Source organism: Zea mays, chromosome 6 (genome assembly GCF_902167145.1).
Source record: "Zea mays cultivar B73 chromosome 6, Zm-B73-REFERENCE-NAM-5.0, whole genome shotgun sequence".
Taxonomy (NCBI): Eukaryota; Viridiplantae; Streptophyta; class Magnoliopsida; order Poales; family Poaceae; genus Zea; species Zea mays.
Genome location: NC_050101.1, coordinates 32,019,655 through 32,089,525, shown reverse-complemented (window position 1 = coordinate 32,089,525; position 69,871 = coordinate 32,019,655). Strand labels below are relative to the sequence as shown.

Here is a 69,871-nt window from a genome sequence, read left to right as displayed (position 1 = left end):
GCCCCTACGTCGCCTTTCCGCAAGGAGGAGGGGGGAGAGCGCCATGTTACCCTCGATGGGCACCGAACATGGTGTCTCCGGTGAGCTGCAAGCGGGTAATCCGAGTGGACGTCCGTGCCCCGTTCGTTGGGGGTCGGCTAGGGGCCCAGAGGCACGCCCAAAAGTACCTGCGGGTGATTTGCCGGACCCGGTCCCCTGGCGACGGGGTCCGAGGGCTCGATGCCTCCCTCCGATGGGATTCCGTTACAAGATCGTTCCCGCTGGTCTCGGAAATGTCCTAGGGTACCTCGGGAGCGCAGCCCGAGCCTTGGTTATGTATCGAACGTACCCCTGGTCATCCCTCGCTCGGCGTCTGAGGCGACTGTGAACCCTTCGGGGGCCAGCCTTCGAACCCCTGATCAGTAATGGGCGCGGAGCCCGAGTAGCCTGAGGCGGCCATGGAGCCCTTCGGGGGGCTGGCCTTCGAACCCCTGACCAGTAGTGGGTGTCGGGCCCACACGATCTGAGGCGACTGTTGAACCCCTCGGAGGGCCAGCCTTCGAACCTCTGATCAGTAGGGGAGGGCTCGGAGCCCAGTTCCTTCACAGAGAAGGATCCTTTTCGGGGTATCCCCCTTTCCCGGTCCCTGTTGCAAGAGATAGAGAAGGAGGAAAAAAGGATACGAAATCGAACGACGTGGCGTACCTTTTTTGACGCGGTTATTACGGCGAAGGCGAAGCGTCGTCCGCTTCTCCTGCCAGAGGCGCCGCCTGTCCCGCCACGGAGTTAATGCGACGGGGCGAGTGATTGGCGGGGCGGCCATTGCGCGTGCGCGAGCCGTTCGAGGAACGGATCACGGGTGCACCGTCTTCACGCCGTGGGAGGAGGCTCTTTTGCTGTCACAGGATGGGACGTGAGCCTGGCTGACGACGTGACTGCTGCGCCCGCCCGCCTGCCACCGCCATTACTGCCGGCCCACTTTCGGCCGCTTTGACCGTCGCGCCAAGCTGGCGCTGCTGGGTCGTGCGCTGGGTCGCCTCGAGTCGCGGCACAGGCTCCGCAACCGAAGAGGTGCGACGGTGGCACAAGTGGCGGTACGGTTGCTTGCATGCAGCAACTGGCGCGCTGGTTGCGCGACGCGTGGGCCTGGGCCTCCAAACCGGCGCGTCAGAAGTCGGAGAAGCGCGTCCACCTGGCGCGGTTGCATGCCGCCTGCATGGCTGCCCGCCCCTCCCGCCCGTTGGTCTGGGCGAAAGTGGGGAATCGCTTGTAACCGCTGGGCGGTTGTGTGCACCGCGCGCGGCGGTTTGGCTTCTTCTGCTTCTGAGTCGGTTTGCATGACATGCGGGACCCAGCCCCCGCGCCGCAGGGGAGGGCCTTGGAGCGTGTTGGAGAAGACTCGGCCCGTGGCGTTTGGGGGCGCACGTAGGGAGAGTCGCCTTTAAAAGGAGGGCGACTCCTTTCGGAAGGCAACCATGTCTTCTTCCTCCCTTATGTGTCGCGTCTTTCCATCTTCCAAGCCCCCGGATGGGGGGTACCCGCCGTCTTTCTGCCTACTCGTCGGAGGAACGCAACTCCGTGGGAGTTGGTACCTTTCAGCCATCGTTCGGCTTCAAGGATTTTCATCACACAGACTGGTTGCTTCCCTCCGCCGGTGGTCACCCAAGACGGTGACCTCAGCTCCTGGATGGGGAGAGGCAAACCAGGCTGTGATCCCGCCCTCAGCATCAGGTGTGTTCGTCATCCTCGCTGGGGCGGGGAGCGAGGCGAGCCGGGGCTCTACCTCGTGTGCGGGTCGGCGAACCACCTCCTCTTCCAGCTTCTGGTGGTGGCAATCGTCCTCCCGCGCTGCGACGGAGTCGTCCTCCAGTCATGCCGGGGAAGGCGAACTGTTGCTGTCCAGCTAGGATGCAACATTCCGTCTTCCCCCTTGCATTCGCGGCGAGGACGGCAGCGAGGATCTGCCGGAGCGCTTGGGAGCGGCCTGCTCTTTGGCTTTGATGGCTTGTTCGCGTCCCTTGAGCGGGACCGCGAACAAGAGCCCTCCGGTGGCCGCGTCCACCCGGGACCATGGCTGCTGCTGCAGGGGTCGCCGGCGAGCCTCCCAATGTTTGTCGCCCCGCAGGCCCGAGGTCGCTCGTACCCGCGGGGACGGAACCAGAGTTCCGTTTGTGATGGCACCTTGAATGCCAGTGTTTCTTGTTCATTGTGGCTGTCGAGGCCTGAACATGTATGTAATTTTGGCACGGAGCCGTGTTTTTTCCTCATTTTCGAGCACTAAGTCTCGCATGTTGATTATCTGAACCGCTTCACCAAGCATGAGTCGCCTCGTGTCAAGGTGACGAGTGAGGTATCCGTATCCCGGAGGTGTAGGAATCCCTCGGCTCGATCGGCCTTGTTGTCTGAGGCTCCTCTAGCTTAGTTAAAGGGACCCCTTGGTCGCTCTTCGATGAGCCGAGGCCAGGGGTAGCGATATCAGTACAAACAGAGACGGAGTTGGCTCGAAAATGGGAACCTGGTTGGCCGGAGCCTAGTCGGGTTGCCCGTCAGCGGGGCTCGACGTCGGAGTCGATGACCCGAGGCCTCGGGTCGGGCTGGCGCCCTCGGAAGATGCTTGGCCGAGGCCCCAGGGGTAACTGGCCGAGCCGCCTGCTCGGGCCGGATTCCCGGAGAAGTCCCTGGACCGCGTCGCCGTCCGAGGCCGGGTCGGTCCTTGCTGAAGGCGTCGTCGATGCCGAGGGTGCTACAGCCCCCTTCAGCGTGAAGACCCGAGCCTGCAGGATCAGATTGTCTTGTAGCGTGTGCCTTCTGCGGCCGCCGAGGCCAGAAAACACACCCTCGCTTCGTTGTAAAGCCGCGTCTCCTTTTCCTCTTATTTCGAGCATCTGGACTTTCCGTCGGTAACAGGGATGTTTGGGTGGGCGAGAGTTGCTTCTCGCGGAAGGTGATGAGTGAGGTATCCGTATCCCAGAGGCGTGGGAGTCCCTCGGCTCGGTCGGCCTTGCCGCTTACTCGTACTTTCGCCCGTCCATGAGGCCCTGTCACCGATTCAGTCGAGAAGGCTTGAAGGACCATCTCGGCAGAAGAGCTTCCGAACGTGAAGACTTGTTTGGTCTGCGGAATCACTTTATCCGAACGCGAGTTACTTATCGCAGAAGGTGATGAGTGAGGTATCCGTATCCCGGAGGCGTAGGAGTCCCTCGGCTCGGTCGGCCTTGGCTGCTTACGTGTACTCCATCGTTTCCAGGATCCGCTTTTCGAAGCAGTCAAAAAGCACGAAAGAAATTCTGCTAAAAAGATATCCTTTTTCGAGGAAAATTTCGACGCAGAGGGGGTCTCCCCCCTTTTAGCCCCCGAGGGAGGGTCGGGCTTTGCCGAGGCTAGGCCGACCCTTCCTTGATGACTAAACTTTGCGTAGGTGAGAGGTATATGAACAACTTGAAAACATCTTAAGGGTAGAAGCGACGTAGCTGTTTGATGTTCCAAGCGTTGCCGTAGATCTCGCCTTGGTTGTTGGCCAGCTTGTATGTTCCGGGCTTCAGAACTTTGGCGATGACGAATGGCCCCTCCTAGGGGGGCGTGAGTTTGTGCCTTCCCCGGGCGTCTTGCCGTAGCCGAAGCACCAGGTCGCCCACCTGAAAGTCTCGGGGTCGGACCCCTCGGGCGTGGTAGCGTCGCAGGGACTGCTGGTACCGCGCCGAGTGTAGTAAGGCCCTGTCCCGAGCCTCCTCCAGCTGGTCCAGCGATTCTTCTCGGCTAGCTTGGTTGCTTTGATCGGTGTAGGCCCTTGTCCTCGGGGAGCCGTATTCCAGGTCAGTGGGCAACATAGCTTCGGCCCCGTAGACCAGGAAAAACGGCGTGAAACCCGTGGCACGACTCGGCGTCGTCCTTAGGCTCCAGACCACCGAGGGGAGTTCCTTCATCCATCGCTTGCCGAACTTGTTGAGGCCGTTGTAGATCCGAGGCTTGAGCCCTTGTACAATCATGCCGTTGGCACGCTCTACTTGCCCATTCGACATGGGATGAGCCACGGCGGCCCAGTCCACCCGGATGTGGTGATCCTCGCAAAAATCCAAGAATTTTTGCCGGTGAACTGGGTACCGTTGTCGGTGATGATGGAGTTTGGGACCCCGAAGCGATGGATGATGTTGGTGAAGAACGCCACCGCCTGCTCGGACCTGATGCTGTTCAGGGGTCGGACCTCAATCCACTTGGAGAATTTGTCGATGGCGACCAGCAGGTGCGTGTAGCCCCCGGGCGCCTTCTGCAAGGGACCGACGAGGTCCAGACCCCATACAGCGAAGGGCCAGGTGATGGGTATCGTCTGTAGAGCCTGAGCGGGCAGGTGGGTCTGCTTCGCATAGAATTGGCACCCTTCGCAGGTGCGGACAATTCTAGTGGTGTCAGCCACCGCCGTTGGCCAGTAGAAGCCTTGCCGGAAAGCATTCCCGACAAGGGCTCGAGGCGCTGCATGATGGCCGCAAGCCCCCGAGTGTATTTCTCGCAGGAGTTCCTGACCTTCGGCGATGGAGATGCATCGCTGGAGGATGCCCGAGGGGCTCCGGTGGTAGAGCTCCTCCTCGTCGCCCAGCAAGACGAACGACTTGGCGCGTCGTGCTACCCGCCGAGCCTCGGCTTGGTCGAGGGGTAGCTCTCCCTGGCGGAGATATCGCTGGTACGGGGCCTGCCAGTTTCGATCAGGCGCGGCCCCGCTCCGCTCCTCCTCGACGTTCAGTACCTCGGCCTCGGGGGCCGAGGGTACCTCGGGCTGAGCCGAGGGTGCCTCGGGCTCGGGCGCGTCGTCGATCTTGACGGAGGGTCGATGCAGATCCCGGGAGAAGACGTCCGGGGGGACCGTCGTTCGCCCCGAGGCTATTTTAGCCAGCTCGTCTGCAGTTTCGTTGTAGCGCCGAGCGATGTGGTTGAGCTCGAGCCCGAAGAACTTGTCTTCCAGGCGCCGAACCTCATCGCAGTAGGCCTCCATCTTCGGGTCGCGGCAGTGGGAGTTCTTCATGACTTGGTCGATGACGAGCTGCGAATCACCGCGGGCGTCGAGGCGTCTGACCCCTAGCTCGATGGCGATCCGCAACCCGTTGACCAGAGCTTCGTACTCGGCCACATTGTTGGACGCCGGGAAATGGAGGCGCAGCACGTAGCGCAGGTGCTTTCCGAGGGGCGAGATGAAGAGCAGGCCCGCGTCGGCTCCTGTCTTCATCAGCGACCCGTCGAAAAACATGGTCCAGAGCTCCGGTTGGATCGGAGCCGTCGGCAGCTGAGTGTCGACCCATTCGGCCACGAAGTCCGCCAACACCTGGGACTTGATGGCTTTCCGAGAGGCGAACGAGATCGTTTCGCCCATGATTTCCACCGCCCACTTTGCGATCCTGCCCGAGGCCTCTCGGCACTGGATGATCTCCCCGAGGGGGAAGGATGACACCACAGTTACTGGATGAGACTTGAAGTAGTGTCGTAACTTCCGCCTCGTCAGGATCACAGCATACAGCAGCTTCTGAACTTGTGGGTAGCGGATCTTGGTTTCGGACAGTACCTCGCTGACGAAGTAGACTGGCCTCTGAACGGGCAGTGCATGCCCTTCCTCTTGCCTCTCGACCACAATCGCGGCGCTAACCACCTGAGTGGTGGCGGCGACGTAGACCAAGAGGGCTTCTCCATCAGCTGGGGGCACCAAGACAGGCGCCTTTGTAAGGAGCGCCTTCAGGTTCTCGAGGGCTTCCTCGGCCTCAGGGGTCCAAGCGAAACACTCGGTCTTCCTTAAGAGGCGGTACAGAGGCAGACCTCTTTCGCCGAGGCGTGAGATGAAGCGGCTCAGGGCCGCGAGGCATCCCATGACCCTCTGTACGCCTTTTAAGTCCTTGATGGGTCCCATGCTGGTGATGGCTGCGATCTTCTCCGGGTTGGCTTCGATGCCTCGCTCGGAGACGATGAACCCCAGGAGCATGCCCCGGGGCACCCCGAAGACACACTTCTCAAGATTGAGCTTGACTCCTTTTGCCTTGAGACATCGGAATGTCACCTCAAGGTCGGAGAGGAGGTCGGAAGCCTTCCTTGCCTTGACTACAATGTCATCGACGTAGGCCTCGACTGTGCGACCGATGTGTTCGCCGAACACATGGTTCATGCACCGCTGGTACGTCGCGCCCGCATTCCTCAAGCCGAACGGCATGGTGACATAGCAGTACATGCCGAACGGCGTGATGAAAGAAGTCGCGAGCTGGTCAGACTCTTTCACCCGGATCTGGTGATACCCTGAGTAGGCATCGAGGAAGGACAGGGTTTCGCACCCAGCGGTGGAATCCACGATTTGATCGATGCGAGGCAGAGGGTAGGGAACCTTCGGACATGCTTTGTTGAGACCAGTGTAGTCTACACACATCCGCCATTTCCCCCCTTTCTTCCTCACAAGCACAGGGTTGGCAAGCCATTCGGGATGGAATACCTCTTTGATGAACCCTGCTGCCATTAGCTTGTGGATCTCCTCGCCTATCACCCTGCGCTTCTCCTTGTCGAATTGGCGCAGAGGCTGCCTGACGGGTCGGGCTCCGGCCCGGATATCCAGCGAGTGCTCGGCGACATCCCTCGGTATGCCGGGCATGTCCGAGGGACTCCACGCAAAGACGTCGGCGTTTGCGCGGAGAAAGTCGACGAGCACTGCTTCCTATTTGGGGTCGAGCCCGGACCCAATCCGGATCTGCTTGGAGGTGTCGCCACTGGGGTCGAGAGGGACGGCCTTAACCGTCTCCGCTGGCTCGAAGTTGCCGGCGTGACGCTTCACGTCTGGCACCTCCTTGGAGAGGTTCTCCAGGTCGGCGATGAGGGCCTCGGACTCGGCGAGGGCCTCGACGTACTCCACGCACTCCACGTCGCATTCGAACGCGTGTTTGTACGTGGGGCCGACGGTGATGACCCCGTTGGGGCCCGGCATCTTGAGCTTCAAGTAGGTGTAGTTGGGGACGGCCATGAACTTCGCGTAGCATGGCCTCCCCAGTACAGCGTGGTAGGTTCCTCGGAACCCGACCACCTCGAACGTCAGGGTCTCCCTTCGGAAGTTGGAGGGCGTTCCGAAGCAGACGGGGAGGTCGAGTCGTCCGAGGGGCTGGATGCGCTTCCCAGGGACGATCCCGTGGAATGGCGCAGCGCCTGTCCGGACGGAGGACTGATCGACGCGCAGGAGCTTGAGGGTCTCGGCGTAGATGATGTTGAGGCAGCTGCCCCCATCCATCAGGACCTTGGTGAGCCTGACGTTGCCGATGACAGGGTCGACGACGAGCGGGTATTTCCCCGGGCTCGGCACATGGTCGGGGTGGTCAGCCTGGTCGAAGGTGATGGGCTTGTCGGACCAGTCTAGGTAGACTGGCGCCGCCACCTTCACCGAGCAGACCTCCCGGCGCTCTTGCTTGCGATGCCGAGCCGAGGCATTCGCCGCATGCCCTCCGTAGATCATGAAGCAGTCGCGGACCTCGGGGAACTCTCCTGCTTGGTGATCTTCGTTTTTGTCGTCGTCGCGGGCCCTGCCACCCTCGGCGGGTGGCCCGGCCCTGTGGAAGTGACGCCAAAGCATGACGCACTCCTCGAGGGTGTGCTTGACGGGCCCCTGATGGTAGGGGCACGGCTCCTTAAGCATCTTGTCGAAGAGGTTAGCACCTCCGGGGGGCTTCCGAGGGTTCTTGTACTCGGCGGCGGCGACAAGGTCCGCGTCAGCGGCGTCGCGTTTCGATTGCGACTTCTTCTTGCCTTTCTTCTTGGCGCCGCGCGGAGTAGACGCCTCGGGAGCCTCTTCCGACGGGCGGCCCTGGGGCTGCTTGTCCTTTCGGAAGATAGCCTCAACCGCCTCCTGGCCAGAGGCGAACTTGGTGGCGATGTCCATCAGCTCGCTCGCCCTGGTGGGGGTCTTGCGACCCAGCTTGCTCGCCAGGTCGCGGCAAGTGGTGCCGGCGAGGAACGCGCCGATGACATCCGAGTCGGTGATGTTGGGTAGCTCGGTGCGCTGCTTCGAGAATCGCAGGATGTAGTCCCGGAGAGACTCTCCCGGCTGTTGCCGGCAGCTCCGGAGGTCCCAGGAATTCCCGGGGCGCACGTACGTGCCCTGGAAATTGCCGGCGAAGGCTTGGACCAAGTCGTCCCAGTTGGAGATCTGCCCCGGAGGCAGGTGCTCCAACCAGGCGCGAGCAGTGTCGGAGAGGAACGGGGGGAGGTTACGGATGATGAGGTTGTCGTCGTCCGTCCCACCCAGTTGGCAGGCCAGGCGGTAGTCCGCGAGCCACATATCCGGTCTCGTTTCCCCCGAGTACTTCGTGATAGTAGTCGGGGGTCGGAACCGGGTCGGGAACGGCGCCCGTCGGATGGCCCGACTGAAGGCCTGTGGACCGGGCGGTTCGGGCGAGGGACTCCGATCCTCCCCGCTGTCGTAGCGTCCCCCACGCCTGAGGTGGTAACCTCGGCGCACCCTTTCGTCGAGGTGGGCCCGACGGTCGCGTCGATGGTGCTCGTTGCCGAGGTGGCCCGGGGCCGCAGGCGCGGTGTTGCGCATGCGCCCGGTGTAGACCGAGGCTTCCCGCATGAATCGGGAAGTCGCGGCATGAGGTTCCGAGGGATATCCTTGCCTTCGGGAGGCAGTGCTCTCGGCCCGTCGGGCCGCAGCGCCTTCCAGGAGATTCTTGAGTTCTCCCTAGATTCGCCGACCCTCGGTGGTTGACGGCTCCGGCATCGCGCGGAGGAGCATCGCTGCGGCTGCCAGGTTCTGACCAACCCCGCTGGATGCGGGCGGCGGCCTGACCCTGACGTCGTTGGCGACGCGGTGCTGGAGACCCTGGGGCAGGTGACGTATTTCTCCGGCCGGGGGTTGGCCCGCCCATACCTGCCCGACGTCCCGGCGGATCGTCTCAAGCGCTCCTGTTCCCTCGTCGAGCCTGGCCTGCGCCCCGCGGACTTGCTCGAGCTGTGGGTCGTGACCCCTCGCCGGAACGGGGACCACAGCTAGCTTCCGCGGGATCTCGGCGCGAGGCACGGGCCTAGGAAAATCACAGTCCTCCGGCATGCCAAGATGGTTGCCTTCGGAGGGATCCCCCAGCTCAACGTGGAAACATTCGCGGCTTGGGCCGCAGCCCTCGTCGTCGAGGCTGCGGCTTCCGTCGGAACAGTCGGAGAGGCAGTAGTCACATGCGGTCATGAAGTCCCGCATGGCACCGGGGTTGCCAAGTCCAGAGAAATCCCAACAGATGCTGGGATCGTCATCTTCCTCGGACCCGGAGGGCCCGTAGGTTGAGACGTCCATCAACCGGTCCCAAGGCGACCTCATACGAAACCCCAGTGGGGTTGCACTCGCCTCAATGAGAGCGCCCGCCAAAGCGAGGTCGCTTGGCGGGTTGAGGCCGAGTCGAAATGACGTAAGATGGGAGTTAGTCGGTACCTTTCGGTCGACGCGGAGCGACGTAGTCACATCGGGGACTGGTTGCACCGTCATCCCAGGTACGAGGGCGACGTCCTGCAGGCTTTCCGCGAGCGCGCTGGCGTCGTCTTCTTGCTCGGGATCAGCGTGTCGCGGGGGGACGGCGCTTGCCCTCGTACCGAATGCGAGGTCGACGCCCGGCGCGCCTTCCATCGGGGCGCTGGGCACGTCGATTCGCTCGACAGCCGACGAAGCGCGGCCTCCCGCTTGGCCTTGGTTGCCCCGCCTCCTCCTCTGTTGGCGGGGGAGAGGACGGGGCGAGCCCGAATGTTGTTCTCCACCGCGCGGGGAAGATGTCGCCGATTCCGTCGCCGGCGGGCGGGTTGTCGGCCGCCATTGTCGTTGTCGCGCGGCGGTGGAAGGAGTATCATGTCGTAGCTGCCGTCGAAGGACTTGAACTCAAGACTCCCGAAACGGAGCACCGTCCCGGGCCGGAGAGGTTGCTGGAGACTGCCCATCTGGAGCTTGACGGGAAGCTGTTCGTCAGCACGCAGCAGGCCCCTACCTGGCACGCCAACTGTCGGCGTTTCGAGACCGGGGGGTCCCCGAGCCGACGAGTGAGTGTGCTGCGTGCCCCAGCCCAGATGGGTCGAGCGCGTGGGCGAGCGCGAAGGGGGGAGAGGCGAGGTGGCCAGAGACGGGCGTGAGAGAGGTGGAGATCCCGCGGCCTTCGTGTTCGTCCCGCGCCCAGGTCGGGTGCGCTTGCAATAGGGGGGTTACAAGCGTCCACGCGGGTGAGGGAAGCGAGCGGCCCCAAGGGAGCGCCTGTCTCGTCCTCGTCCCCGCGCGGCCAACCTTCTCTAAGAAGGCCCTGGTCCTTCCTTTTATAGTCGTAAGGAGAGGATCCAGGTGTACAATGGGGGGTGTAGCAGAGTGCTACGTGTCTAGCGGAGAGAGAGCTAGCGCCCTAGGTACATGCCAATGTGGCAGCCGAAGAGGTCTTGGCACCTTGCTGGCGTGATGTCGTGGCTGTCGGAGGAGCGACGGAGCCTGGCGGAGGGACAGCTGTTGGAGCGGTCGAGTCCTTGCTTACGTCGCCCTGCTTCCGTAAGAGGGCTGAGGGCCGCCGTCGTCACAGAGCTTGTGGGGCGCCATCATTGCCCATCTGGCGGAGCTGGCCAGATGGGACGCCGGTCTTGTTCTCCGTGACCTGAGTCGGCTCGGGGTAGGATGATGATGGCGCTCCCTGTTGACGTGGCGGGCCTGCGCCCTAGGTCGGGCGACGTGGGGGCTCCTCCGAAGCCGAGGTCGAGTCTGTCTTCTGTTGCCGAGGCCGAGTCCGAGTCATCGGGTCGGACGAGGCGGAGATCGTTCGGCCGAGGCCAGAGCGGAGTCCGAGCCCTGAGGTCGGGCGAGGCGGAGTTCGTCGTCTTCTGGGGCTGAGCCCGAGTCCGAGCCCTAGGTCGGGCGGAGCGGAGTTCGTCGTCTTCCGGGTCTTAGCCCGAGTCCGAGCCCTAGGGTCGGGCGGAGCGGAGTTCGCCGTCTTCCGGGTCTTAGCCCGAGTCCGAGCCCTGGGGTCGGGCGGAGCGGAGTTCGCCGTCTTCCGGGTCTTAGCCCGAGTCCGAGCCCTGGGGTCAGGCGGAGCGGAGTTCGCCGTCTTCCGGGTCTTAGCCCGAGTCCGAGCCCTGGGGTCGGGCGGAGCGGAGTTCGCCGTCTTCCGGGTCTTAGCCCGAGTCCGAGCCCTGGGGTCGGGCGGAGCGGAGTTTCCCAGGGTGCCTTTGGCAAGGCCTGACTGCCTGTCTGTCTCACTCTGTCGAGTGGCACTGCAGTCGGAGTGGCGCAGGCGGCGCTGCCCTTCTGTCAGATCGGTCAGTGGAGCGGTGGAGTGACGGCGGTCACTTCGGCTCTGCCGGGGGGCGCGTGTCAGGATAAAGGTGTCAGGCCACCTTTGCGTTAAATGCTCCTGCAACCTGGTCAGTCGGCGCGGCGATTTAGTCAGGGTTGATTCTAAGCGAAGCCAAGGCCTCGGGCGAGCCGGAGGTGCGTCCGCCGTTTAAAAGGGGGGCCTCGGGCGAGACGGAAGTCTCTCGAGGTCGGCTGCCCTTGGCCGAGGCTAGGCTCGGGTGAAGCGTGATCGAGTCACTCGTGTGGACTGATCCCTGACTTAATCGTACCCATCAGGCCTTTGCAGCTTTATGCTGATGGGGGTTACCAGCTGAGAATTAGGCGTCTTGAGGGTACCCCTAATTATGGTCCCCGACAGGTAGACATTCCAAATTTGCTCCCAAAGTTGTAGAAGGGTTTTTACTAGGGTATGACTCAAATACAAAGGCGTATAGAGTCTTCAACAAATCATCAGGTTTGGTTGAAGTCTCTAGCGACGTTGTATTTGATGAGACTAATGGCTCTCCAAGAGAGCAAGTTGATCTTGATGATATAGATGAAGATGATATTCCAACGACCGCAATACACACCATGGCGATTGGAGATGTGTGACCACAGGGACAACAAGAGCAAGATCAACCTTCTTCCTCAACAATGGTGCATCCCCCAACTGAAGATGATGAATAGGTTTATCAAGAAGAGGCGTGTGATCAAGGGGGAGCACAAGAAGAACAAGTTATGGAGGAAGAAGCACCACTGGCCCCTCCAACTCAAGTCCGAGCGACGATTCAAAGGAATCACCCCGTTGACCAGATTCTGGGTGACATAAGCAAGGGAGTAAGAACTCGCTCACGTTTAGCTAATTTTTGTGAGCATTACTCGTTCGTCTCTTCTATTGAGCCTTTCAGGGTAGAAGAGGCCTTGCTAGATCCGGACTGGGTGTTGGCCATGCAGGAAGAGCTCAACAACTTCAAGAGGAATGAAGTTTGGAGCCTGGTGCCACGTCCAAAGCAAAATGTTGTGGGAACCAAGTGGGTGTTCCGCAACAAACAAGACGAGCACGGGGTGGTGACAAGAAACAAGGCTCGACTTGTGGCAAAAGGTTATGCCCAAGTCGCAGGTTTGGATTTCGAGGAGACTTTTGCTCCTGTGGCTAGGCTAGAGTCTATTAGAATATTATTAGCCTATGTTGCTCACCACTCTTTCAGGTTGTTTCAAATAGATGTGAAGAGCGCTTTCCTCAACGGGCCAATAAAGGAGGAGGTTTACGTGGAACAACCCCCTGGCTTTGAGGATGACAGGTACCCCGACCATGTGTGTAAGCTCTCTAAGGCGCTCTATGGACTTAAGCAAGCCCCAAGAGCATGGTATGAATGCCTTAGAGATTTTTTAATTGCTAATTCTTTCAAGGTTAGGAAAGCTGATCCCACTCTTTTCACTAAGACTTGTGACGGTGATATTTTTGTGTGCCAAATTTATGTCGATGACATAATTTTTGGTTCTACTAACCAAAAGTCTTGTGAGGAGTTTAGCAGGGTGATGACTCAAAAGTTTGAGATGCCAATGATGGGCGAGTTGAACTACTTCCTTGGGTTCCAAGTGAAGCAACTCAAGGATGGCACCTTCATCTCCCAAATGAAGTACACACAAGATCTTCTCAAGCGGTTTGGGATGAAGGACGCCAAGCCCGCGAAGACACCTATGGGAACCGACAGACATGTCGACCTCAACAAAGGTGGTAAGTCCGTTGATCAAAAGGCATATCGGTCTATGATAGGGTCATTACTTTATTTATGTGCTAGTAGACCGGATATTATGCTTAGCGTATGCATGTGTGCTAGATTTCAATCCGACCCAAGGGAATGTCACCTTGTGGCCGTTAAGCGGATTCTTAGATATCTAGTCTCTACGCCTTGCTTCGGGTACTAGTATCCAAAGGGGTCTACCTTTGACTTAATTGGATATTCAGACTCTGATTATGCTGGATGCAAGGTTGATAGGAAGAGTACATCAGGGACGTGCCAATTCCTAGGAATGTCCCTGGTGTCTTGGACTTCAAAGAAACAAACCTTCGTTGCCCTATCCACCGCTAAGGCCGAGTATGTTGCCGCAGGACAGTGTTGCGCGCAATTACTTTGGATGAGGCAAACCCTCCAGGATTTTGGCTACAATCTGAGCAAAGTCCCACTCCTATGTGACAATGAGAGTGCAATCTGCATGGCGGATAATCCTGTTGAACACAGCAGCACTAAGCATATAGACATCCGACATCACTTTCTGAGAGACCACCAGCAAAAGGGAGATATCGAGGTTTTCCATATTAGCACCGAGAACCAGCTAGCCGATATCTTTACCAAGCCATTAGATGAGAAAACCTTTTGCAGGCTGCATAGTGAGCTAAATGTCTTAGATTCGCGTAACTTGGATTGATCTATAGCATACATGTGTTTTTATGCCTTTGATCAAGTTACTTTATGCATTTATGGAATCTATTGATTATTTATGGTGCTCAAGTTGTGCAAGGGATCCCTGGACCTCACAAGTCCATGTGTGAATGATGCACATATTTAGGGGGAGAAGTGCTACAACTTGACCCTTTGAGACTAACATTTATGTTTAAGTGTACTTTATGTAGTCTCAAAGATGAATTGAAAGGGAAAAGGTGAAATTGGATCATGCAAAGACTTCCACTGCACTCCGGTATTAGTGTACTCACCTCCAAGTTCATTATTATGCTCTTATTGCCTTTGTGCTCTTACTTGACATTTTTGGTGAGGCAATGGGGTTAAAGGGCCAAAAATGATCCCGTTTTGGTGCTTAATGCCAAAGGGGGAGAAATTAAGGCAAAAGCAAATGGATCAGCTACCACTTACTTGAGAATTTTGAAAAGAGTAGAGTTAGAACTTTTGATTTGTCAAAATACTGTTATTGCAAAATTTGGTCTCTTGTGGGGAGATTTTATTATTATGGGAAAAAGGGGGAGTTTTTGGATCTTGATCAATTTCACTCATGGAATATCTCTCTTTATACCCAAACAAGTGAGTTTGACTTAGAGATAGGAAAATGAATTTGATTTGCAAAAACAAACCAAGTGGTGGCAAAGAATGATCCAAATATGTCAAATCTTGTCAAAGACAATTTTGTTCTAAATTGCATTGATGTTGCACTTCTTTTTGTAGCTTTTGGATGTGTTGGCATAAATCACCAAAAAGGGGGAGATTGAAAGGGAAATGTGCCCTTGGGCAATTTCTATTATGTTTTGGTGATTAAGTGCCCAACACATTTAAAATAAGTTCTCATGTGCTAAATGAAGAGAGAAGTGAAAATCAAAGAGAAGGTATGTTTCAAGACTTAGTACATTCGTTTTTGTGTACTAATATATCTGTCTAAGTGTTAGAAACAGAGAAAAGAAGACAAGAAAAGAATTCCATAGGAGTTGACTCGGTGCAGTCAAACTCAGCTCAATCTGGCACACTGGACTGTCCGGTGGTGCACCGGACAGTGTCCGGTGCGCCAGGCTGGACTCCGGTGAACAGGCCGCTCTCGGGAGAATTTGGTGGGGTACGGCTATAATTCACCGGACTGTCCGGTGGTGCATCGGACTGTCCGGTGAGCCAACGGCCGCCAGCGCAACGGTCGGCCACGTAATCCGCGGCCGACGCGTGGCCCGCTCCAACAGTCGGTAGGGGGCACCGGACAGTGTCTGGTGCGCCAACCGCCACGAATTTGCAACGGTCGTCTGCGCCAGAATAGGAAGGAGATCGCGCACCGGACATGAACAGTGGTTGTCCGGTGGTGCACCGGACTGTCCGGTGCGCCACCCGACAGAAGGCAAGGATAGTCTTCCTTGTTGGCCTCCAATAGCTTCTAGTTTCCTTGGGGCTATAAAAGAGACCCCTAGGCGCATGGAGGAGCTAACCAAGCATTCAAGAAACATTCTAAGCCTCCAAGACTCCAACTTCGCGCATTTGATTCTTTGAGATAGTGACTTGAGCTCCATTCGAGTTGTGAACTCCATGGGTTGCGTTTTGAGCTCAAGTTGTGACTTGTGTGCGTGATTGTGCTTTGAGTCTTGTGTGCGTTGCTCTCCCCTCCCTTACTTCCGTGCTTCTTTTGTGATCATCATTGTAAGGGCGAGAGGCTCCAAGTTGTGGAGATTCCTCGCAAACGGGAGAAAGTCAAAGAAAGGAAAAACTGTGGTATTCAAGTTGATCATTGGATCACTTGAAAGGGGTTGAGTCCAACCCTCGTCCATTGAGACGCCACAACGTGGAAGTAGGCAAGTATTACTTGGCCGAACCACGGGATAAAAATCGTGTGTCTCTTGTGTGCTTTACCTTTGATTATCTGTGTTCAAGAACTCGATTTAAGCACTTAGCCGTTCTAACTTTCATAATCAAGTTTTGTGGCTATTAGTGTTGAATTTTACAGGATCACCTATTCACCCCCCCCCTCTAGGTGCTCTCAATAGCCCCAACCACCAAAGTAGTCGTTGGGGAAGGCTGCTGTCGAAGGGCGTACCGGACAGTCCGGTGCGCCACCGGACACTATCCAGTGCGCCAGCCACGTCACCCAACCGTTAGGGTTCGACCATTGGAGCTCTGACAAGTGGGGCCACCGGACAGTCACTGTTCACTGTCTGGTGCGCCTTCTGGCGCCTGCTCTGACTCTGCACGCGCAGTTCGCACTGTTCACTGTTCACTGTACACTTTTGCAGTCGACCGTTGGCGCTGTAGCCGTTACTCCGCTTGGCACACCGGACAGTCCGGTGCTACACCGGACAGTCCGGTGCTACACCAGACAGTCTGGTGAATTATAGTGGGGAGGCAATCCCAGAAACCCGAAGGTGGCAAGTTCGGAGTTGATCTCCCTGGTGCACCGGACACTGTCCGGTGCGCCAGACCAGGGCAGCCTTCGGTTGTCTTTTGCTCTTTTTATTTGAACCCTTGGACTTTTTATTGGTTTATGTTGAACCTTTGGCACTTGTAGAACTTATAATCTAGAGCAAACTAGTTAGTCCAATTATTTGTGTTGGGCAATTCAACCACCAAAATCAATTAGGAAAAGGTTTTAGCCTATTTCCCTTTCAGTAAGGGAGGGAAAGAAACACACACAAGACCAAAATCGCATCAACAATACGCACACAAGTCAAGAAGAGAGCACACAAGAACAATGCCACAAGTTCACAACACACTTAGTGCTCAAATCTCAGTCACGATGATCCAAATGCATATTTGCGGAGTCTAGGCGTCTTAGGATGTTTAGTGAATGCTTGGTGTAGTGCTCCATGCGCATAGAGGTCCCTTTTATAGCCCCAAGGCAACTAGGAGCCGTTGGAGTTCCATTTGGAAGGCAATTCTTGCCTTCTGTCGGGTGGCGCACCAGATAGTCCGGTGCACCACCGGACATGAACAGTGCTTGTCTGGTGCTCGATCTCCTTCCTTTCCTGGCGAAGTCGATCGTTGCACCGTCGGTCTTGTTGGCGCACCGGACAGTCCGGTGCGACCAACTGACTGTTGGCTCAGGCCATGCGTCGTCCGCTAATTGTGCTGTCAACCGTTGGCGTAGGCGTCGTTGGCTCACCGGACAGTCCGGTGCACACCGAACAGTCTGGTTAATTTTAGCGGCGGCGCCCTCGATGAATTTCCGAGAGCGAAGAGTTCGTCGCCGGGGCCAGCCTGGGCACCGGACAGTCCGGTGCACCCCAGGCTGGTGCATGTTTGGCTGAACTCATGCCAAACTTCTCCAATCCAATTTATTTTGATTTGGCAAGATTTCTAGCACTTAGAGAAATATGTTAGTATCCAAAAACAATTTACTAAGGCCACGGGCATACCTTGATTCTTTGATTTGCATCTTCAACCACTTAGCACTTATGAACCAAAGTAATTTGTGTTGGTTATCTAATCACCAAAATATTTATAGAAATGGCCCAAAGGCACATTTTCCTTTCACATGGCGACGCATGCGGAACCTACCATATAATAAACGTGTGTCACTGTAAGGCTCGATCAAGTTAAGTACATGTAACAATGAATGTGCGTATGAAATATATGAAATACCTCCTACGGAATTGAGCATCCGTGTACACGGGTTGGGCTCCAAAGTAGTCCGCTCGGATTCTTGTATCGCCGCTCATGTGATCATGATGAATCCGAACACGCCCAGGAATGGAACCATCGTGACGACGCTCATTGCGTGCATGACACCTCCTAAGATGCAAGTACGTCGCCATCTTCAACTCTTCTTCTTCCTCTTCCATTTCTTGCATTATCCTAAGAAGAACGTTGGATTCTAAGTACGGGTTCATTGTTGTGGAACTTTGAAAGTGAAGTGTGAGTGAAGTATTGAAGCATGAGTGCTTATTTATAAAACGAATAGGCTTCGGAGACAAGGCATCGTGGTGGCGTGCAGACGAAGCTAGTCGATGGCTTGTTGAAGAAGTGTCGTGGCTTATGATGGAAGCTAGTAAATCTAGAAACAAATTTTTATACCAATAAAGTACTATGCGACGTTTTATCGACAACAATTACACACAATATGACATCGAATGTTAATTAATATTTACAATTCAAAATTATTAATCAAACATTATTTCGGAGATTATTAATTGCAAATTAATTAAATACACTGTTTTGCGTATCCTTTTTGTTACGTCAAATGGAAAAAAACAAAGAAAACAGCTAAATAAATGGAAAAAGGAAATATTTTAACACTATAGCTTTAGAGGATCGAATTTAGGAGACTCTGCTAGAGATTGAGAAGATATAGAGAATAAAAAATTTTAGAGTGTGCTATAAAGTACAAAGAATATTTGTTTAGGGAATGGAATTTAGAGTAATCTGTTGAGCATAAGTAGCTACTAGGTATGTGCCTGTGCGTTGCGACGAAACACAAATTAACGAGCCTCCAATTGCAACGGACAACGTGAACGCAATAGTGACGGGAGCCCTTATGGAGAACAATGCATTGTTGCAAAGAAGCGCGAGCCTAAGCGCACTACGGGTTCCATCGTCGTGTTGTGGGGCTGCCATTGCCACGAGCTTCATATATAAAATGGTTTGTTCAGATCATAATAACTAAAACAATGGTGTGCCAAGCCTTTCCTTTGCAGCGAAGGGATTATGTCCTGATAGTACATGATTACTAATGTGATGAAGGTGAAATGGACATGCTCCAAGCGATGGAGGTGAAATGGACATGCTCTCAGCTAAAGGGTAAATGAGACGATCCTATGCCTAGTTAGAAGATAAATGAAGGCTTAACAGAACTCCAGAAGCTAGATAGATATTCACAAACAATTTCCGTTAAGATCTGATCCATTATGGTAACTTTTGTATAGGCTATTTAGTTACATACCATAGAGAATAGGACAACCTAAATCAGAAAAGATGATTCATTAAACCAAACACTCATTAATGAATACCATAGAAACAAGTGAACACTCAATCCTTTATGTCTTTTGTTACAGCTCAAGCAGTTCATTTCAAAGTATAGGATCACAATCTGGCTTGAGGTCAACAGATCTGGAATCACAAAATCTGTACTAAAATGGAGGATCAAAAACTTACTTCTGATAAGTATAAGACTTTTCCAAATAGTAGCTCATTTTTATACTATATGGCGCCATTCTCGCAGCTCCGGACATTACTTCATGATGAACTTTGAAAGCTGAATGTTGTTATTGTGTACAAGAAATATAGGCAATAAAATTTATTATCAATTACATCGTGCAAACAAAGAAAAAAACTGAAAGGGTTAAATTATGGAGCTGACTCTAGAACGTAATTTGGTGAGCTATTCATTTAAAGTTAGAAGTTCAAAAGAGATTTGTCTATTGTATTTAGTACACATGCGGTTAGTGTTCTCAGTTTAGGATTAAAAAGGATACAAAACAAAAACACAGTAAGTTTTCTCTGAATAGAATATATCATTGTATTAACATAGGCAAATCGCCTTTTACAGTCAATGGATCATGAAGCGAGAGATCACCCCGCATTATCTCAATAAATATTTCCGAAGAATGAATCAAATAGATCTAATTACATCTAATAATATAACAAATGGTTCTATGACAAAGAATGAATGTTAAACACCCAAAAATAGCGCTGACTCATGGAAACTTTAGGCAGCAAAGTCCTGCCTTCCACCGGTCTCTGTTAGTGCTAATGCCTAGAGTTTTGGTCAACTGCATCCTGATTATCAATCTTACCCCATAGGCCATCAGAAGCAAGTATCAAGAACTCGCACTGGTGGTCGATGAGGAGCGTTCTAGTCTCTCGGTCAGCCACAACCCACTGCTTTAGGTGTCCATCCCCATTGCCCCTAGACACTGCCAGGGAGCCCTGGACTCTCCATGTCCCATGGTAATTCACCACAAATCCACCCTAAAAAGCAAATGAGCAAAGCACATAAGCGAGATTGCACAGCAATGTATAGTTCATGTATTCTTGATTGTTAATTAATTGCTCAATCATCTAGCCGATCCAGCTACGGTGCATTGTTCAATTGCATTAGCAGAGTTTGCAAAAGAAAGGAGGAGGGATATGACATCCTGGGCATACCAAATTCTCAATTCTTTGCTTCTCATCCTCCTGGGAGGCCCGATGGTCAGAGGTGAGCACCTTTGCCTTCCCTGCTCGGCTGAGCACCACATGACAGTCTCCAATATTGGAGACGACTAGTCTACCCTTTCGGAGAAGGGCTATGACGCAGCACGTGCCCCCGCTCTCGCCCCTCTTGAGGAACTCCTCGTCCATCTTGAGGTAACCCATCTTGACAGCTCCCTGCTGTCGTCCCTACTGCACAAGACGCCACGAGTGACGCCATGGTGACGACCTAGCCCACCCCGCAGCAGAGGAGGATGAAACAGCCTCAGTCCTGCCTGCTCCATGAAAATTCAATTACATATTGAAGAAAAACCCAAGTTGTAAATCAGGGTCCTGAGAAAATCAGTGTGTACAATAGGTGCAGATAAAACATGTGTTTAATCTGAATGTTCTCCAGAGATTTTGTAAAGCACTATACCTGAGGTACCCGTTTTGGAGATACAAAACTCGTTGCCTCCACAACAGGTAATCCGGATGTGGCCAATCTTCGTATAAGCTCAACCTTTACAGGTGTTGGCACGATGTCCTTCTCATTCTGTAGACCATCTCGTGGCCCTACTTCCATAATTTTTACATACCCTAGTAGGTCATGTAGAACCTGGAATAGGAACTTACTTAAAATAATAATGATTGGAAGTCTAATGTAAAGCACATCGCCAAGTTGTCTAGAACAAGCATCTCAAAATAACAGTCAGATCATCTCTGTAGTCTACAAAAGAATAGCAAGTAAACCAAACCAATGAATGGGTATGAGACTTCAACACACCTTGCTCCCGACCCATATACTCCCTTGATGAGAAGATGAAAAATATATGTAGATATGTTGGTTCCGTGAGGAACAGCCCGCACCAAAAACATGGTGGCCCAATGCAGCAGGCACTTTGCCTCCATCTAGCGTTGACGGCCTTTGATTCACCAGTCTCTTCCACTGATAATATTCCCTATTACAAACAAGATCTCAAGAAGTTGAGATTTAGCTGAAGTAAACAATGATGAGAAAAGCAACTATTCTGATCCTAAAGGGACCAATGGACTCAGGTAGTCACCAGATCAGTTGCAAACGAACAATGGCAATGGCACTACCAAAGTCACCAGATCAGTTCCGATCCTGAGGCCCTGATCACGAGATCAAGCAATGGCACTACCAAAGTCTGGCCTCATGGTTCTGAATTCTAAACTCCGATGCTCACCTTGAATCGACCGAGGAACTGCAAGGCAGCGGCGCCTGGGAGCATCCCAGAGCCCAGCACCAGATCAGTCCCCGTCTCGCCGAACCCGGCGCCTGGGAGCATCCCAGAGCCCAGCATGGGGGAGCTCACCAGCGCCGCCGCTACAGCACCGGCGGACAAAAAATGTTGGGAGTCAGCCTTGTTGGGGTCCTTGTCGACGTTCCCCTTGCTGCCTTTGGGCTTCCGCTACAGCACCGGCGGACAAAAAATGTTGGGAGTCAGGCTTGTTGGGGTCCTTGTCGACGTTCCCCTTGCTGCCTTTGGGCTTATCTGTCCCCTTGCTCTTCACCGCCAACCTACAGATGTCAAAGCAACCGAGCCACCATCGACAAAGACAGCAAGGGAAAAGCACGACGACGAAAAAAATCAAAATCAACTCACGACGTTGGATGTTATAATAGCAGAAATCGAATGCTTGGACCACCACGGGACAGATCCACGGGATGAACAAGGAAGAAGAGAACCGTAGATTCAAGCGGCGACACAAAGTACAGCGGTCAGATCCAAGCTTGGCGGAGGAATTCACGGCAACGGGTGGACGAATCGGGATTGAATCAATCATGTTAGAATTAAACTAATCTAATAGGAAATAAACACATGTTGCTAAACTAATATAATACTCAGCGCGTTCTAGTGCTATTCTCCTTCAGCACTTCAGCTGAAGCCACAAGGCTGAAGATTACCTCATATGCAGCACTGATCTCCTTGAACTTTTCTTCTGCTTCGGGACTCTTATTCATATCAGGATGGTACTGTAACCGAAAGCAAACCAGGGAAATATGGTCAATGTATGTAGCTTTAGTACTACAATTATAGACATGTCAAAAACAGATCCAACACAGCATGGGTTTATTTTCTAAACTCTTCAAAAATTATACTACGTCCCAGCATTAGTATCTAGGAACTATGTAGATGGCTCAAATTAATAAGCGTATGGAAATTAATACAGCATAACAAAACACCAATATAAACAACGCGGTAGGAAGAGGAGGGGGAAGCGCACAGCACCTTGTGGGCAAGAATCTGGTAGGCAGACTTGATCTCCTGGAGCATGGAGTCGCGGCGGATGTTCTCCGATCCTGAAATTAGTATCTAGCACCTTGCCGTTGGTGGTCCATTTTGTACAGAAGATGAACCAATAGATAGAAGATCCATCAGAATGTCAGTGCTTGTAGACGGAGCTCTGCCTAGACACAAGACCAGACCAAACTCATAACAAGACCAGACCAAACTCATAAGCAACATTTCAACTAACAATGTCGCTACAACCAGAGCATAAATGTATAATCAATAGATGTTAACCGTCTGAAACAAGATGCACTCGACCATGTTTAATCCTATTTATAGAACAACAAGGTATGCACTACTGGCATAAGTTAATACCAAACTTGGAGTATGTGTTCAGAAATAAGCATGTTGCATTAGTGGCATAAAATAAAACCAAATGTGTACTGTGTCATGTGCCAAGAAATAATAAACATAATGATAAAGCATGACGTGCTTTGCGTGAGCAAACCAACAAGCAGCAGAAGCAAATCAATAAGAAAGCAAAATAGCTTAGTGTAAGACCTATAGGAGACGAATCAGTCAAGCCAATGCCCAACAGATCCTGTAGAAAATCATTAGGTGCTGTTGTAGGGGCCGAGGTAGTCACCGGAGCATCATCAGAACTCAAATCAAGCAAATCAGCTAAAGGAGCTGCAGGCTTTCCAACACCATTAGGAAGCTTAAATGGGCCTCCAGAAGTGACTGCTGGAGCAGAATTTACAGATGGAACTGCAGCCTGTATAGAAGCAGCTCTCTTCACCAAATAATTAGCTTCATCCAATACAGGCATCCGTTCAAGCAAAGATGATCTGCGCATACACCAGCATTATCCATATTACTATTTTCTTTGACAAAACTACGGAATACAAAATTATCCTCAATAATTGCAAGATCTTCCACTCACTTCATCGATTGATGTCTTCGTATAATGGAACTGAATTCTATAGATCTTTGCTGCAATTCAAGCACAGTATTCCCTTTATTTTCTTCCACATTTTGGGAGAGAATTAGCCAAACACACTACCCATGCAAAGAAATTTTCTTTTCCGAGATTCAATTCGTCTTCAAATGTTTTTGAACAAAATTAGGGTTAATTAACACAGAGCTAAAAGTAATCGCAGCAGAGCTCCATTAAGTTTTTGCCTATAACCAGGGAAACAATCCTACACAATCCCAGAACATATTTTCTTCCACATTTTGGGAGAGAATTAGCCAAACACACCCAACAACCTTCCCTCATGCATTGCAGCTGCAATTTCCACTATGGCAACGAAACAGAATTTCACGGTACCCCATTACCAGAAGAACGGAGGACCCGATAAAAGGGGCAGTGCAGAGGTAAAGAAGACGGTGTGATCCATACCAGACATGGATGAGCTCGGAGCACATGGCCTTGACACAGCAGAATGATGCCTTGACCTTGCCCTCCACCGAGTAGTCTTATGGTGGATACTGCAGCAGAGGCGGTGGCGACCCAACGGGATGTTGGAGACCGTGAGGAGCGCGCGTCCCGTGTCGCCCAGCCGTCGGGATGTTGGGGGTGTTGTGGAAGGCACCGAGGATGAAGGTGTGGTGTCGCCTGTGGACTTGAGCACCAGCCGCAGGGCGCCCTGCAGGACACCATCCACATCCACATCGCCACCGCGTCCGCGTTCGATGCCACGCCCGTGACGCCGTCGCTGCTTGAGACCGAACCAAACTCTCGAATGTTAGATCCGAACAGGGGAGAGCGACCATGGGAGGTGAATGAAAGTTTCCGGATCCGGATGCGGGTTGGGCGTGATGCGCGGGGGATGGGGTGGGGTGGGGACTGCGGTGGTGAATGGCCTGGTCTCCGATGGGTACATGGATGCTCGCTGCTCCATTTCGGGCGTTCGCGCTGTGGATGCGCCATGCCGGAGCGCGCGTGTGCCATGCTGGATCCGGTGGCCGCGGTGGGGAAGCGGGAAGGGCGTGGTCTCCGGTGTGCGCCAAGCTGGATCCGGTGGGGAAGAGCGCAATCTCAGGTGTGTGCCATGCCAGATCCGGTGGCCGCTGTGGGGAAGGGGGAAGGGCGCGGTCTCCGGTGGGTGGGGAAGGGGGGACCGCGGTGGGGAAGAGAGTTTGCCGAGCGCGCTGCTGTGAGATTGGCGGAACACGGAGAACGCGCTGGCGTGATTGGCGGGCATCGCGGCGCGGCGGCAGAGGGTGCCGCTGTCTCCAGCAACGTCCTCTATATACATCCTCTATATCCGTCCTTTACAGTCTTCTCTAAAAGATTCCATCTCCTATATCTACTTTCTCTCCAACAATGTCCTCTAAATCACGTCCTCTATATGTAAATACCTATATTAAAGACATTTTTAATTTTTTAATTTTTGTACATACGTATTTGTCATACTCTCAAATGTATTGTACATATTTTAGTTTTATTAAACCGGTTGTTTAAAGTATTCAAATAGATAGAGAACCGTTTAGAGAAACTCTATATATAGAGGATCCAGCAGCGTTCTCTAAATTTAGAGGACCGTTTAGAGGACGTTGCTGTAGGGAGTAGAGGACGTCCGCGTCCTCTAAATTTAGAGTACAGGACCCTTTAGAGCTCATTGTTGGAGCTAGTCTAAGGAGTAGCAGAGATTGCCGGACGGTATTTCTCCGTTGCCTAGCCTGACGCCCTGACCAACCAACCGCGCAGCGCCGCCGTATGCAGAGGCACCTACTACTCGGCTACTCCGTCTCACTTCTATGCGGGCCCGACCGACGCAATCGCACATTTCTGACAGAGTGAATGACTGGTATCTTTCCCGGAACCCTACTCCGAAACGCAACACACGTTTCCGTCTAAAAATCCCCAACGCAACCAGACGCTGGTGGCGTCCCGCACGCCCCCCCCCCCCCCCCCCCCCCCCCAAACTCCGATCTGCCATGGCCTCGCTCCAGTCCTTTCTCGCCGTCAAACCGGCCGCCGGCTGGGCCGCTCCGTCCCGCCGCGCGCGCGTCGCGGCCTTCCTCGCTCCGCCGCCCCCGACCACCGCGGCCGCCGTGGGGGCGGCGCGGCGGGAGCTGTCGGCCGCGAGCCTGGCCGTCGTGGACGGCGAGGCGCGGTACCTCGTCGGCACCTACAAGCGGTCCCGCGTCGTCTTCGAGCACGGCCGCGGGTGCAAGCTCTACGATACCGACGGCCGCGAGTACCTCGACATGGCCGCCGGCATCGCCGTCACGGCGCTCGGCCACGCGGACCCAGACGTGTGCGCCACCATCGCGGAGCAGGCCGGTAAGGTCGTCCACGTCAGCAACGTCTTCTACACCAAACCCCAGGTGGGTGCTCCTGCTCCCTCCGATCCTCCCTCCCCCGCTTCCCTCGCCATGTGTTCGACGCATTGCTCCGGCCGGCCCATTTTTCTCTGCTTCATCTGCAGAAGCGCCTCGCTGTCGCAGGTGGAGCTAGCCAAGCGGCTCGTTGAGGTGTCGTTCGCGGACCGCGCCTTCTTCGCCAGCACTGGCACGGAGGCCAACGAGGCGGCCATCAAATTCTCCCGCAAGTTCCAGCGGGCCGCACACCCGGAGAGCGGCGACCCGCCCACGGAGTTCCTGGCGTTCAGCAGCAGCTTCCACGGCCGGACCATGGGCGCCGTCGCGCTCACCAGCAAGTCGCAGTACCGGGAGCCCTTCGCGCCCGTCATGCCTGGGGTGACCTTCGTGGATTACGGCGATCTGGAGGCGGCCAAGAAGTTCGTACGGTCCGGCAGGGTCGCTGCTGTCTTCGTCGAGCCCGTGCAGGGTGAGGGTGGCATTCACAGTGCCACCAGGGAGTTCTTGCAGGGGCTGCGGGACGCCTGTGACGAGGCGGGAGCCCTCTTGGTCTTTGATGAGGTACGGTGTACTCTGTCCCATCTCTCTTCTCTGAATCTCTGTTCATATCGAGAACCCGATGATATTGCTAGTAATTCATATTTCGTTTACAAAGCACGAAACGCGCACAATTTAGTTGTAGCCATGCATTCCACTATGAACTTTAGGCATACAGTCCATATACAAGAGATAATGTAGCAGAGTCAAGCTGTGACTCTGTTCTGCATTCCTATCTTCAACCCAGCGACACATCATGGTCACATTCCTTAGTTTTCAAGCTGCATCAATCTGTCAGCCATGAGATGTAGTAATGGTGGTACGTATATGCTTTCTAAACAAACGCAGGTGCAGTGTGGTTTCGGGCGCACAGGCCACCTCTGGGCGCATGAGGCGTACGGAGTGGAACCAGACATAATGACCTTAGCGAAGCCACTGGCCAACGGCATTCCCATCGGCGTTGTCCTGGTGAAGGAGAAGATCGCCGCAGCCATAAACTACGGCGACCACGGCACGACGTTTGGCGGCGGGCCTCTCGCCTGCCAGACCGCGATAACGGTGTTCGACAAGATCACGAGACCCGGTTTCCTGGCCGAGGTGTCGAGGAAAGGGGAGAGCTTCAAGCAGCTGCTCCGCGCCAAGCTGAGCGGGAACCCGCACGTGAGGGAGGTCCGCGGGGTCGGCCTTCTCGTCGGCGTCGAGCTGGACGTGCCAGCTGGTCCTCTGGTCGACGCGTGCTTGGACGCCGGCGTCGTCGTGCTGACTGCCGGTAAGGGCAATGTGGTGAGGCTGGTGCCGCCGCTCATCGTCTCGGAGAAGGAGCTGGAGCATGCCGCGGATGTCATAAGGGACTGTCTACCGGCGCTCGATGTCGTTGCTGCTGCCTAATGTATATGGTGGTGCAATAGGTCCGGATATGAAACCTGATTCCAAATTTTGGAATCGAATAAATTTCATGTCGGGCCAATGTTGTTGTGTTCATTGAAACAAACTCTTTTTTTTTTTGGAATCGAATAATTATTACATGTCAGACCGATGCTAGCTGTTCCGAGAGCAAAGTGGTTTTATTATACAAAATGGTCTGAAGTGTTAAGGAAATCGGAATTATCCGGCATATACATCTATATATGTTGCCGAATAATGAGCAACTCCAACGGTCTAGCTAAATCAACTAGTATCGGTAAAAATAGAAAAACGACGTCCAAAACTTGATCCAACAGACACTCTTTCTTCCTCGCTTCTCTATCCTGCTGGGTATCCCGTCAAGGCCGCTGGTCATCTTTGACGAGCGCGCTCGCTCGCTATCTCTTCCTGTTCTCGTGCACGTGCCTGCAGATACAATGAACACGAATAGACATGTACAATACAGTCTGATCTAGTTCAAAAGCCAAAGAAGAAAATGAGTTTGCTAGGTCCATCGTGCGATACATCTCCCCAGGCTGCTTGAAGTATGTGTAGTACCTTGTCTCGTTGGTCGATGATGTGGACAGTCAATTTCGAGTAGCTCGGCACAGCAGGGGGTTTTTCATGTGATTTGAATATGAATATACAAGGTTTATAGAGAGTTTGTTGGTTTACCTCATCGTTTATGAAGTTATCTATTTTTTAGAGTCATCATAAAACTCTAAATTTAGCTAGAATTATAGCTAAAAGAAGAAGAAAAAGAAAAATGATGGAGAGCCCGTGTGTGTCACTCTCCTCAGTCAGTTCTGCTTCGAAAGCCTCGCAAGCACTCCGACCATGGGGGCGACGGTGACGGTGGATGGCTCGGTCTGCTTATAGTTCGGCCGGGAATCGTCGTACCGGTCGTTGCCATCGGGGCCCCCGACGATGGCGCCGACGAGGACGTTGGGGTTGGGCGTGTCCCTGCTGTAGTACGCGAACCCTCCCTTGCAGGTGATCTTGCCGGGGCTGGACTTGATGGACGGCACCGACGCGCCGCGGTGGTGCACCTGCTCCGGGAACCTGGCGCCGTACCCGACCATGTAGCTCATCCTCTCCGGGTTGGCGCCGAGGATGTAGTCCGCCTGGGACCGCGCGAACGCGAGCAGCTGCGACGGCGGCAGCGTCGCCGCGCCGCACCGGAGCGAGGATGCCGCCGCGCCCGCCAGGTGGTCGGAGTGCGCGGCGACCACGAACGCCGCCGACGTCACGAACTGCAGGTTGTTCCAGGGCTCCAACCACAGCACGCCGCCGGGGCTGAGCCTGCCGTCGCTGGCGTTGTGCTGCAGCACGCCGCAGAGGAACTGCTCCAGCTGGCTCTTCAGTGCCGCCGCGTTGCCGGCGTCGGCCAGCTTCCCTTGGAGGACGAGCTGCAGGCAAGAGGAACCAAATGGCCGCGGTCGTTGTTAATTAGCATCGCAGGGCTATTAGCTGCGCGCGCTCGATCGCTTGCCTTGGCCACGAGTGCTTGCGCGCCGACGAACTTGTTGTCCCATGAGAAGAAGGTCTGCGCTCCGCCGACGTTGCCGTCGCCGGCGATGAAGGCCTTGTAGTCCTCACCACCGGTGGCGATGAAGAGCCAGACTGCAGCCCAGAGCATCTCGTCCTGTTCCCATTGATCGCATCCCAAGTTCGCAACAAGGATATTGCGTTATTCCAGTGCATGACATGAACATTTTTTTTCTAGAAACAATGTTTGGATCACAGTTCTCCATCGGTAGTACCTCATCGCCGCTGCTGGCATAGAATTTTGCAGCGCCTGGCACGCTGTTCTGGTAGAGGCCGCGGTGGTTCTTGGCGAAACTGAACAGCTGCAGCCACAAATCATCAGATCCAGATATAATAATAACTAATGATGGTAAATGCACACACTGTCATGGTAAACTAAACGCGTGCCGTAGGTTTTTTTACCTGCTCGGCGTGGCCGAGGAGCATGGCGCTGTAGGCAGCGTCGAGCTGGCGGAACGCGACGGAGGCGGCGGCCAGCGCGGCAGCCGTCTCGGCGGCGACGTCGGACCCGGGGCGGGAGGCGTCGACGCTGTAGGCGGTGCGGGGAGTGTCCATGTCCTCAGGCCGCTGCCAGCACGAGTGGTCGGAGTCGCCGTCGCCGACCTGCACGTACAGCGTCTCGGCGGCCGCGTGCGCCCGGGCCAGGTAGTCGGCGCCCCAGCGCACGGCGGCCAGCGCGTTCCGGAGCTCCCCGGCCGCCGCGAGCGGGGCCTCGTGCTCCACCACGCTCCACGCCAGCATCGTCACGGTGAACGCCATGGGCAGGCCGAACTTGACGTTGTCGCCGGAGTCGTAGTACCCGCCGGTCAGGTCCACCTGCGTCGCGTCGTCAGGCACGCGTGTGAGGCGCGCGTCAGCTGCTGGAAGGAAATGCGTGCTTGCAACCGCTTACGCCGTGGTCGCGGCCGTCGGCGAGCGCGGAGTCGCCGCGCCACTGGACGCGCTGGTCCGGCGGCCGAATTTTTTATATTTTAGTCCTTTCTCGAAAAAAAATTCACGTTTGGACCTTAAAAAATTTTAATGTCATTTTTGGACCCTTTGCTCGGCGCCATAGTCAATGGCGCTGAGGTAACACAGCTCGGCGCCATAGGCTATGGCGCCGAGGTGCGTGCTACGCTGGCCCAACCTGAACGACGTGGCGCCAACGTGGTACCGAGCTCGGCGCCAAGATCTATGGCGCCGAGCTCGAATATGTAACAGCAAAGTATGTCTAGCTCAGTCGGTAGAGTGCAAGACTTTTTACTTTTAGGTTGTGGGTTCAAAGCTCCATCGTCAACGTATTTTTTTATCACTAATTTGTTTTTTTGTTGTCTATATTTTTCGTTTATGTCGCTGATTTGTCCGTCCAGATTTATTTTTCATCTAGTTTTTTTTTGTTTTTGTGACCGATTTATTTATTCATCTAGATATTTTTTGTTTTTGTTTATTCAAACTGTGTGACGCAAGTACCATGCACATAACACATAAGTAACCCACCCTATGGAAGTACAAAGTACTTTATAAAATCATCAAGTCACTGTTTATTTATACCTTGTATATTTATATTTTGGACTCTAATTATAATCTTTTTGTTTATTAAGTATATTTATATTTTGGACTCTAAAACTTCAATAATCTAATGTATTCGAAATTATACTTTTTAATATTAATTAAAATTTATCATTGTACATCACTACTAATGTAAGATTAACACAATTATTTGTTTATGATATAAATATTTTTAACATTTTAAATGGTGTACTTCAGTTTTTAGTATATTATTTAATGTTTAAAATCACTTGTAATTAGCGAGAGGACAGAATCAAGCTTAAGCATGTGGGGTTTACAATGCACCAAGGGCCAGACAGATTATTCAGTACTATTAAACAAAATGTAATAAACAAATCAGTCGCAAAAGCAAAAACAAATCAAGATGAGAAATAAATTTGGACGGACAAATCAGCGGCATAAACGAAAAAAACCACGACGCACCATAGCTAAACCGGTGGCCGCTAACCAATTTAAGTACGTTTCCTTAATAAACGAAAAAAATATGGATGGATAAATAAATCAGTCACAAAAACAAAAAATCTGGATAAGAAATAAATCTAGACGGACAAATCAGCGACATAAACGAAAAATCTAGACAACAAAAAAATCAGTGTCAAAGACAAAAAAAAGTAAGAAAACATGCCTATCATGGGGCTTGAACCCACAACCACAAGGTTAAAAGCCTTGAGCTCTACCAACTGAGCTAGACAAGTTTTGTGTACATAACAGAGCTCGGCGCCAAGATCTATGGCGCCGAGCTCGGTTCCGTGTCGGTGCCACGTCGGTGCCACGACGTCCGTTTGTGCCAGCGTAACACGCACCTCGGCGCCATAGCCTATGGCGCCGAGCTGTGTTACCTCGGCGCCATTGGCTATGACGCCGAGCAAAGGGTCCAAAAACGATATTAAAATTTTTTAAGGTACAAACGTGAATTTTTTTCCAAAAAAGGGCTAAAATATAAAAAATTCGGGTCCGGCGGCAACCTGCCGGAGCGCTGTCCCTCGAAGTAGAGCAGCGAGTTGGTGAGCGCGGCTCGGTAGTTGGGCTGCTGCTGGGCCTGGCAGTGGCCCAGTACGCAGAAGAGCGCCACCAGCCCACTGACTGCAACAACAAGCCGCGTCATCTCTCTCGCGAGTCGCGATCGCTCTGTCTCGCTCTCTGAGTGTTCTGCACGAGCTCTCTCCCTTCCAAACAAAAAAAAAATCTCCTACTAACAGTAGCAATGCGTAGTGGGGGAGTGAATTGGAATTTGGATCGATTTCTTCGTTCTTTGCTATTTGCTGTGGTGGGTAAGTATTTATAGGCAGAGTGAGTAGAAATGGCCTCATCAGAAGAATAGAAAGAATTAACACACGGATTGGATCTTTGAATTAAATCCAGCATGAAATATACTGTGTTTAGAATCGGAGGATTTCGTGGCGTCCATATCGGGTGCAGTTACTTTGAGCAGCTGCATGGTGAATCTGTTTGGAGGCAGGGTGACTTTACATTGATAGAGTAAAGGATATCCTTTTAAACTCTGCGATAGACAAATCGGAGATTTCAAGTAAGTAGCAATTTAAGGATGCGATTGCTTTTTTTTCCTTATTCGTTTTTTGTATTTTAATTTAAATTTGATGGACACGAGAGAATGTATATATATGTAATATAATCGACTACTGACGCAGTGGTTAATCACTGCGGCATTACATTACACCCATCCAAACTTGGCAGTGTGTTTTAGTAGGCTGGAGTTTGGGCCCTGATGGGCCACCAGTGAGTTGATTACTTGTGGCTTAGCCCATTCTCTCGCTATTTCCCCCCTCCTTTCGTGTCCCTTGAATAGCTCCTACTATACAGTAATTAATGTAGCCATCTCCCCACGGAACGGTCGATGCATCTATCTATATAGTATTCTTTGGGTATCAAGACCCTGTTTAGGAGGGCTTCGCTTCAAGAATTCAAAAATTGCAGCTTTAGTTTTCCATCTTCACTACGAAACAACTTCAACATATTAATTAAGCGGAGTTCAAAAGTGTTTGGCTTCACACATATACTCCAGCTTCTATAATACAATTAATTTGTGTGAGTTTTCTTAATTACCCTTGATGATTTACGGGTGAAGAAAGAGATTTGAATCAATATGTCATGCAACCAATGGCATAGTGGGTAATTTTTGTGTAACTTCAAGAGAATGCATGAAAACAATGTTTTTGAAGCACCCTTTGAGGAGCTTCAAAAATTTCATGAAATTGGCCTATAGTTTCAATTTTTTTGAAGCTAGAGCTCGTGCAGCTAGACCTGTTTGGATAGAAGAAGCTGAAATAGGCTTGAAATTCTTGAAGTGGAGCTCTCTCAAACAGGACCTAAATTATAGTTGACCTCAGTTTTATCTGAATCAAGCTTCATTCATTTTTTACTAAATATGCCTTAATAGAAAAAAAATACATCAACATCTACATCATTAAATTAGTTCTATTAAAACCATCGCATTACTAAATATGCCTTAATAAGTATTTGTTAGAACTTGTACAACTTAATATATATTTGTATGAATGCAAATTTGTCCAAGATCAAAGCAATTTAAATTAGGCAAAAAAAAACTGGACAACGCTAAAGTAAAGAGCATGTGAAATATAAGTGGATATTGCACGTAATAAAGTCCATCGGATTGGTCCAAAGCAACGTGGAAATATTTGGTAATGTAGTAGGCATTAGTATTACAAGTTTATTTTAAATTGTATATGGTGTTGCAAATGTGGAATATGCGAGTTTAAGAAAAAAAAAGAGACTGTAGGTATACCAACAAATATATCTTCGTAGTGCATTTATTCTAGAACTGTGATCAAAATTAGAGGTGAACATTTTAAAACTGAAACTCGAACCCGAATAGTCTGAATTGTCGTTTTATTCGAGTTTTATTCCTATATATGTTGTATTTCGGAGTATATGTTCGGATTCGGTTCCTAACCTTTAAAACCTGAATAGACCAGGTAACCCGAAATATAAAAAAAACTCTTAATATGTGATGATATTATTATGTGATTTAAGAACTTATTAGCTAAACATTATGATGACAATATCTCTTTACGTTATTTTTTATAGTCACTTATTCTCATAATAGTACTTCTAATTAATTGTTCATTGTATATATTTTAATAAAAGATACTACTCTCTCGACTATTTGGGTCTATTCGATATACAAAATAGATCGAACCGAAACTGTAGGTCTATTCGGGTTCGGTTCCTAAAAATATTTTAAAAATTTTCAGTTCTCATTTTACAGAACCCAAAATTTCACAAAACCCGAACAGACGAATTACCCTAATAAACTGAATACCCAGTCTAGCCAAAATTAGGAATGCTTTGGAAAAAATTTAGGAATAGTAAAAAAATCAAAATTAGGAATGTTTTATGAACATAATCATGTGTATAATCTCAAATAAGCTATTCTTGAGGAGATGATGAGATTATCATAATTTTAGTTCTAGATTATATAATCTGAACTTATAACCTAGGTGTTTGTTTACCCACCGGATTAATATGGATATGTTATAGTAAAAAAAGAAATAGGGTCTAAAAAAGGGAGAATAAAACCCTAGTGATGATGGTATGTATATGCCCTCGCTTGCTCGGTAGGTCCGTCCGTCCAACGATAGATCCAAAACGAAAACTTTAAAATTCCGTAACAACTCTCATTGTACAAAAACATTTACCCCACTAGAACAAGTTGCACACGCGCGCAGACGACGATAAGCTCCTGGACCAAGAAAATGACCATTCCAATGATCTCCCGCTAACTACTGCCTGCCCATGGCTTTCGTCAGCGATGATGTAACGCTACCTGCTTGGGTACTGTTTGGACATGTTTTAGGTAATGTTCAGGTGCGTTTCCAAAAATAAAAATAAAAATAAAAAAAAAACACGGGCTAGAGAGAGCGCACGATGGCGGCCGGCCGGAAAGTTGGTCAAACAGGTCATAAAATATGCAAGTGGGATAAATGAATTTACCAACTTAATAAAACGGAGCAACTTTAAGGGCCATGGATGACGGTGCCCTAAGGCCGAAGCTTCTTGTCACACACTTGTATTGCTTTAAAAAAACTATCTTCAACAACAGCTTACTCATTCTATCTCCTATATTTATCTTTTATTTTAAATTTCACTCTACGAATAATGCAATCTACAATGTAAAACTGTGTTTTAGGTGATCATATAGATAACCCGTTAGACACAATATAAGGCTTATTAACACCAACAACCACCCCTTCTAAATCCCCATATTTGTACTTTATATTCATATTTAAATACCTCTCCCTTCTCCCTATTTCATTCCCTCTTCAATCATTCTCTCTATTGAGCTCCTTCTATACATTTCACTTGAGATATTTGACTTTTATACATTTTTTATTTTTTTAAAAAAATTATACAATATTTGTACCGTGGACACGCTAGCAAAATGTGGTTGTTGCTATTCATGTCAATCTGACATAGTCTGTGGCGCTGAGCAGTGTAACCTCGGCACCATGTGCTATGGCGCCGAGCAAAAGGGTCTAAAAACACTGTTAAGTCGTTCATGGGTTAACTGTGTTTTTTTAAAGAAAGGCTAAAATACAAAGAAAAAATAGGCATAATTGAGAGTTGAGACAGGAATTAAAAAGTTGCAGCCTAAAAATCACACACAAAAAAGTAAATGGTGGTGGGAGAAGTGGTAGATGCTAAAACTTGTCTAGGATCTCCACGGTGCAAGAGAGGATACATGTTGCATTTTCGTGGGAAGTGTATCTTCTGGTCATCTTAATCGTAACAAATCAACATGTTGCTTGTTTAGATCAATGATGCTAAAGTTTTGAAAGTGCATTCATTCCTTTTGTGAGTTTTGGTGATTTGGATAACAACACATTTAAAGGTCTAACAAGTTTGCTAAGTGTTGAACAGGAAATTTAGTATGATGAACATACTTGAATTGTGTATAATGATCAGTGAACAAAGTTTCAACAAAAGGTTAAATAACTAGTGAGACAATGCAAATGGATATAATATGATCTCTATATTGGTTTGAATATATGGACAATACCTGAGAAATCACTACAAGCATATGATCATAATAGAGGATGAAGTGATTAAGAGAATTGGTCAAGCCAAAGTGAATAAGATACGAGGAATCGTGAATTGGCTTGACCATGTTATTATCAATCCATATATGCTTCTATGAGAATCAAACTAAAGCTTGATTGGTCTTAACAGTTATATCTAGAAGGCATTCAAGCAAGGTTCACAATATTGAAAAAATGATTCTCTCAATGGATGCTCAATATGATGTGACTCAAGAATGGCTTGATAGGGTGAAGATAGCAAGGAAAGGGCTTCAAGGAACTAAGCGAAGGTGAAGGCCAAGCGACGGCTTGTGGACCGAGGTACCATGGCTAAGGTGAAGAAGAGAGTACTTGCACTAAGTCGATGAACTAATCAGCTATGAAGAGTTATAACATGTTGATGCATCAGTAAGGTGACTTGAAGCCATGATTTGAACTCATATATGGTGATATGGTATAAGTCACATGGTTTGATTTGTGTTTGCTTTAAAAGGTGAGACAAAGATGTTTGTGATCCTTATGAAGCAATGCCATGGAGAAATCACACATGAGACACCAATTACTCAAGGAGTTTACTTATTATATTTTATTTAACTTGAGTATAGGAATCATCGTACTATCAAGGGGGATCCAAAAAGAAGATTGGTGTTTGCCAAAGCTCAAGACTCTATATTCAAAAGCTATTTCGAAAAAACAAAATCCCTTGGACACCCTCTGTCTGACTGTTGTTAGGATTGAGAAACTGAGAGTGTTCCTGTTGAAAAGCAGTTGAGCTTTTTCAGCTGAATTGAACTTTAGCTGAGTTGAGCTTCTTCAACTACAATTGAGCTTTTTTCAGCTAAGTTGAACTTTTTCAGCTGCAGTTGAGTTTTTTCAGCTGAGTTGAACTTCAGCTGAGTTAAGCTTCTTCGGCTGCAGTTGAGCTTTCTGAGCTGAACTTCAGCTGAGTTGAACTTCTTCAACTGCAGCTAAACTTCAACTTCAACTGTGAACCTCTTTAACCATACACCAGTTGAACTTGCCTCCGGGCTAGTTAAACTGGGGTTTTCTCTCCTGAACTCTCTGGTTAAGACCAGTTCAACTGGTCCTAAGGGGTAGGTAGTTCAACTCGTCTCTGACCCCTCTGACCTCTAACCAACAGTTTGCCAGTCAGATTGGCGAACAAGTCGACAGAGTTGTCAGGGGCGGTTCAACCGGTTTTGTCAACTTGGTCAGACTGCGCGTCAGTCTTCCAGTCAGTCTGACAGTCACACTGGCAGACAGTCTGCTAGGTTCAAGTATACTTTAGTCATTATAATATCATAGTTTAAAATACTACATGATACTTTAGTCATGATAATATCATAGTTTAAAATATCGTTTTTAAAAACTGATGTATAGATTTAAGTTTAGTATACTTTAAAAACAACTACAGTATTCACAATCCTTTAGTTTTGAAAATAGAGATTTTAGCTAACTTGCCAAACACTTGTCTGTATTTGTCGGGGACCATAATTAGGGGTACCCTCAAGGCTCCTAATTCTCAGCTGGTAACCCCCATCAGCATAAAGCTGCAAAGGCCTGATGGGTGCGATTAAGTCAGGGATCAGTCCATTCGAGGGACTCGATCGCGCCTCGCCCGAGCCTAGCCTCGGACAAGGGCAGCCGACCCCGGAGGATCTCCGTCTCGCCCGAGGCCCCCCTCCAGCGGCGAACATATTTCCGGCTCGCCCGAGGCCCTGTCTTCGCTAAGAAGCAACCCTGACCAAATCGCCGCACCGACCGACCAAATCGCAGGAGCATTTAATGCAAAGGTGGCCTGACACCTTTATCCTGACGCGCGCCCCTCAGCCAACAGAGCCGAAGTGACCGCCGTCACTTCGCCGCTCCACTGACCGGCCTGACGGAAAGACAGCACTGCCTGCGCCGCTCCGGCTGCGGTGCCACTTGACAGAGTGAGGCTAACAGGCAGTCAGGCCCGGCCGCAGGCACCATAGGTGTAACACCCCAGGTGTTGCCATGGTTGGAACACACCTTGGCACTCAAGACTATGATCACATGTGGAAGAACTTAAGGAGCAAAAGTATAAGGGGCTTTGGAAACTAAGTTTTTACCAAGAGTTGGGAAGGACCAAAGGCATTACCCTAATTATGTGCAACTATCACCTTGGGAGAGGGAGAAAGAACCCTAGGCCTCTCTTAAACCCTATCTCCCAAAACCATGGATAAGAGGGGAAAGAGAGTGAACAAATGTGCAAAACATGGGTAATCTTTACCCAAACCCTAAGCAACATTATAACCATCGATTAGGGAGGGGAATAATTGCAAAAAGGCCCCTAGGGAAACCCCAATTCAAATCTCCAAGTGGAGAGAGAGCTAGAGCTCTCTAATTCCCTCTAAGTCCCCTTTTAGCCCTAAATCAAAGATCGACCGTGTTCACTTCAAAAATGGCGCCAAAACCACTTGGGTTCTATACCAAAAATGTGCAATACCACTTAGGGCACCCACTGGAAAAAGTTGAGCTCGGGACTCAGACGTTTGACATGCCATGGCATGGCTTTTGTCGTGTTATGCTCAGTATGACACACCTGTTTTGGCACCCGAAGATCTTCCTCCCTAGGCCGTATCTGCCCCGGCGTCTCACAGACGAGTAACAGCCCTAGGTGCCAGGAAGAGGTCTGCGGCGGACTTTTGCAAAGATTCGCACGTATGCGACCTCTGGCGACATTTGAACACTGGAAGAAACAAACCGCCACGTGTTCGACGCCGTCTGCCGCGCCAGAGCACGCCCGCGCCCGCGCCGCGCCCAAGCCGAGCCAGCGCCCTGGTCCGCGTCCGCGGCTATAAAACGCCCAGGAGCTTCGGCCGTACCCCTCCGCACGCACTCAAGCCTCACTGGAGCTCAGTTCGCCGCCGGTTGCCCTTGCGCGACGCGCCCGCGGCCACCCGAGCCCCTGCCGCCGTAGGCCGGCCAGCCCAGCCATTCCCAGCCCCGTCCAGCCCTCGGAGAAGACCGTGCGCGTCTCCGTGAAGCTCCCCGAGCGAGGAATCGGGCTCTGCTTCACCGGAGAGGCCGGCCCAAGGTCACCGGACTTCAACCGACCGCCGGCAACCGTGGACCGAGGTACACCGTGCACCTCTCTTCGATTCCTTGCACGGTTAGACTCCTTAGACCTCCACGAAGCTCCCTATGCCCTTGGATTGAACTATGCCGCCGTGGATAGGCCGGAGCACACGCCGCCGACGAGCTCGCCCGCCTGCTCACGTGGACCGGGCGATTCCGGCCATCCCCGACGACGAGCCGTACCTCGACGTGATCGCCAGACCCTCCCCGAGCCAACCCTACACTTCGCCGGAACTCCCTCGCCGCCGGTAAGCCGCGCCGCCCTTTCTTTTTCCGCGGCTACTGTTCCAGTTGAGGGAGGGACTGCGGGTGAGAGGGAGAGAAACCCAGGGGGTTAAGTGAAAGGTCAGAGACTCAAGTGAATAGTGCCTTAAGGGTAGATCTGCGAGGTTTGAATTGTTTTAAACCCAGGGGCCTCGGCGCAAACTGTTTTTCCAGGAAAACTTAACTAAAACCTAATTTAAATTCAAACAGAAACTTTAAAAACCCATAACTTCTGTTTGGTTTATCCAATTTTGGTCAAACCAATTTTGCCAGACTCTAAATCATGTAACCTATTTAGGAAAAATATAAAACCCCTTGGTGCTGTGGAAAACTTAAAAGTTCTAATTTAATGTTAACTTTGGCCAAAAGCTAAATAATAGTAAGAAAAATAGTTAGGCTATTTGACTAAGGTTGGAAAAATTTAGAAGAGTTATTATTCACCTACTAACCTGTTTAAAAATGTTAAATCCCTCTGTCCATCACCTTAAGTTAGTTTTAAACCCCTTATTCCAAATATGCTTAAGTTTAAGAAAAATAGGAAAGGTGACACAAATATTGAACCAGAGGGCACCCCTATTTTTGTTAAGATACTTAGTTAATGTAGTTCACTAGAAAAATATATCATACCCTGTTTTAGTGTAAAATAATTAAGATCTCTTTGAAATTAATAAAACAAGGGATACTTAGAAAAACTCCACAAAAATAACCCCAAGGTGAAAACACCCCCACCCTTGGGATAACTATTGTTTTATCAGAAAGAACCTAAGAAAAATATGAAATCTGCTGTTTGACATTTTTCAAATAATAAGGTAGTAGAAAGTGCCTTTTTGACATTAAACTTGGGAAAATCATAGCTAATTGACCACCCTTTAGTTTACTGTGATTTTTAGCACAAAGACCTATTATCACCAGAGGATGTCAACAAAAATAACCTTTAGGACAGAGCCTACCCCTAACTAGGAGGTGTAGTGTAAAGTGCCCCTTTTTGCCTAACTTTTGTTATTTTTGTTTAAGGCCTAACTTTTATACCTTAAGCCTCAAATTCTTAAAACAAGCTAAAATAGCCAGTAACAACCCATTGTAATTTTTACAGAATTTTTGGAAATTATTAAAACCCTGTTGTAGTTCAAACCTACCCTAGAAAACCTAAATGGAAATTAAGGGAAGAGAAATAAAAGATATGAATAAAGGTTGTCCCTAAAAACTTTTTTTGCTGCCCACAAAAATATATCAAAGCAATACCAAACCAATATGTTGTCCTAAAGGAAAACCTAAGTCCAAAGGGTAATAAGTCTATCTATGTACCACTAGAAGCCCCGTGCAACTAAGAAAACCCTAAGTTACTTCTTGGCTTAGTCTCTTTTTGCATAATGTTATTAAATCATGCATAATCATGACATACATGTTCATTGCATTTCGATAGACTGTAATCTTGCTGACGGAGAGTACATCCTCGTGCCGGAGCAAGGAGCTGCTCAGGAGGTAGCCCCAGATCCAGCACCAGAGCCAGCACCAGAGGACCTGCCTGCCACTGCTTTGGAAGGCAAGCCCCGGTTTTATGCATAACCTGTTATTTATGCTATTTTACTTCACTTAATGATTGTAGGATTGATTGTGCACTTAGGTGTAGGAATTGGTTGAAACCCTAGTTGCATGATCTCAGGGATCCTTTTGAAATGAATACTAGTATGACAGGTCGAGTAGTTGCTTTAATTAAATAGGATCTCGGTAGAAGACGAGTGATTTTTCTAGCACTCGCGCGAGATCAGGAAAATGATTGTACCCACTTTCCCACTATCATGATACTAGTTGGTGGACAACAATCCATGGGGATTGGCTGTTTACGAGATGGAAAATGGAATAAGGATTAACGTGCGGATACCTGTGTCAAGCGTTTGAACGTACTAAACACATACCGAGAAATATGGTAAATCGGTAAGCCTAGTACCTGAGTGAACCTGCCCGCAGACTTTACCCCTCACGCGACCTGAGACGAGGTCTCCCATTCCGGTTATGGTGGGTACAAGTGCGGCCACTGCACGACGGCCAGTCGGGGTCAGTGGGGCATTGTACGCCAAGGCGGTGAGCCCTGATCTGTTGCCAGGGAATCGATGGGGACGGTTGATATGTGCGGGGACGGAGTGCCCCTGCATGTCGTGTGTTTAGGTTTACCTTGCAAGGATAAAAACTCGATTCGAATCGTCTGCTTCTCGCAGCTAATGAGACTGCTTGATCCATTGTACTGCATTGAGTAATAAGTGGAAGTATGATGAGTTGAGATAAGATGTTGATTGTTAATAATGCTTGCTACCATGTATGAGTAGATAGTTCACTTTTAGCCTTAAGAGAGTCACACTTAACTTTGACTAAGTTAAAATCTTGATTTAGAAACTCAGCTAGTGCTTTTGGCAACCAAACCCCACAGCCAAACAGCTGCATGTCTAGAGGTAGAGGAGTAGACTCCTCACACCGGGTAAGTCTAGCTGAGTATTAGTATACTCAGCCTTGCTTGTGGCATAATTTTTTTTACAGGTTCTCTGGAGGAGATGGTTGCTGGGATAACTTGGCCGACCACCCTGCCACCAGGTTGGACTGTCGAGTGGGACCCTGCCTCGGCTGAGGAGGAGCATGAGGAGTGATGGGACAGGCTTCCCCATCTCTCTGTTTAATTACCGTTAATTTTATTCCGCTGCACTTCGAACAATGATGGCTACTTTTGCAAAAACTCCGATGATGATCATGGTGATGTAATAACTTAACATTGGGACATGTATGGTTTTATGCTTTATTGTATTTGCTCTGTGACTCACCTTCGAGTGAGATTGTGGTACTTGATCCTGTCAGTGGCCGTGTCGGACTAGATCCGAGGGACTGACGGATTATTCCCATTTAAGTGTGGTCTAGCCTCTAAGGCGGGACTTGGGCACTTAAGTTGGAATAATTCGGGCGGTTCCGCCACAGCTGGTATCGGAGCTTGTACCACCACAGAGGAATCAATAAAATGTAAATACCATAAATTTTCTAAATAAAACTTGATAGAAACAAGTTGGATAGATAGTAGGACGAGCAGGATAGACCGAGGACGCGAAGCCTTAGGTTAATAGAAGGGTAGCTAGGTGGCTAAGTAACTAGGCCCTACAAGCCACTTTTACAGGATGGGAGTTCCTCCCTATTCCTTCTATCTTGTTGTGAGGTCGTTCAGGACGAGCATGCATGCATTCATAATTAAGCAATGGATAACTAAGTAAGGACTTGAAAACAAGATAACAACCAACTAAGTCCCTAGTGCCTTTTTACTTGACTAGAGAAAGGTTAAGTTTTATTTTTTTCCTTGTTCCTTTTACATTCTTTTTCTTTTACTTACGCTTAACCGTACACAGATGACTTCCCATGGATCCTCCGATGACGGAAATGCGTTCGTCTACCCACTGAAGTACTCCCGGAACCAGACATTGAGATAGAACCAGACTTGTCCTATCAAGAGTACCCCGTCAAAGTATTAGATCAAAAGGAGAGATCAACTCGGGCAAGGACAGTAAGGATGTATAAGGTTCAGTGGAGTCACCATTCAACAGAAGAAGCTACATGGGAGACTGAGGATTTTCTACGCTCTCGCTTCCCCGACTTTCTACCCAAAGGAGTCAGTATGTAACCCCAGAACCCCACCCCCACCTGCCCTTTGAATCCAGTTATAAGAAAAACTTAGATAACAAGGATAGTCTAAGTAGTGGATTTAACCTAAGAAGGGCTTCCTTCTGAAGTTGCAAAGAGAATGACATTCGAGGAGCAGTTAACAAGAGAAACTTTAGTATAAAGAAAGAGTAGCACCAACACACCTTCCAGCACCCTCCAAGGGACTCTACCTAAAATCTCGGGACGAGATTCCTTTAAGGGGGGAGGGCTGTAACACCCCAGGTGTTGCCATGGTTGGAACACACCTTGGCACTCAAGACTATGATCACATGTGGAAGAACTTAAGGAGCAAAAGTATAAGGGGCTTTGGAAACTAAGTTTTTACCAAGAGTTGGGAAGGACCAAAGGCATTACCCTAATTATGTGCAACTATCACCTTGGGAGAGGGAGAAAGAACCCTAGGCCTCTCTTAAACCCTATCTCCCAAAACCATGGATAAGAGGGGAAAGAGAGTGAACAAATGTGCAAAACATGGGTAATCTTTACCCAAACCCTAAGCAACATTATAACCATCGATTAGGGAGGGGAATAATTGCAAAAAGGCCCCTAGGGAAACCCCAATTCAAATCTCCAAGTGGAGAGAGAGCTAGAGCTCTCTAATTCCCTCTAAGTCCCCTTTTAGCCCTAAATCAAAGATCGACCGTGTTCACTTCAAAAATGGCGCCAAAACCACTTGGGTTCTATACCAAAAATGTGCAATACCACTTAGGGCACCCACTGGAAAAAGTTGAGCTCGGGACTCAGACGTTTGACATGCCATGGCATGGCTTTTGTCGTGTTATGCTCAGTATGACACACCTGTTTTGGCACCCGAAGATCTTCCTCCCTAGGCCGTATCTGCCCCGGCGTCTCACAGACGAGTGACAGCCCTAGGTGCCAGGAAGAGGTCAGCGGCGGACTTTTGCAAAGATTCGCACGTATGCGACCTCTGGCGACATTTGAACACTGGAAGAAACAAACCGCCACGTGTTCGACGCCGTCTGCCGCGCCAGAGCACGCCCGCGCGCGCGCCCGCGCCGCGCCCAAGCCGAGCCAGCGCCCTGGTCCGCGTCCGCGGCTATAAAACGCCCAGGAGCTTCGGCCGTACCCCTCCGCACGCACTCAAGCCTCACCGGAGCTCAGTTCGCCGCCGGTTGCCCTTGCGCGACGCGCCCGCGGCCACCCGAGCCCCTGCCGCCGTAGGCCGGCCAGCCCAGCCATTCCCAGCCCCGTCCAGCCCTCGGAGAAGACCGTGCGCGTCTCCGTGAAGCTCCCCGAGCGAGGAATCGGGCTCTGCTTCACCGGAGAGGCCGGCCCAAGGTCACCGGACTTCAACCGACCGCCGGCAATCGTGGACCGAGGTACACCGTGCACCTCTCTTCGATTCCTTGCACGGTTAGACTCCTTAGACCTCCACGAAGCTCCCTATGCCCTTGGATTGAACTATGCCGCCGTGGATAGGCCGGAGCACACGCCGCCGACGAGCTCGCCCGCCTGCTCACGTGGACCGGGCGATTCCGGCCATCCCCGACGACGAGCCGTACCTCGACGTGATCGCCAGACCCTCCCCGAGCCAACCCTACACTTCGCCGGAACTCCCTCGCCGCCGGTAAGCCGCGCCGCCCTTTCTTTTTCCGCGGCTACTGTTCCAGTTGAGGGAGGGACTGCGGGTGAGAGGGAGAGAAACCCAGGGGGTTAAGTGAAAGGTCAGAGACTCAAGTGAATAGTGCCTTAAGGGTAGATCTGCGAGGTTTGAATTGTTTTAAACCCAGGGGCCTCGGCGCAAACTGTTTTTCCAGGAAAACTTAACTAAAACCTAATTTAAATTCAAACAGAAACTTTAAAAACCCATAACTTCTGTTTGGTTTATCCAATTTTGGTCAAACCAATTTTGCCAGACTCTAAATCATGTAACCTATTTAGGAAAAATATAAAACCCCTTGGTGCTGTGGAAAACTTAAAAGTTCTAATTTAATGTTAACTTTGGCCAAAAGATAAATAATAGTAAGAAAAATAGTTAGGCTATTTGACTAAGGTTGGAAAAATTTAGAAGAGTTATTATTCACCTACTAACCTGTTTAAAAATGTTAAATCCCTCTGTCCATCACCTTAAGTTAGTTTTAAACCCCTTATTCCAAATATGCTTAAGTTTAAGAAAAATAGGAAAGGTGACACAAATATTGAACCAGAGGGCACCCCTATTTTTGTTAAGATACTTAGTTAATGTAGTTCACTAGAAAAATATATCATACCCTGTTTTAGTGTAAAATAATTAAGATCTCTTTGAAATTAATAAAACAAGGGATACTTAGAAAAACTCCACAAAAATAACCCCAAGGTGAAAACACCCCCACCCTTGGGATAACTATTGTTTTATCAGAAAGAACCTAAGAAAAATATGAAATCTGTTGTTTGATATTTTTCAAATAATAAGGTAGTAGAAAGTGCCTTTTTGACATTAAACTTGGGAAAATCATAGCTAATTGACCACCCTTTAGTTTACTGTGATTTTTAGCACAAAGACCTATTATCACCAGAGGATGTCAACAAAAATAACCTTTAGGACAGAGCCTACCCCTAACTAGGAGGTGTAGTGTAAAGTGCCCCTTTTTGCCTAACTTTTGTTATTTTTGTTTAAGGCCTAACTTTTATACCTTAAGCCTCAAATTCTTAAAACAAGCTAAAATAGCCAGTAACAACCCATTGTAATTTTTACGGAATTTTTGAAAATTATTAAAACCCTGTTGTAGTTCAAACCTACCCTAGAAAACCTAAATGGAAATTAAGGGAAGAGAAATAAAAGATATGAATAAAGGTTGTCCCTAAAAACTTTTTTTGCTGCCCACAAAAATATATCAAAGCAATACCAAACCAATATGTTGTCCTAAAGGAAAACCTAAGTCCAAAGGGTAATAAGTCTATCTATGTACCACTAGAAGCCCCGTGCAACTAAGAAAACCCTAAGTTACTTCTTGGCTTAGTCTCTTTTTGCATAATGTTATTAAATCATGCATAATCATGACATACATGTTCATTGCATTTCGATAGACTGTAATCTTGCTGACGGAGAGTACATCCTCGTGCCGGAGCAAGGAGCTGCTCAGGAGGTAGCCCCAGATCCAGCACCAGAGCCAGCACCAGAGGACCTGCCTGCCACTGCTTTGGAAGGCAAGCCCCGGTTTTATGCATAACCTGTTATTTATGCTATTTTACTTCACTTAATGATTGTAGGATTGATTGTGCACTTAGGTGTAGGAATTGGTTGAAACCCTAGTTGCATGATCTCAGGGATCCTTTTGAAATGAATACTAGTATGACAGGTCGAGTAGTTGCTTTAATTAAATAGGATCTCGGTAGAAGACGAGTGATTTTTCTAGCACTCGCGCGAGATCAGGAAAATGATTGTACCCACTTTCCCACTATCATGATACTAGTTGGTGGACAACAATCCATGGGGATTGGCTGTTTACGAGATGGAAAATGGAATAAGGATTAACGTGCGGATACCTGTGTCAAGCGTTTGAACGTACTAAACACATACCGAGAAATATGGTAAATCGGTAAGCCTAGTACCTGAGTGAACCTGCCCGCAGACTTTACCCCTCACGCGACCTGAGACGAGGTCTCCCATTCCGGTTATGGTGGGTACAAGTGCGGCCACTGCACGACGGCCAGTCGGGGTCAGTGGGGCATTGTACGCCAAGGCGGTGAGCCCTGATCTGTTGCCAGGGAATCGATGGGGACGGTTGATATGTGCGGGGACGGAGTGCCCCTGCATGTCGTGTGTTTAGGTTTACCTTGCAAGGATAAAAACTCGATTCGAATCGTCTGCTTCTCGCAGCTAATGAGACTGCTTGATCCATTGTACTGCATTGAGTAATAAGTGGAAGTATGATGAGTTGAGATAAGATGTTGATTGTTAATAATGCTTGCTACCATGTATGAGTAGATAGTTCACTTTTAGCCTTAAGAGAGTCACACTTAACTTTGACTAAGTTAAAATCTTGATTTAGAAACTCAGCTAGTGCTTTTGGCAACCAAACCCCACAGCCAAACAGCTGCATGTCTAGAGGTAGAGGAGTAGACTCCTCACACCGGGTAAGTCTAGCTGAGTATTAGTATACTCAGCCTTGCTTGTGGCATAATTTTTTTTACAGGTTCTCTGGAGGAGATGGTTGCTGGGATAACTTGGCCGACCACCCTGCCACCGGGTTGGACTGTCGAGTGGGACCCTGCCTCGGCTGAGGAGGAGCATGAGGAGTGATGGGACAGGCTTCCCCATCTCTCTGTTTAATTACCGTTAATTTTATTCCGCTGCACTTCGAACAATGATGGCTACTTTTGCAAAAACTCCGATGATGATCATGGTGATGTAATAACTTAACATTGGGACATGTATGGTTTTATGCTTTATTGTATTTGCTCTGTGACTCACCTTCGAGTGAGATTGTGGTACTTGATCCTGTCAGTGGCCGTGTCGGACTAGATCCGAGGGACTGACGGATTATTCCCATTTAAGTGTGGTCTAGCCTCTAAGGCGGGACTTGGGCACTTAAGTTGGAATAATTCGGGCGGTTCCGCCACAATAGGAAGCTCCGCTTCGCCCGACCCAGGGCTCGGACTCGGGCTAAGTCCCAGAAGACGGCGAACTCTGCTCCGCCCGACCCAGGGCTCGGACTCGGGCTAAGTCCCGGAAGACGGCGAACTCCGCTCCGCCCGACCCAGGGCTCGGACTCGGGCTAAGTCCCGGAAGACGGCGAACTTCGCTCCGCCCGACCCAGGGCTCGGACTCAGGCTAAGCCCCGGAAGACGGCGAACTCTGCTCCGCCCGACCCAGGGCTCGGACTCGGGCTAAGTCCCGGAATACGGCGAACTCCGCTCCGCCCGACCAGGGGCTCGGACTCGGGCTCAGCCCCAGAAGACGACGAACTCCGCTTCGCCCGACCCCAGGGCTCGAACTCCGCCCTGGCCTCAGCCGACGGTCTCCGCCTCGCCCGACTCAGGGGCTCGGACTCGACCTCGGCCACGGAAGATAGACTCGACCTTGGCTTCGTAGGAGCTTCCACATCGCCCAACCTAGGGCGCAGACCAGCCACGTCAACAGGAGGCGCCATCATCACCCTACCCCAAGCTGACTTGGGCCACGGGGAACAAGACCGGTGTCCCATCTGGCTTGCTCCCCCAGATAGGCAATGATGGCGCCCCGCATACTCTGTGACGACGGCGGCTCTCAGCCCCCTTACGGAAGCAAGAGGACGTCATCAAGGACTCAACAGCTCCGACAGTTGTCCCTCCGCCAGGCTCCAGCACTCCTCCGACGGCCACGACATCACACCAGCTGGGTGCCAAAATCTCTCCGGCTGCCACGACGGCATGTACTTAGGGCGCTAGCTCTCCTCCGCTAGACACGTAGCACTCTTCTATACCCCCCATTGTACACCTGGATCCTCTCCTTACGCCTATAAAAGGAAGGACCAGGGCCCTCTTAGAGGGGGTTGGCCGCGCGGGGACGAGGACGAGACAGGCGCTCACGTGAGGCCGCTCGCTCCCTCTCCCGCGTGGACGCTTGTAACCCCCTACTGCAAGCGCACCCGACCTGGGCGCGGGACGAACACGAAGGCCGCGGGATTTCCACCTCTCTCACGCCCATCTCCGGCCACCTCACTTCCCCCCTTCGCGCTCGGCCTTGCGCCAACCCATCTGGGCTGGGGCACGCGGCGACATTTCACTCGTCGGCTTAGGGACCCCCCGGTCTCGAAACGCTGACAGTTGGCGCGCCAGGTAGGGGCCTACTGCGTGTTGACGAACAGCTTCCCGTCAAGCTCCAGATGGGCAGTCTCCAGCAACCTCTCCGACCCGGGACGGTGCTCCGTTTCGGGAGCCTTGAGTTCATGTCCCTCGACGGCGGCTACAACATGATACTCATTCCACCGCCGGGCGACAGCGGCAATGGCGGCCGACAGTCCGCCCGCTGGCGGCGGAATCGACGACGTCTTCCCCGCGTGGTGGAAGAACAACCTTCGAGCTCGCCCCGCCCTCTTCCCCGCCGACGGAGGGGAAGGTGGGGCAACCAAGGCCAAGCAGGAGGCAGCGCCTCGTCGGCTGTCGAGCGAGTCGACAGCGCCAGCACCTCAACGGGGGGCGCACTGGGCATCAACCTCGCGCTTGAGACGAAGACGAGCGCTATCTCCCCGCGACACGCCAATCCCAAGCAAGCGTACGACGCCAGCACGCTCGCGGAAGGCTTGCTGGGTGTCACCCTCGTACCTAAGACGACGGTGCAGTCAGTCCCCGACGTGACTTCATCACTGCCCGTCGACCAAGAGGTACCGACCGATTCCCATCCCACGTCTTTCGGATTCAGCCTCGACCCGCCTAGCGGCTTCGCTTTGGCGGGCGCTCTCGTAGAGGCGAGTCCAAACCCTCTGGGGTTTCGTATGTGGTCACCTTGGAACCAGCTGACGGACGTCTCGGCCTACGGGCCCTCTGGGTCCGAGGAAGACGACGAGCCCAACTTCTGTTGGGATTTCTCTGGACTTGGCAACCCCAGTGCCATGCAGGACTTCATGACCGCATGCGACTACTGCCTTTCCGACTGTTCCGACGGTAGCCGTAGCCTCGACGACGAGGACTGCGGCCCAAGCCGCGAATGTTTCCACGTCGATCTAGGGGGTCCCTCCGAAGGCAACCATCTCGGCATGCCGGAGGACGGTGATCTCCCTAGGCCGGTGCCTCGCGTTGACATCCCACGGGAGCTAGTTGTGGTCCCCGTTCAGGCGGGGGGCCATGACCCACAGCTCGAGCAAATCCGCGGGGTGCAGGCCAAGCTCAGCGAGGGAGCAGGAGCGCTTGAGCCGATCCGCCGGGACGTCGGGCAGGCATGGGCGGCCCAACCTCCAGCCGGAGAAATACGTCATCTACCCCAGGGCTTCCAGCACCGTGTCGCCGACGACGTTAGGGTCAGGCCGCCACCCGCATCTAGTGGGGTCGGCCAGAACCTGGCTGCAGCAGCAATGCTCCTCCGCGCGATGCCGGAGCCATCAACCACCGAGGGGCGGCGAATCCAGGGAGAGCTCAAGAATCTCCTGGAAGGCGCCACGGTCCGACGGGCCGAGAGCTCCGCCTCCCGAAGGCAGGGGTACCCCTCGGAACCTCATGCCGCGACTTCCCGATTCATGCGGGAAGCCTCGGTCTACACCGGGCGCACGCGCAACACAGCGCCTGCGGCCCCGGGTCGCCTCGGCAACGAGCACCATCACCGCGACCGTCGGGCCCACCTCGACGAGAGGGTGCGCCGAGGCTACCACCCCAGGCGTGGGGAATGCTACGACAGCGGGGAGGATCGGAGCCCCTCGCCTGAACCACCCGGTCCGCAGGCCTTCAGCCGGGCCATACGACGGGCGCCGTTCCCGACCCGGTTCCGACCCCCGACTACTATCACAAAGTACTCGGGGGAGACGAGACCGAAACTGTGGCTCGCGGACTACCGTCTGGCCTGCCAACTGGGTGGAATGGACGATGACAACCCCATCATCCGTAACCTCCCCCTGTTTCTCTCCGACACCGCCCGCGCCTGGTTGGAGCACCTGCCTCCGGGGTAGATCTCCAACTGGGACGACCTAGTCCAAGCTTTCGCCGGCAATTTCCAGGGCACGTACGTGCGCCCCGGGAATTCCTGGGACCTCCGAAGCTACCGACAGCAGCCGGGAGAGTCTCTCCGGGACTACATCTGGCGATTCTCGAAGCAGCGCACCGAGCTACCCAACATCACCGAGCTACCCAACATCACCAACTCGGATGTCATCGGCGCGTTCCTCGCTGGCACCACCTGCCGCAACCTGGTGAGCAAGCTGGGTCACAAGACCCCCACCAGGGCGAGCGAGCTGATGGACATCGCCACCAAGTTCGCCTCCGGCCAGGAGGCGGTCGAGGCTATCTTCCGGAAGGATAAGCAGCCCCAGGGCCGCCCATCGGAAGATGCCCCCGAGGCGTCAACTCAGCGCGGCGCCAAGAAGAAGGGCAAGAAGAAGTCGCAAGCGAAACGCGACGCCGCCGACGCGGACCTTGTCGCCGCCGCCGAGTACAAGAACCCTCGGAAACCCCCCGGAGGTGCCAACCTCTTCGACAAGATGCTCAAGGAGCCGTGCCCCTATCACCAGGGGCCCGTCAAGCACACCCTTGAGGAGTGCGTCATGCTTCGGCGCCACTTCCACAGGGTCGGGCCACCCGCGGAGGGTGGCAGGGCCCACGACGACGATAAGAAGGAAGATCACCAAGCATGAGAGTTCCCCGAGGTCCGCGACTGCTTCATGATCTACGGTGGGCAAGCGGCAAATGCCTCGGCTCGGCACCGCAAGCAAGAGCGCCATGAGGTCTGTTCGGTGAAGGTGGCGGCGCCAGTCTACCTAGACTGGTCCGACAAGCCCATCACCTTCGACCAAGCCGACCACCCCGACCATGTGCCGAGCCCGGGGAAATACCCGCTCGTCGTCGACCCCGTCATCGGCGACGTTAGGCTCACCAAGGTCCTCATGGACGGAGGCAGCAGCCTCAACATCATCTACGCCGAGACCCTCGGGCTCCTGCGTGTCGATCTGTCCTCCGTCCGGGCAGGCGCTGCGCCCTTCCATGGGATCATTCCCGGGAAGCGCGTCCAGCCCCTCGGACAACTCGACCTTCCCGTCTGCTTCGGAACACCCTCCAACTTCCGAAGGGAGACCCTGACGTTCGAGGTGGTCGGGTTCCGAGGAACCTACCACGCGGTACTGGGAAGACCATGCTACGTGAAGTTCATGGTCGTCCCCAACTACACCTACCTGAAGCTCAAGATGTCGGGCCCCAACGGGGTCATCACCATCGGCCCCACGTACAAACACGCGTTCGAATGCGACGTGGAGTGCGTGGAGTACGCCGAGGCCCTCGCCGAGTCCGAGGCCCTCATCGCCGACTTGGAGAGCCTCTCTAAGGAGGTGCCAGACGTGAAGCGTCATGCCGGCAACTTTGAGCCAGCGGAGACGGTTAAGGCCGTCCCCCTCGACCCCAGCAGCGACGCCTCCAAGCAGATCCGGATCGGCTCCGGACTCGATCCCAAATAGGAAGCAGTGCTCATCGACTTTCTCCGCGCGAACGCCGACGTCTTCGCGTGGAGTCCCTCGGACATGCCCGGCATACCGAGGGATGTCGCCGAGCACTCGCTGGACATCCGAGCCGGAGCCCGACCCGTCAAGCAGCCTCTGCGCCGATTCGACGAGGAGAAGCGTAGAGCCATAGGCGAGGAGATCCACAAGCTAATGGCGGCAGGGTTCATCAAAGAGGTATTCCATCCCGAATGGCTTGCCAACTCTATGCTTGTGAGAAATAAAGGGGGGAAATGGCGGATGTGTGTAGACTACACTGGTCTGAACAAAGCATGTCCGAAGGTTCCCTACCCTCTGCCTCGCATCGATCAAATCGTGGATTCCACTGCTGGGTGCGAAACCCTGTCTTTCCTCGATGCCTAATCAGGGTATCACCAAATCAGGATGAAAGAGTCCGACCAGCTCGCGACTTCTTTCATCACACCCTTCGGCATGTACTGCTATGTCACCATATCGTTCGGCTTGAGGAATGCGGGCGCGACGTACCAGCGGTGCATGAACCATGTGTTTGGCGAACACATTGGCCGCACGGTCGAGGCCTACGTCGATGACATCGTAGTCAAGACGAGGAAAGCCTCCGACCTCCTTTCCGACCTGGAAGTGACAGTCCGATGTCTCAAGGCGAAAGGCGTCAAACTCAATCCCAAGAAGTGTGTCTTCGGGGTGCCCCGAGGCATGCTCTTGGGGTTCATCGTCTCCGAGCGGGGTATCGAAGCCAACCCGGAGAAGATCGCAGCCATTACCAGCATGGGGCCCATCAAGGACTTGAAAGGCGTACAGAAGGTCATGGGATGTCTCGCGGCTCTGAGCCGCTTCATCTCACGCCTCGGCGAAAGAGGTCTACCTCTGTACCGCCTCTTAAGGAAGGCCGAGTGCTTCACTTGGACCCCTGAGGCCGAGGAAGCCCTCGGGAACCTGAAGGCGCTCCTCACGAAGGCGCCTATCTTGGTGCCCCCAGCTGCCGGAGAAGCCCTCTTGGTCTACGTCACCGCGACCACTCAGGTGGTTAGCGTCGCGATTGTGGTCGAGAGGCAAGAAGAGGGGCATGCATTGCCCGTTCAGAGGCCAGTCTACTTCGTCAACGAGGTACTGTCCGAAACCAAGATCCGCTACCCACAAGTTCAGAAGCTGCTGTATGCGGTGATCCTGACACGGCGGAAGTTGCGACACTACTTCGAGTCTCATCCGGTAACTGTGGTGTCATCCTTCCCCCTGGGGGAGATCATCCAGTGCGGAGAGGCCTCGGGTAGGATTGCAAAGTGGGCGGTGGAAATCATGGGCGAAGCAATCTCGTTCGCCCCTCGGAAGGCCATCAAGTCCCAGGTCCTGGCAGACTTCGTGGCCGAATGGGTCGACACCCAGCTACCAACGGCTCCGATCCAACCGGAGCTCTGGACCATGTTCTTCGATGGGTCGTTGATGAAGACAGGAGCCAGCGCAGGCCTACTCTTCATCTCGCCCCTCGGGAAGCACCTACGCTACGTGCTACGCCTCCATTTCCCGGCATCCAACAATGTGGCTGAGTACGAGGCTCTGGTCAACGGATTGCGGATCGCCATCGAGCTAGGGGTCCGACGCCTCGACGCTCGCGGTGACTCGCAGCTCGTCATTGACCAAGTCATGAAGAACTCCCACTGCCGCGACCCGAAGATGGAGGCCTACTGCGATGAGGTTCGGCGCCTGGAAGACAAGTTCTACGGGCTCGAGCTCAACCACATCGCCCGGCGCTACAACGAGACTGCGGATGAGCTGGCTAAAATAGCCTCGGGGCGAACAACGGTTCCCCCGGACGTCTTCTCCCGAGACCTGCATCAACCCTCCATCAAGATCGACGACACGCCCGAGCCTGAGGCACCCTCGGCCCAGCCCGAGGTACCCTCGGCATAGCCCGAGGCACCCTCGGCTCGGCCCGAGGTACCCTCGGCCCCCGAGGGCGAGACGCTGCGCGTCGAGGGGGAGCAAAGCGGGGTCACGCCTGATCAAAACTGGCAGACCCCGTACCTGCAATATCTCCACCGAAGAGAGCTACCCTCCGACCGAGCCGAAGCTCGACGGGTGGCGCGGCGCGCCAAGTCATTCGTCTTGCTGGGAGATGAGAAGGAGCTCTACCACCGCAGCCCCTCTGGCATCCTCCAGCGATGCATCTCCATCGCCGAAGGTCAGGAACTCCTGCAAGAGATACACTCGGGGGCTTGCGGCCATCACGCAGCGCCTCGAGCCCTTGTCGGGAATGCTTTCCGACAAGGCTTCTACTGGCCCACGGCGGTGGCCGACGCCACTAGAATTGTCCGCGCCTGCGAAGGGTGTCAGTTCTACGCAAGGCAGACCCACCTGCCCGCTCAGGCTCTGCAGACGATACCCATCACCTGGCCTTTTGCTGTGTGGGGTCTGGACCTCGTCGGCCCCTTGCAGAAGGCACCCGGGGGCTACATGCACCTGTTGGTCGCCATCGACAAATTCTCCAAGTGGATCGAGGTCCGACCCCTAAACAGCATCAGGTCCGAACAGGCGGTGGCGTTCTTCACCAACATCATCCATCGTTTCGGGGTCCCGAACTCTATCATCACCGACAACGGCACCCAGTTCACCGGCAGAAAGTTCCTGGACTTCTGCGAGGATCACCACATCCGGGTGGACTGGGCCGCCGTAGCTCACCCCATGTCAAATGGGCAAGTAGAGCGTGCCAACGGCATGATTCTACAAGGGCTCAAGCCTCGGATCTACAACGACCTCAACAAGTTCGGCAAGCGATGGATGAAGGAACTCCCCTCGGTGGTTTGGAGCCTGAGGACAACACCGAGCCGAGCCACGGGCTTCACGCCGTTCTTTCTAGTCTACGGGGCCGAGGCCGTCTTGCCCACAGACCTGGAATACGGCTCCCCGAGGACAAGGGCCTATGCCAGCCAAAGCAACCAAGCTAGTCGAGAAGACTCGCTGGACCAGCTGGAAGAGGGTCGGGACAGGGCCTTACTACACTCGGCGCGGTACCAGCAGTCCATGCGACACTACCACGCCCGAGGGGTCCGGTCCCGAGACCTCCAGGTGGGCGACCTGGTGCTTCGGCTGCGACAAGACGCCCGAGGGCGGCACAAGCTCACGCCCCCCTGAGAGGGGCCATTCGTCATCGCCAAAGTTCTGAAGCCCGGAACGTACAAGTTGGCCAACAGTCAGGGCGAGGTCTACAGCAACGATTGGAACATCCAACAGCTACGTCGCTTCTACCCTTAAGATGTTTTCAAGTTGTTCATATACCTCGCTCCCACGCAAAGTTTAGTCATCAAGGAAGCGTCAGCCTTGCCTCGGCAAAGCCCGACCCTCCCTCGGGGGCTAAAAGGGGGGAACCCCCTCTGCGTCGAAATTTTCCTCGAAAAAAGATCTTTTCTGCCAGAATGCCTTTTGTGCTTTTCGACTACTTTGAAAGTGGATCCCGAAAACGACGGAGTACACATAAGCAGCCAAGGCTGACCGAGCCGAGGGACTCCTACGCCTCCGGGATACGGATACCTCACTCATCACCTTCTGCGATAAGTAACTCACGTTCGGATAAGTGATTCCGCGGACCGAACAAGTCTTCACGCTCGGAAGCTCTTCTGCCGAAGCGATTCTTCGAGCCTTCTCGACTGCGTCGGTGACAGAACCCCATGGACGGGTAAGAGTGCGCGTAAGCGGCAAGGCCGACCGAGCCGAGGAACTCCTACGCCTCCGGGATACGGATACCTCACTCGTCACCTTCCGTGAGAAGCAACTCTCGCTCGCACAAACAATTCTGTTACCGACAAAAAGTCCGGGTACTCGAAACAAGAGGAAAAGAGACGCAGCTTTACAACACGGCGAGGGTGTGTTTTGGCCTCGGCGGCCGCAGGAAACACACGCTACAAGACAATCCGATCCTGCAGGCTCGGATCTTGACGCTCGAAGGGAGCAGCAGCACCCTCGGCGTCGACAACACCTTCGGCGAGGTCCGACCTAGCCTCGGACGGCGACGCGGTCCGAAGATCTCCACTCTGAAGGACGACGTCATCGCCACGCCCGGGCCATCGCCGCCAGGGTCTTCTCCGAGAATCCGGCTCGGGCAGGCGGCTCGGCTGGTCACCCCGAGGCCTCGGCCGGCTGTCCCCGCGGACATCAGCCCGACCCGAGGCCTCGGCAGGTCAATTCCGGCGTCGGTCCCGCTAACAGACAACCCGGCCAGGCTACGGCCGACCAGGTCTTCTTTTCGGGCCAACTCTGCCTCTATTCGCGCTGACACCGCTACCCCTGGCCTCGGCTCATCGAAGAGCGGCCGAGGGGTTCCTTTAACTGAGCAAGAGAAGCCTCGGGCAACAAGGCTGACCGAGCCGAGGGACTCCTACGCCTCCGGGATACGGATACCTCGCTCGTCACCTTTACACGGGGTGACTCACGCTTGGTGAAGCGGTTCAGACAACCAACAGGCGAGTCTTAGCGCTCGAAAATGAGGAAAAACACGGCTCCGTGCCGAAATTACATACATGTTCAGGCCTCGACAGCCACAATGAACAAAAACACTGGCATTCAAAGTACCATTACAAACAGAACTCCGGTTCCACCTCCGCAGGTACGAACAACCCCACTCGATGGGGGAGGGGGGCCTGCGGAGCAACAGAAGACCGACGGGCGGCTCGCCGTCGCCCGCTCCGGCAGCAACAACATCGACCCCCGCTCCGGGTGGCCGAACTGCAGCAGCGAGGGCCTCAGGGCGGATGCTGCTGCATTCTTGCCCTCGCCCACGCTGACGCTCGAGGGGCGAGGACAAGTACAAAGAGCCGGAGGCCCGAAGCACGGATGGTGGCGGTGATCCCGTCGGCAACGGGGACTTCTCGAGCCGCCTCCACCTCGGCACCGACGACAGGGGCCGTCAGCTCTCCGGCAGATCCCCACTCAGATCCTCCCGGATGAGTGGGGCACCGACCTCCACGCGGAGGCGCCGTACCGGTGCAAAGGCAGGACCGCCCCAGAACACGAACGCCGCCCTGGCAGCGCGCGATATCTTGGGTGGTCCTCCCGTGCACACGGCGCGGCAGCCGCCTTCCGGCAGGAGGGGGCACCGGGAGCCAAGCCGACGAGCCCGACGCGCTGAGGCTGACGACGCCCGCCGTCGACCAGCCCCGCGTTGTCGAAGCCCGACCCGCCCGCAGGGCCAGTGAGCGCCCTCTCCCTCGAACGCCGAAGGAGAGGCCGACCCACGAACCCGCGCGGGAGGTAGAGCTCCGGCTCAGCCCGGCCTCCACCCCAGCGAGGGTGATGAACATCCTTGAAGCTGAGGGTGGGACCAAGGTCGCAGCCCGGCTTGCTTCTCCCCACCCAGGGGCTGGTGGTCACCGTATCGGGTGACCGCCGACGGAGGGGAACAGCCGGGCTGGCTGATGAAAATCCTTGAAGCCGAACGATGGCTGAAAGGTACCAACTCCCACAGAGTTGCGTTCCTCCAACGACGAGCCGGAAAGACGGCGGGTATCCCCCATTCGGGGGCTTGGAAGGTGGAAAGACACGATGCATAAGGGAGCGCGAAGACATGGTCGCCTTCCAAGGGGGTCACCCTCCTTTTAAAGGCGACTCTCCCTACTTGCGTCCCCAGCCGTCGTGGGCTGAGTCTTCTCCAACACACTCCAAGGTCCTCCCCTACGGCGCGGGGGCTGGGTCCCACACGTCATGCAAGCCGGCTCAGAGCAGAAGAAGCCAAACCGCCGTGCGCGGTGCGTACAACCGCCCAGCGGTTACAAGCGGCTCTCCACTTTTGCCCAGACCAGCAGGCGAAAGGGCGGGCAGCCATGCAGGCGGCATGCAACCGCGCCAAGTGGGCGCACTTCTCCGACTCCCAACACGCCCGACATGGAGGCCCAGGCCCACGCGTCATGCAACTGGCGCGCCGAATGCTTCGTGCATGCAGCTGCACCGCCACTTGCGCCACCGCCACGCCTCCTCGACTGCGGAACCAATACCGCGACTCGAGGCGACCCAGCGCACGACCCAGCAGCGCCAGCCTGGCGCGATGGTCAATGCGGCCAAAAATGGGTCGGCAGTAATGGCGGTGGCAGGCGGGCAGGAGCAGCAGTCACGTCGTCAGCCAAGCTCACGTCCCATCCGGGGGCCGCGAGAGAACCCTCTCTCACGGCGTGAAGACAACGCGCACGTGTTCCGTTCCTCGAACGGCTCGCGCACGCGCAACGGCCGCCCCGCGAACCACTCGCCCCATCGCATTAACTCCGCGGCAGGACAGGCGGCGCCTCTGGCAGGAGAAGCGAGCGACGCTTCGCCTTCGCCGTAATGACCGCGTCAAAAAAAAGGTACGCCGCGTCGTTCGATTTCGTATCCTTTTCCTTTTTTCCTCTTTCTCTCTCTTGCAACAGGGACCGGGAAAGGGGGATACCCCGAAAAGGATCCTTCCCCGTGAAGGAACCAGGCTCCGAGCCTCCCTACTGATCAGAGGTTCGAAGGCTAGCCCCTCGGAAGGGTTCAACAGCCGCCTCAGAGCACGTGGGCTCCACACCCACTACTGGTCAGAGGTTCGAAGGCCGGCCCCTCGGAAGGGTTCAACGGCCGCCTCAGGCTACTCGGGCTCCGCGCCCACTACTGATCAGGGGTTCGAAGGCTGGCCCCCGAAGGGTTCACAGCCGCCTCAGACACAGAGCGAGGGATTACCATGGGTACGTTCGATACATAACCAAGGCTCGGGTTGCGCTCTTGAGGTACCCTAGGACATTTCCGAGACCAGCGGGAACGATCTTGTAACGGAATCCCATCAGAGGGAGGCATCGAGCCCTCGGACCCCGTCGCCAGGGGACTGGGTCCGGCAGACCACCCGCAGGTACTTTTGGGCGCGCCTCCGGGCCTCTAGCCGACCCCTAACGAATGGGGCACGGACGTCCACTCGGATTACCCACCTGCAGCTCACCGGAGACACCATGTTCGGCGCCCACCGAGGGCAACATGGCGCTTTCCCCCCCTCCTCCTTGCGGAAAGGCAACGCAGGGGCGTATATAAAAAAGTCGAGTATGTCCCTGATCGCCCTCTCGCCCTGTGCAGAGGCTCGGGGGCTGCTCTCGCAAATCCGGCTCCGGCCGAACCGTTGACAGCGTCAACATACCAGCCCGAGAACTTGGGACCCGACCGTACACCCGGGCTACGGCCAGCTCGCATGAGGGAACGACCAGACCAGCCGAAGCATTGCGCGAGGCATTAAGACCTCGGAGGAGTCAAACAACTCCTCCGAGGCCTCGGGGGCTACACCCGGCAGGTGCGCTCGCGCGCACCCACCGGAACAAAACGCAACCGAGAAAGGCTGGTCCCCTTGCAAAAAAGTGCGACGAAAGCCTCCAAGCGAGTGCTAACACTCCCTTCGAGGCTCGGGGGCTACTGTCGGGGACCATAATTAGGGGTACCCTCAAGGCTCCTAATTCTCAGCTGGTAACCCCCATCAGCTTAAAGATGCAAAGGCCTGATGGGTGTGATTAAGTCAGGGATCAGTCCATTCGAGGGACTCGATCGCGCCTCGCCCGAGCCTAGCCTCGGACAAGGGCAGCCGACCCCGGAGGATCTCCGTCTCGCCCGAGGCCCCCCTCCAGCGGCGAACATATTTCCGGCTCGCCCGAGGCCCTGTCTTCGCCAAGAAGCAACCCTGACCAAATCGCCGCACCGACCGACCAAATCGCAGGAGCATTTAATGCAAAGGTGGCCTGACACCTTTATCCTGACGCGCGCCCCTCAGCCAACAGAGCCGAAGTGACCGCCGTCACTTCGCCGCTCCACTGACCGGCCTGACGGAAAGACAGCGTCGCCTGCGCCGCTCCGACTGCGGTGCCACTTGACAGAGTGAGGCTGACAGGCAGTCAGGCCCGGCCGCAGGCACCATAGGAAGCTCCGCTTCGCCCGACCCAGGGCTCGGACTCGGGCTAAGTCCCGGAAGACGGCGAACTCCGCTCCGCCCGACCCAGGGCTCGGACTCGGGCTAAGTCCCGGAAGACGGCGAACTCCGCTCCGCCCGACTCAGGGCTCGGACTCGGGCTAAGCCCCGGAAGACGGCGAACTCCGCTCCGCCCGACCCAGGGCTCGAACTCAGGCTAAGCCCCGGAAGACGACGAACTCCGCTCCGCCCGACCCAGGGCTCGGACTCGGGCTAAGTCCCGGAAGACTGCGAACTCCGCTCCGCCCGACCAGGGGCTCGGACTCGGGCTCAGCCCCAGAAGACGACGAACTCCGCTTCGCCCGACCCTAGGGCTCGGACTCCGCCCTGGCCTCAGCCGACGGTCTCCGCCTCGCCCGACTCAGGGGCTCGGACTCGACCTCGGCCACGGAAGACAGACTCGACCTCGGCTTCAGAGGAGCTTCCACATCGCCCAACCTAGGGCGCAGACCAGCCACATCAACAGGAGCCATCATCACCCTACCCCGAGCTGACTCGGGCCACGGGGAACAAGACCGGCGTCCCATCTGGCTTGCTCCGCCAGATAGGCAATGATGGCGCCCCGCATACTCTGTGTCGACGGCGGCTCTCAGCCCCGTTACAGAAGCAAGAGGACGTCAGCAAGGACTCAACAGCTCCGACAGCTGTCCCTCCGCTAGGCTCCAGCACTCCTCCGACGGCCACGACATCACACCAGCTGGGTGCCAAAATCTCTCCGGCTGCCACGACGGCATGTACTTAGGGCGCTAGCTCTCCTCCGCTAGACACGTAGCACTCTGCTATACCCCCCATTGTACACCTGGATCCTCTCCTTACGCCTATAAAAGGAAGGACCAGGGCCCTCTTAGAGGGGGTTGGCCGCGCGGGGACGAGACAGGCGCTCGCGTGAGGCCGCTCGCTCCCTCTCCCGTGTGGACGCTTGTAACCCCCTACTGCAAGCGCACCCGACCTGGGCGCGGGACGAACACGAAGGCCGCGGGATTTCCACCTCTCTCACGCCCATCTCCGGCCACCTCACTTCCCCCTTTCGCGCTCGGCCTCGCGCCGACCCATCTAGGCTGGGGCACGCGGCGACATTTCACTCGTCGGCTTAGGGACCCCCGGTCTCGAAACGCCGACAATATTAGTGTTTGATAATACTGCAATATTTTTCAAAATTATGAAAAAACTTGCCTCCCAAACACCCCTGAGGTTTAGCACATAAGCCATGCACGAAAAGAAACGGTATCATCCTAAATAAAAGGAACTATTGGTTATAGATAGAATTTCTCTCACAATACAAATACAATTAGTGCGATGTTTGCAAACTATATTAAGTGTAAATGCATAGCACTATACCTTGTTTTTTTTTGGGTTGGACGCACGATACAAAGATATAGTAGGACATGTGACAAGACGGCGCGAGGCTGTCGTGTGGTCCGTTGGCGCGGCTAGCTGTTTCGGTGGCGTCAGTGAGGGGGCCCATGCCGCCGTGTCGTCCAATACCAGCGGCCAGAGCCTCGTCACCCGTCGGTGGCCGCTGTACGGTAGCCTGGCGCTGCGATTTGCGAATCACCGCCGCCAGCACAGCTGCTTCTGCACCTCCACTCCACCGCCCCACGAGCAGGAGCAGGAGCAGAGCACAACACAAACCACGGGCGCAGGTAGTGCCAGACTGTAGTCCAGTGTCCGTGACTCCGCCCGTCGTCAATAGCCTGTCATTTGCTTCGCTTTGGGTAGGTCATCTGCAGCACATTCATTGTGTCATCTCCGGTAACTATCATTTATTTTAAATTTCACTCTATCTTCACATTTCTTATTTTAGAACAGATTATGCTATCTCTCAGATCCCCTGCATCATCCTCTATTTTAAACTTCATTCTACAAACACTATCAATCATTGTCATCTACAATTCTATGTCCCCCTATTTTACACTATCCGCTAGAGACAGTCTTATAGGCTGTCTGACCCAACCAATACGACCTAATTTGCTCAAAAAACCTGATCCGACCAATACAATAAGCAAGTACATGCCATAGTTTTTGACCCGTAACAATCCACGGGCTAGACACATACCATGATTTTTTATCTAAAACCCGACCCACCTCAAAAAACCTCGACCTGACACATCCAACATATGGGAAATAGATATACATGGGTCATCGTCACATGAATACATCCATGGGCCACTTAAACAGACCCCCACCCATAAGTAGTACACCAAGATGTGCTATTGGACCGACCCTCCTTCAGGAGAAACATGTACTATCGGAAGGATAACACGCTCAGCCAGAAGGATTCCGAAGAAATACGACGCAAAGACGTTATCCGCGCGCATATGTTGCAGAGGGACCAATAGAATTCCGAATAACGTGCCCCGCGTGCAACCGGAGAGCAGATCTTTCGCGCGCTAAACTCGGAGGGAAGCAATTGCCGGAAGAGCCGGCGCACAAGAATAGTAGAAGTAGATAAGTTTCCACGATCTGTAAGAGGATATCTCCCTAGTCGGCTATATAAGGCTAGGGAGGTATCCCAACAAAATGAATCCCTCTCTTTCACCACCATAACACCCACCCCGTAGACTAATATGAGATCTCATCGAACGCCACCCGCGAATCATCTGTAATAATCTCAAGCAAACTCAATACTCAACATCACACATGATGTAGGCTATTACACATTTAGGCGACCCGAACCTGTATAATTCTCTTGTGTTCCGACGTGCACCTGCACGTACCATCGAGTTGCGATCAACGTCGCTGTCCTCCAAAAACACTACGTGGGTAATCCTGTAGTGCTTGGTCGAGACTAAACACCGACACAACAAAAAAGTATGGACCAAACCGACTCGATCCGACACTAGGCACAGATTAAATATGAGCTATGCTAGATGACCCGCGATCCAAACTCGACCGGACGATAGAAATAGTGCATGGCTAAGTAGAGCAAGGTGGCGTTTGGTCCGCGGCTACGATGAGAATGCAGTAGACTGAATCCACGTGCTAAACCAAACATCACTGGTTTTGTATATTGGATAATGCGCTGCAGCTGCTAGAGACTATTCACTATTATTAAGCTTTGGCTGCATCTTCTCGGATTACGTGTGTTGTGCAAATTCTCATAATCCACGGCAACCAGACGGGGGCGCAACCAATTGGTGTTTCTTAGGAAGCCCCCGCGTTACATTGGATCATAGGATGATTCAAGGGTTATGATTTTTTAGCTACTAATTGGTTGTCATCATGGTTTATAGGTGAATGATTGAACATCCGCTACATTTAGGCTATCTCCAACTATTTAGTCTCCTCAATCCAACTATTCGTACTTTTTATTCATATTTAAACATCTTTGTTCTCAACTATTCTTCTCTCTATTTTATCTCCGCTCTAATTAATTCTCCTATCCGGTCTCATTTACTTTTGAACTGAGCTATTTAACATTTTTACATCAATTTTTGTTGGAGTTTGAAAACATATTATAATATTTATAGTACTATAATACACATTATTATATATTAATTACTAGTCCATCCATTTTATTCTAATTTAGTTTCGAAATTGCTAGATATGGAAACTGAAATAGAGTTTTAGTAGTAATTACAAAAACTAAAATATAATTTTAGTTTTAGTGATTTAAATACTAAAATATAATAAAATAGAGAGACTAAAAATTAGTCCGTGTAAACCAAACATTCTCTAAATAAACCAAACATTCACCGTAACTTTCTTTCTTTCTTCTTTTTATGCGAAAGAAGATAGTTGCAAGACGAATCCAGAGTTTATCTGGAAGAAGAAAGTTCCTAATCCTCCTCCTTCCCTGTAGATATTATCAGCAAGGCAAGCGTGTCACGGCTTCTTGCTTGAGTAATCCGCTCCTATTTTTTTTTTTTGGGAGGGCGCCTTCCTACCGGCTTCGCTTCTAAACGGTGGGCAAATTTGGTACGATAAAGAAAAAAAGAGGAGGACGAGTGGGAGGGCACTTCTGGAAGAAACTTTTTAATGAGCTGGACCAAGCAGCTGGGCAAGCCAGAGCCAGCCGTCACCGTCGCCCAGTCCGCGTCGTTCGGTCAGCGGGCCCCACCTCATCTGCATTCTTCCATTCTCGTCCTCCGACCTCATCTGCATTTTTCCAGCCAAGTAGTAGGTAGACTAGTGGCGGTCCCGTGGCCGTGGCATCAGGAAAAGAATATGCCGTCCCAGCCCACCATCCCCCCACCGTCCCGAAATCCCAGAACTACCCTCGGCTCCAGCTATAAATAGCCGCCCCAGGGAGACGTTCGAAACCTTCCCCATCTCCGGATAAAAGATAAGGAGTGTCTCTCCTTTGCCATCCTCCTCTCTTTCAGCTAAGTCCCTGCCCCCTCTCTTTTTCTTACATTCAGGTCCTCGCAGCTCCTCTCTTTTTTCTTGTTTCTTTCGATCTGCGAGCCGTCCAAGTCCAGTACTCTTCTTTCCCTCAAGGAACTCTTGCAGCCGGCCCCTCTGGTTTCCTCGAATTCTTGTTCCCCGGTCCCTCCTCCTGTCCCCGCGTAGATCCGTCCGTCCGAGGAGCACACCGTCCCCACCCCCATGTTTACCCACCAGTTCCTCTGACGGCCGCCGTGCTCCGATGAAGCTGAGCGTGCTCCGTATCCGCCGCTCCCACTCCTTCTCCGTCGCCTTCCTCTACTGGTTCTACGTCTTCTCATGAACGCATCGCCCCTCTCCAACTGCTGATCCTTCGCCGTCTCTCCCTCTCTCTTTCTCTCTGAGATAGTCTTTCGAATCCATCTCTAGGGCTCCTGTTTCTCCCCATCCTCCCCCCACCCCACCCCCCACCAAACAGATTCAATCCGACAAGACAAGCATCCATGTCGTCGTCACGCCGGAGCTCGAGCCCCGACAGCAACGACACGACGGACGAGCGCAAGCGGAAGCGGATGCTGTCCAACAGGGAGTCGGCGCGGCGGTCGCGCGCGCGGAAGCAGCAGCGGCTGGAGGAGCTGGTGGCGGAGGTGGCCCGCCTGCAGGCGGAGAACGCGGCGACGCAGGCCCGCACCGCGGCGCTGGAGCGCGACCTGGGCAGGGTGGACGGCGACAACGCGGTGCTGCGCGCCCGCCACGCCGAGCTGGCCGGCCGCCTGCAGTCGCTGGGCGGCGTCCTCGAGGTGCTCCAGATGGCCGGCGCCGCCGTCGACATCCCGGAGATGGTCACCGACGACCCCATGCTCCGCCCCTGGCAGCCGTCCTTCCCCCCGATGCAGCCCATCGGGTTCTGAGAATCTGAGCCTCAGCCGGCGGGAGAGAGCCAATTTCTGTCGTCGTGCCGCTGTCTATCTCGTATTGGTATATCTATTCATAAATCATCCTTGTCATGGTTTGCTCTTCTTGTCAGTGTTATAAATTTGCTTCTTGTTAGTGTTATAAATTTGGCCATCGGAAAGGATGTGTTTGTAGTTGTAATATCTTGTTTGGAGTTGTAATATCTTATCTTGCTTATGAAATCGAATATGCCTATATATATATATGTTATGCTGTACGAGTATGTGGCTCCAAATTTGTGAGCCTTCTGTCTGTTATGGTGAGGCGATGAATCCAATTTGTGAGCACACATGAATCAATTTCGAGATTCGACATGTCAAGTTGATCGTTGCAGGAAGGACGGTTTTGTATGGACGGACATACCAAGTTACTGCATTTTACTTAAAATATCTCACTTATTTTTTAGATCGGCATTTCTCCACTAGTTAGATATCTTGTTCTTGAGTCAGAAGATAACTACAGCATGTCATATCTCAATTGGAATACCATTAGGGTCCCTCATCTTAACCTATTTCATCTCTTTTAATACCTAGATTTTTTGGATCCTGTGCACAAAGCCAAAGAGTCATCCAACTGGATCCGGTGCACACTTACATCTCGTTTTGCAGTTTTTTTACTACCTTGTACTTCTATGTTGCACACCCTTGTCATGATACAAACATCTATAGCATTTTATTCTCCTTAATAACACAATAAACTGTCTTTATTCCATCACCAAGTTTCTTTAGCTTCCTCCACTCCCTTTAGTTACTCCACACATCTCTAAGGCTACCTCGTGAATATAGTTTATCTCTAAGGCTACCTCGTGAATATAGTTTGTCATCTTCTTTTACATGTTTTTCTGTGTATCCTCTTCCTTTCAAGTACCCTCTTTGATGGTTATTTACTCGAAGACTTTTGTCTTCTCCCCTTTCAGTTTCCATAACTTTATTCTTACAATCTTGCCTTGTTTTATCCCTACGGGCTAAAATAAAATACGCCACCACAAACTTACGTTGAGAGACAACTCACTTTATAATCTAAACGTACTCGTTTATTCTTTATCCTTGTGAGGACAAAGTCAATTTGGCTAGTTTTGAGCACTATTATAAGTAACTAGGAGTCTATCTTCCTAAAGAAAGTGTTGGATATCAATAGGTCAAAAGTTACCAGAAAGTCCAAGACTCTCTCCCTCCTAATTTTTACTACTATACCCATATCCTTCATGAACCACCTCAAAACATGATTGGTATGAAATATGATTGGTATATCGTCGCAACGCATGAGTTCTATTCGCAGTTGTCCATGTGTACCAAAGCTTGAATCCAGTATTGTTTATCTACTTCGCCTTCTGGCTATTTCATTTAGTCTCCTGCACTCAAAACATTTACACGTCTCCTAGTTGCTATCTCAACAAACTCTCTTAACTCATACGTAAGCGGCCCTACATTCCAACTATCTAAATGGATCCTAGTTGGTTCGAGTAGCTTCCATACCCTTCACATCTGGTAGTGATGTGAAGCCCCTTGCATATTTTCCACTGTATCCGGGTATCGATGCGATGCGGTACTAAGGAACTAGTGATCTGATCCTCGCTCACTTGACACCATAGCGAGGTTGTGACGTCACATGTCATTAAGGGATGCTGACCTGACCCTTATCCATTTAACACCGTACCTAGATTCCGTTATATGATGCATTACTGAAAGGGTTAATTATGCATCAATGGATCTCTTACGGATTTCATCTCTGATAAAATGGCTAAGTTTAACATTGCCTCAACAAACCTATTAAAAAATCTCATCTTTTAGGGGGGCTTGAGACCGGCTATAGTGCTACGTTAAAACAATATAGACGGAGTTGCTATACAGTATGCCCTTTCAGTGAATGGTCCGCCAAAATCTGGCACCTCGCCTTGCGAGGGCACGGCTTTCTTTTGCCGTTTTATTTTTTGGTTGCTTAGCTATGAAGTTTAAAATCCTAACCGATCGCTATAAAGATCTAAACGGAACGCGAGATTTTCGCGTGCAGATCGGATTGCAGATAGCTATCGGTTCGCAGACTCGGCCCTATATAAGGCACATGGCAGTCAGCATCCAACTCATCCCAGTTTTCGCTTTCGCCTCTGTTCACAACTGCGCCGCCTTCGTAGTTCTCTTCGTCCTGACCGCCGACGTGCATCTGCGATTGGGAGAGCATGTCTCCGGAACCCTTCGCCTTCGAGATCCTGCACTGGGAGAGGGCGAATCAGGTTTTTGGGAAGCGTCCTCACGCGACTGCTCGCGATCTTCTAGTCGAACCCTGCTGCGTAGACGTCATCGGCCCCGCTGTTCGATGTCGTCAACCCTGCTGATTCTGGCCCGCGCCATCTATCGGTATGTCTGATTAGTACGCATCATCTGTTTTGACTTTATACTTCAGTTCTTCTGATTTAGTCATGATTTATATTCGGAATTTAATCTAGAAATTGTCTAATATTGTATCAACCCAAAAACCTTAGTGTAGACAATTTCCTAGTTTTTCTATGGCTGCTTTTACCGACGCGCTGAAGCCAGAAAAATTCAATGGTATGCACTTCAAGAGGTGGCAAGTCAAGGCCACGCTCTGGCTTACTGCTATGAATGTGTTCCATATTAGTAAAGGCAAACCTGAGGGCGGACTGACTCCTGAACAGGAGAAAGAGTACGACCATGCCAATGCTATCTTTACGGGAGCAGTTCTTAGCGCCCACACAGACGAGAAAGAGTTGTGGGATGCACTTACTACTAAGTTTGGTGCATCAGATGCTGGCAGTGACTTGTATATCATGGAGAGCTTTCATGATTATAAGATGGTTGATCATCGCTCTATTGTAGAACAAGCTCATGAAATACAATGTATAGCCAAGGAGCTCGACCACCTTAAGATAGTCCTTCCCGACCGATTTGTGGCTGGATGCATTATTGCAAAGTTGCCTTCTACATGGAGGAACTTCGCCACATCTCTGAAACATAAGAGACAGGAGATATCAATTAAAAATCTGATAGCGTCTCTAGATGTTGAGGAGAAAGCTCGGGCTAAGGACACGAGATCTAAAGGAGGCGAGGGCCACTCCAGCGCCAACATGGTTCAAAAGAACCACAAGGTCAAAGGAAAGACAAAATCTAGCAAGCCCAACAAAACTACCAACTTCAAGAAGAAGAAGAACAAGGCTAAACTGACATGTTTCACATGTGGCAAGATGAGTCATTTTGCCAAGGATTGTCCTGATCGAGCGGATTGCCGTGGCAAAAAGGGCAATGTCAACACAGTGATCTCTAGCAATGAGGAAGGCAAAGGGTATGTTAATTTACCTTTCATCTTCTGAAGCGTCCCGATCCTTTGGGACTCAAATGTGATACAATTACTAGTCTCAGGAGGCTAGTAACCACATTTCTTACTTCAAATAGTACAGAGTTCAAATAAAGGTTATTACAATACCGAGGTACAAGCTCTGAGAGAGCCAGAATATAAAGCGCAGTAGAAGGTACACTAGCCCAAACCACAGGCAGAACTGGGTGCAGACACAGCCCTCTCAATCAAGCATAGCAGAAAAGAAGTCTTCGGCTGCTGAAAAACATAAATAAATCTGGGTGAATACACTAGGTATTCCGCAAGCCCATCCCGCTCCCGTAAAGAGAAAGAGACCTATAACATACATGCTTTATATGGTGGAGTTGAAGTCACTCTTCTTTTTCTCAGAGAAAGGCAGTTTATGTAGGGTTTTTCCCAAGGAAATAAAAATAACACAATACTCAACCACCACTGAGCTTCCCGCTCCCGTGGCCTTGTTTTATTTTTTCAATACACACTTACACACACATTTCCCTGTTCACGAAGGTTGTAAAAACTCTAATTGTCATACCACACCAGACTCGTCCAAACCAGTGGACACAGACTATTCGAATAAGTTTCAACTCTGCGCAGAGGGGTACACTTTACCCACTAGTCCAGTTTCTGCGATCTCACCATCGTGAGACCCGAATGCCGAATCTCTTTCCTTCCTCGCACGTCCTAACCTTAACGATTATACCAGAAGGAGTCAGGCCACCACCATGTCCAAACCAGACAAAACATTCCCCCTCCTTATCCTCCCGGTGCTCCCCAGCCTTCATAACCATGGGGTTGGACCGTACGAGTTCGGATTGAGTGACTGCCCACACAGTCTCGAGTGGTTGTACTATTTATGAGTACAGGTAGTGAAAGATGACAAACCGGTCCTTATATGAGGGGACAATCCTTCTGCTCACGCCTAAACCAGCTGAGCCAACACCTTAGGCCCTCCCCTAAACCAGGGAGTCCCTGATCATCCCACTCACAAGGTGACGAGGGTGAATACCCTTCATCGCACATTCCTTCTTTTTCTTTTATAATCTTGATTGAAGAAACACACTGCCCTTTCTCCCATCCCACATTTTGTATCCAAAAGATATATGTTAATGCGGGCTATCTCTCTACTCACAATGCATTTATTCCACCCTGTAATCCCGGCCTAGGTAGTGGTAGAAATAATAGGTAATTTATGCATCAAGGGAAGGATGGACTTGCCTTCGTCGAAGCTTTCCTGGCACAAAAGGTCTAGCTCCAGGAGATCGGGCTTCGGTCCTTCTTCCGGGGCTACAGGTTCCGGATCGACGGTCCCCGCTTCTTATAGTAAAACAGGCAATAAACAATACATCAATAGTGGTTTACTAAGTGGAGTGTGTCATTTTCTAATATTATCATTACATGTGACTTTAGAAAGCATTTTGATAATTTTTGGTGCATAAAATATTGAGATGTAATAACTAAAGGAGAAAAAGGCTGAAAAAGGAAAAAGAAAAAGGATTTAGGCTCTAGTGGGCCAGAGGGGGGGGTCTGAAAACGGCACGGGCGCGCGAGGGGTGACGCCGTTTCCGCAGGGCCCACGCGTCAGAGAGAGCGGGAGGGGGAGACGGCGCTAACGGTCGACGGGGCGGGGCGAACCGGCCGTCCGCGGGGGAGAAAATCGGCCGTCGGTGGGCTCGACGGCGATTCACCGCCGGCGACCCGGTTCTTGGGCAACGGGCAGGCGCCCTAGCACGAGAAGGGGCTGGCGAGCTTAGGGGCGGGCTCAATTTGGCCAGAGGAGGCTAGGAGAGGGCTGACCGCGGGAAGGTGGCGGAGCTCCACGGCGGGAGTCGTCGCCGGTGAGGTTCGCGCGGGGATTGGGGTAGGGGGTGGTGTTCCAACCTCGTGGCGGTGTGGAAAAATTGATGGGCCTAGCTAATTGCTCGCTGAACCACTAGAGGGGGAGGGAAAAGTGGGGGAAGGGCTTACCAGAGTGGAGGAAGCCAGCGGCGCTAGCGCGATTGAGCTCGGGCGAGTGGGAGATGGGTGGCTGAGGCCGGTGCGGGGCAAAGGGGTGCTCGGGGCGACCCTTTTATAGGCGCCCGAGGGGAGGGGAGCGGCGGAGCTAGGCGGAAGCCGGTGAGGTTGCAC

At 52.2% G+C, this 69,871-nt stretch overlaps 3 protein-coding genes, 1 long non-coding RNA gene, 1 other non-coding gene and 1 pseudogene across 6 annotated transcripts; 2 read left to right on the top strand and 4 right to left on the bottom strand.

The window, feature by feature from the left end:
* Positions 1-19,186: 19,186 nt before the first annotated feature.
* LOC103629164 (dnaJ superfamily - PLN02746 superfamily - protein phosphatase 2C superfamily pseudogene) lies at positions 19,187-24,314 on the bottom strand (annotated as a pseudogene). Its single transcript, NR_161389.1, has 11 exons — positions 23,518-24,314; positions 23,059-23,108; positions 22,677-22,963; positions 22,116-22,294; positions 21,791-21,859; positions 21,492-21,615; positions 21,069-21,403; positions 20,645-20,819; positions 20,297-20,476; positions 19,834-20,153; positions 19,187-19,656 (listed from the first exon to the last, which is right to left on the bottom strand). The product of NR_161389.1 is annotated as a dnaJ superfamily - PLN02746 superfamily - protein phosphatase 2C superfamily pseudogene (transcript).
* Positions 24,315-25,050: 736 nt separating this feature from the next.
* On the top strand, positions 25,051-27,049 carry LOC103629163 (acetylornithine aminotransferase, mitochondrial). Its single transcript, NM_001346846.1, has 3 exons — positions 25,051-25,451; positions 25,572-26,006; positions 26,331-27,049. The coding sequence occupies exons 1-3, from the start codon at positions 25,059-25,061 to the stop codon at positions 26,868-26,870; spliced, it is 1,368 nt and encodes a 455-aa protein (NP_001333775.1). The 5' UTR covers positions 25,051-25,058; the 3' UTR covers positions 26,871-27,049.
* Positions 27,050-27,439: 390 nt separating this feature from the next.
* LOC103630931 (endoglucanase 14) lies at positions 27,440-31,086 on the bottom strand. Its single transcript, XM_020539884.1, has 6 exons — positions 30,944-31,086; positions 29,326-29,389; positions 28,836-29,249; positions 28,649-28,735; positions 28,378-28,530; positions 27,440-28,294 (listed from the first exon to the last, which is right to left on the bottom strand). Exons 1-6 carry the CDS (start codon positions 31,084-31,086, stop codon positions 27,686-27,688), a joined length of 1,470 nt encoding a protein of 489 aa, XP_020395473.1. The 3' UTR covers positions 27,440-27,685.
* TRNAK-UUU (transfer RNA lysine (anticodon UUU)) lies at positions 30,604-30,676 on the bottom strand. Its single transcript has one exon. It is a non-coding gene; the product is annotated as a tRNA-Lys (tRNA).
* Positions 31,087-60,367: 29,281 nt separating the features above from the next.
* On the bottom strand, positions 60,368-62,411 carry LOC103629162 (uncharacterized). The gene is made up of 2 exons (XR_554187.4): positions 61,811-62,411; positions 60,368-60,858 (listed from the first exon to the last, which is right to left on the bottom strand). It is a non-coding gene; the product is annotated as an uncharacterized lncRNA (long non-coding RNA).
* A 986-nt stretch (positions 62,412-63,397) lies between these two features.
* Positions 63,398-64,619, top strand: LOC542700 (low temperature-induced protein15). The gene has a single exon (NM_001112214.2). The coding sequence runs from the start codon at positions 63,964-63,966 to the stop codon at positions 64,369-64,371; it is 408 nt and encodes a 135-aa protein (NP_001105684.2). The 5' UTR covers positions 63,398-63,963; the 3' UTR covers positions 64,372-64,619.
* Positions 64,620-69,871: the final 5,252 nt, after the last annotated feature.

Bases quoted from the DNA above. Each gene is read 5' to 3' on its own strand.
- LOC103629163 (NM_001346846.1), top strand. From the start codon at position 25,059: ATGGCCTCGCTCCAGTCCTTTCTCGCCGTCAAACCGGCCGCCGGCTGG. The intron at 25,452-25,571 runs GTGGGTGCTCCT...TCGCTGTCGCAG, and splicing joins TCTTCTACACCAAACCCCAG to GTGGAGCTAGCCAAGCGGCT. The intron at 26,007-26,330 runs GTACGGTGTACT...AAACAAACGCAG, and splicing joins CCCTCTTGGTCTTTGATGAG to GTGCAGTGTGGTTTCGGGCG.
- LOC103630931 (XM_020539884.1), bottom strand. From the start codon at position 31,086: ATGACGCGGCTTGTTGTTGCAGTCAGTGGGCTGGTGGCGCTCTTCTGC. The intron at 28,531-28,648 runs GTACTACCGATG...CAATGGGAACAG, and splicing joins ATGCCAGCAGCGGCGATGAG to GACGAGATGCTCTGGGCTGC. The intron at 28,295-28,377 runs GCAAGCGATCGA...TCTTGCCTGCAG, and splicing joins CGCAAGCACTCGTGGCCAAG to CTCGTCCTCCAAGGGAAGCT.
- LOC542700 (NM_001112214.2), top strand. From the start codon at position 63,964: ATGTCGTCGTCACGCCGGAGCTCGAGCCCCGACAGCAACGACACGACG.